Genomic DNA, 56,827 nt, shown 5'->3' with positions numbered 1-56,827 from the left:
TCGCATAAAGCAAAATAAGCCACGAAATCTGGCGCAACACCCCGTAATTGATTTGCTTGTGGTGTAGCTAAGAACTGCGCAGAAAAAAGGCATCCGCTACTTTTTATCTCATAGAGATAACTTTTGATCGTTCATAAACATCGACCACAATCAACGCCGTATATCTTTTTTTTAAAGATATTTCTTGTTAAATATGTTTGTGTATCAATAATTGTGTGTAGCCTTACGTTTTAGCCTGTATGATACAAAGTTGAAAGTATTTTTTAACGTGATTTCGATAAGGTATTGTTTATTGCTTGATTTTGTTGATTTAGGAGATGACAGGAACAGCAACCATAAACTTGCCAATCCAATTAAATTGTCAAGAATATATACCGTTAAAAATAACACTGACGTCGACATTGTCTGTATAAATATTAAAACAGTACATGTACGTTTCTAACAATTGTGCAAAGCAAACACAAAACTACTACGAAAGACTAGTCAGGTATCGCTATATCGACGCGATGTTGGGCCCAGCTTTTTGAATTTCGGGATGATTACAAGGAGCAGCTATACAGCTCTATATTGTCCCGATTTCGGGTCGATATGAAATGTTTCCTGGGATTATACCAATGCATATTTATTTGGGTGTTAGGGCTTTTGTTGGAGATACGGAATATGTTCCAGGCACCGTGTCATCCCATACGTCTTTCGACTTGCTCCATTGACTAAAAATCCGAGGATCGAGTGTTCGATTCTCGTATGGCAACATTATTTGTGTGGGTTTTGAAAATGTCACCATTTCTACAGCCATTTGAAACCTTCTTCTGATTCAAGTTTGCCGGATGTCAGTAACTGGCATAAGTCCTTGCACTGTAATCCAGGAAACCAAATAATAGTGCGAGCAGGTTCACTTATCGCTATTATATGATTGTAACACTTAAAACAGAAAAAACATCGATCACATTATTAATCAATATTAACGAAAACAATCTGACAATTATTTAAAAATGAATGTCAACGACTTCGTGTTTTATTGCCATTTTGATCGTTAACACTTACTTTCAATTACATGTGCATGTCATGCGTTTATTTGGTATTCGATATAAATAAAGTTAGCGAAAAGATACATCAAAATGACAAAGTGTGAATCGTGCGTAACATTATGTGTGTGAATCGTGCGTAACATTATGTCGTCAAGCGCCATTCAGGTTCCCCCGGATTTCCTGCCTCGTCGGCGAATCAAAATCCTCCTGAAAAAATATAAGATTGTATAAACGACCATAGCGCACAAGTACTTGTTATGGGCATATTCCAATGCTTTGATTACGATTAATGAATGCAAACTTATTATTTAAATATATGTTTATACGTTGTACATAAAAAATATTTATTTTTTGTAATTGATGTGACATAATTTCAACAAAATCCGGTATTTATGAAATAGTTTGAATATATTAAATTATATATTTTTTTAAACTTATAATAAATTTCAGAAAAGTCAACTGCTTTATTGCCAGAATAAATGAGTTTCAATAAAATTTGACACTACTAATGCCCTAACATAATTGGAAACGAAATTTGACCCTTTACACCGAGGTGATTTGAGAAGTGATACAATAAAATCATATTATCTCGTGATTCCATACATGCACTGTTATGTATGATCCTCTACATGTTCTAGTGGGATGAATGCCAGAACAGATGATTAAGAACGATTAACAGTGCATGTATAAACCAATTATTTAATAGGCCCTAATAAACTACATTATTATAACTTAATTCTCCTTTAAATAAGTTTGTTTTGCCGTTGTTTATTATTTTGTATGTAAAGTAATTTTGTTGCATGTGTTCATTTTTACTTTTTTACCAAAGCCCACCTTAAATATCATACAGGAGCAGTTCATGTTTACTGCTTATTTATAGAAATGGTTCATTTCACCATTTTATTGCCGAGTCGATTAATACCGTTTAATACAGACGGGCTATCATTACAAATGCATCAGTTCACAGAGAAAAATCATTACCAAACTGGGGTCCACCAAACTTCGGTTTCATGATGGGTTTTGGTTTGAAGCCGTTCTTCTTGTTCATGAAAGGTCCATGATTGAATTTAGGAAGAACAATTGGCTTCTTTGGCGGAAACATTCCAGGAAAACCACCTGGCTGAAGGTTGACGAAATTCTTCTTAGGCGGCATTGGCGGTGGGAAGAACGGTTTCTTTGGGAAAATTGGTCGTTTTATTGGGATCATTGGTAGTGTCTTCGGAAATACAGGTGGTTTATTCAAAATCATGGGTGGCTTCTTTGGAAATATCGGCAGTTTCTTAGGCAGCATTGGTGGTTTGATTGGGATAAATGGTGGTCTCTTGGGTATCATTAGTGGTTTCTTTGGAAACATCGGCGGTCTCTTAGGGAACATCGGCTGTTTCTTTGGGAACATCGGAGGTTTCTTAGGGATAATTGGTGGTCTTTTATGGATCATAGGTGGTTTCTTTTGGATCATCGGAGGCTTTTTGGGGAATATAGGCGGTTTATTTAGCATCATTGGAGGTTTCTTCGGCATTATCGGCGGTTTTATTTGGACCATCGGTGGTTTGAATGGAATCATCGGTGGTTTCTTAGGGAGCATAGGTGGTCTCTTGTGGAACATTGGCGGTTTCATTGGAATCATTGGTGGTTTCTTTGGGATAACCGGTGGTTTCATTGGGATCATCGGTGGTTTTTTAGGGAAAATTGGCGGTTTCTTCGGGATCATTGGTGGTTTTTTAGGGAATATTGGTGGTTTCTTTGGGATCATTGGTGGTTTTTTAGGGAATATTGGCGGTCTGAATGGGATCACAGGTGGTTTCTTAGGGATCATCGGTGGTTTTATTGGGAACATCGGGGGCTTCTTCGGGATCATTGGTGGTTTAAATGGAATCATTGGTGGTTTCTTTGGGATCACGGGCATCTTCTTGGGAGGAAACTTTGGCAGAAATGGCAGCTTCGGATGAAACTGATGTTTGTTAAGAACCATTGGTGGCTTTTTTGGAAATACTTGAGGCTTTATAGGAAACATTGGTGGTTTAATCGGCAACATGGGAAGTTTCTTCGGAAACATTGGACGTATTTTCGGAAGATGAGGAAGAGCCTTGGGAAACATCTGAGGTTTCTTTGAGAGCATTGGTGGCTTTTTCGGAAACACCGGCTTCTTTAAGCCATGTTGTCCATGTCCATTTTCGAAAGGTAGAAACTGTCCTATTAAAGGTAAATGTAAAATGATTTAAGAAAGGTATAATTATACATGGATCAAATACACTCACCAAAACAGCATCAAGATAACGGAAAAAAGACATTAATATTTGTTATAAACACCTTAAAAGATATTGGGACTGGAATGACTAAAAGCAGTCTATATAAGTTAAGTCACGCAGCATAAAACATTAGAACACACGAGTCGTACGCATTACGTGTTCCTTTTGCGCGCATGCTTATAAGTTACATTACATTTTGCATGTTATTTATATAACAATATTGCATTTTTTATTACATCTTAAAGGTCCTGTGGCTACCAAAAGTGAAGATTGTCGCTTGTAAAAGTATATATATACTTAAGTTTATAAGGGTATACAGCCCATTCTGACCTAGCGACCACCCGAGAATAACGGTCACCTGTTTATAATGGCTAACGGCCAGTACATTTCACTACCAAAGCCCTGTGTATATCGGTAACGAGTAAGTTGTTTCAAGGTGCGAAAAGTAAATCGTCAAATCAATCTGCGTTTTTGTCTCTTATCTCTGACGCCGCAAAAGTCATAATGTCATAGCAATGGCGCTTAACAAAATCGATAGAACTTTATCTTTGATAAGGTTTCAATAATAGCAATTATATAGCGGCCGTTGTTATGAGCTGGCAATGCAAGGATAAGTGATCGTCAATTGTGCAAAAACAGACATCGATTTTTTTTCATGTTAAACTCCTGTTCGATTTCCAGGGCAGAAGCTTATACCACATTTTATCGCTAAGTCCCTAAATCGAAAAAAAAAGAAATGTTTTTGTGGTTGTTTAAATGGAAATGCAGTTTGTGTGATGTTAGCGTACATATACTTTTGTACAGGCGTTTGTTGTGTGTTTCAATAAGCAAGATACTGTTATGCCGTACATTAAGTTTATAATAGCGATTCGGACGTAACGTTCATGATAACCATTATTTAAAAATATCTTCCAATAAACATGAACTGTCGGATTTACTGAATAAACAAGATGCATGAGAAAACAACAATATCGTTGATAAACTCATAAGTTTATTAATAGGTATAAATTTTAATCAATTTATAAGATAAGAATGTGTATTATTAAAAAGAAATAATTTATGAAATTAAACTAAATTATCGGAAATCAGCCTTTGTTTAAATTATACTGTGTGCACACGACTGGATGGGGTAACGACCTAGCTAGAAATGCTACCAACTGACCAACCATCTAAATATTGGTCACCTGAGAACAACGGCCAGTGGTCTACGTCGGCACTTTGGTCATGTCTATTGACTGACCGCTGATTTCAGGTTCGACTATATAAGGATACACGTTAACTAATGTTAGTGGTACGAAACAATCGTTTAATCACAATGTTTATCTGGATTTCTGAATTAAAAGCACGTATGTTTTAGTACACAATTCGGAAAATATATTACTTTACTTTGGTTTGCATGGATGCTATTACATTGCCAATATCGCCGACAGCGAGTTTTTTGTTAATTGTTGTTTAATAATAAATCATGAAATTCCCTTGAGAATGTTCAAAAGAAACCACATCAAGCATGGTCTCTGCCTGAAAATAACATTATGATCCGTGTCACTTAAACTGTACTTAAAAAGTTATTCGAGATTGTATTTCTGGGCAACCTTAACATCCGTCTTATTAGTCAATACTTCAGAATAAACGAATCACTGTTTGCGTTACAATGAAAATAGAACGCAAATATTTTGAAGCCATGTTTGCGCATCAAATATGAATGATAAATGTTTCTGAACTGAAAACAATCAACCTGTACGTAAGTCAACACCCACTTGCTCTTAAATTACGTCTTTCGCTGTTCACGTACAACCAGCCACAGGTTTAAACGATGTCATTGCCATATATCACTTGTCGCTAGTCAACAATTAACAAATATATGGTTTTTGAAATTTGGAAATATTTCTTTCCAATTACTTGACAACAGTTTTCGTGTCTTACACATTTTTATAGTGGTGCGTACATACTATTACCCTTATTGATACATAGTTTGCGTATTTCACAATCCATTTTAAACCAGAGCTATTTTAAGTTACAACGAAAGAAAACATTGCATTTTTGAATTGCGGATGCTCGATGTACAACAGTTATTTGACTATTTGGCACTGCAGAAAGAAACTCAAACAGCCAGCAAGAGAAACGAGCATGTGACCCAAGGCAAGAACAGCATAATGCAGCAGCGGCAACACACACGCCCATACTAGTTGCAAACCATACTCGCAAACAGGAATGGCTGACTGGCTAGATGCCAGTCGAAATGACTGTCGACAATGCTCGTTATTGTGTAGCAAGCTGCACATGACTGACCATTGGCTTTGATATGTTCCAAGGGATTACCAACCGGTGAATATTTGTGGTAAATGTTTTTTTAAATGTCATGATGAATTATTAAGCTGTCTCTAGACAAACTGTTATTTGCCAAAATTGTCTTTTCAACTGTAAGTTTCAGTTTAGACGAGACCTTTAACCTTTATGTATAAACTTGACCTTGAGGTAGAGAGAGATGGATGATACGCTTTACACCCAGTCTTCACATTAATTCAACATTTCAGGACGAATGATGAAGTCACACTCTGGACAAGCTGTTTTAAGGCCGACTTAGACCTTTATAGTTAGAAGACGAGTGGCACATGCAACACGCTGTCTCTATATGGTGGGTATAGTATTTGTGGTTATTTAAACGTTGACTTTCAAGTGATACATTGATCGTGGAGGTAAGGAGACTGCTGGTGAACATTTGTGGTAAGTTTAATATTTTAAAATTGCAAGATAACAGACGAAGTTACAGTCCAGACCCGCTCGGACCCGCGCACAATCACGCAAGTTCACAACCACATATACTCGAACATTGTTACTGATCGACAAAAATGAAATAATTGTCTTAGCTAAATATTGAGTGGTTTACATAACTGTACCCGAACCTCACTTCTAGTATTGTTCATAATTACCTGAGGCCCATTGTGTACCGGCCAGCAGTAGTAGGCACGCCCACACCGTTATACAACCCATGGCTGCGGTCTGAAAATGGCAACATATATTGATAGTATAATAATGTATGAACATGACCTGTTTATCATTATACAAAACACATACAGTCCATGAGTATATGTGAAGCAGATCAAATCATATTCATGAATCATGCAGAAAGTGTTACTAATTGTATTTAATGGACTAATGTCATTTATTCCTCAAATCGGTGGATGTGCTGTTTTCAAGTTATTCATTTTAAGATGACACGAAAAGCAATTATCTTCATAAACATTTACAAATTAAGTTTTTTATTGGAAAGCTGTTGTTAAGATAAAATTGTTTGCCTCAAATTAAGTAATATTAATTTTTGATAATATGATTGATGCTGATTTTATGTTAGCGTTTTGTTTTTACCATTTCCCCTAAATGAAGTGTTTAGTTTTTTAATCAAAATTAGTGTATATGTTTCTGTAAGGGCTATTCTTCACTTTATTTAAGAGAACACGTTTCGTCGCAGACACCTTAGTTTAGATATGAATAATTTTATTGCTTCACATATTTAGATAAATACACTTAACATTTTTATTTTCATTATATAAAAACGTTAGACAGGAACATTTAAAACAACGCTTTTTGTTATCTAGATCAATACATATAATACATTTACACAGTTATAGAAGGTTATTAATCATATAAATTAATTGCAAACATAAAAATGACCTCTCTATGTTATCAAAAACTCTCTAAAACCCTACACCTTTTTTCGTTATGAACATTTAATTTGAAATTAAATTGTGTTCATTTCTAATTAGTTATTACTAATATATTTATACTTTTGAAATTTGCTGTCTTTTTCAAACTTGCTGGAAATTTTATATGATAATATTCGATCATCAATATAAACAACGATGTCTTTATTTGTCAAGTTTCAAGCTGTTTTTATTGGAACATTGACAACATGCCTTTGACCATTTACATACAAGTTAACAAAGTATAGTCAAAGTGCATCAGTGCAATATAAAAAACCATATACATGTTAATAAACATAAGTAACTATGAAAAGAGTTCAAACATAATTTGCAAAGGAAAATAAGCAGTAATTATGAACGCAACGTGGATTAAAACAAAGAAAAAGTTTTTCTTGAGTAGTTAAACAATTTACTATCTACATACATATAATGTATATAACTATGCTCTTTCATTTTGCCGTTTCAAGACGTCAATATTGACATAAATATGTAAGATGGACAAATTATATTTATTTAAAAACAAAGAAGATTATAATCACCAAAAATGTTCCCCTCGCAATATTATTGTCCTTGCATTTAATTATTTTGAGTTCAACATTACAGACAAGTACACACTTGCATTAAACATATTTATAATATTAATTCAGAATTATACGATATTTTAATTAGTTATATACACGTAAAACCCATTTACACATTTTTGTTTACGATGAAATCGTATTTTAACACAGTTAAAATAGTATTATGTTGAGAAGAACAATAAAAAACTTTACCTGTGCGCAACACAAAACACTCGCAGCTAATGACAATAATTACGATCGACCTAATTTATATTATCTGATGTGATGTTGTGGAAAACCCGAAGCAGACATCAATCAAATAATTTAACTTGTTTATCTTCGTTACCATATATCACTAGAAAAAAAACGCATTCTTTAATGAATTAGCATATTTACACACGAACGCTATTGTCATTCGTTATAATATATCGAACGTGGGTTCACACTTCGAAATCGCGCATTATTAATTATTTGACAGACGTCAGTAATATAATATTTTATTGCGCAAAAGCGGTTAGAAGAGGTTGACGTTCGGGAAAGTCTCAATGTAACCCTGTTTAACCATGAATAAATAAGAAGTCATATTTTTTGGCATATACGTTATATAAATCGATCATAACCATACTGTAGTGTTTCGTTTCAAATTAAAGCCATGACTGGACCATGTGGACATGTACCCCAATGATGTTGAAAGAAGTGCTTTTTTACAAATACCGATAGTCTTTTGCGATACTTAGCGAGAAGCACGCTAAGACAAAAATTATATAGCATCATCATAACAACTGTAACAAGCATATGGAGCGTGGCGTTTTTTTTTTTTTTGCTTTTTTATATGTAATTTTTTCATTCGAAAAATAAATTAAAAGTTGTTAATATAGGGACATGCTATTTATGTTATTTTGAATCATAACAACTGTAGCAAGCATATGGAGCGTTTTTTTTGCTTTTTTATGTCATTTATTCATCTGAGAAATAAATTAAAAGTTGTTGATAAAGGGACATGCTAAATATTTTATTTCGAATCTTATTAACAACCTTCTTGTTTTTTTTATTGTGAAAAAGTTTAAATATAATATTTTATCAATGAATTAGATTGTACTTGATGTGCTTGGAAGTCGGTAAGACGCTGTGGTTAACCAGACTGTAACCATCTTGTCCATAAAAATGAATAAATTAATGCAAAACATGCAATGTAATGACATGTCAGAGTCAAATGTAAATTACAAAATTTACAACAATAAAACATGATAAAGGGCAAATTTATGATATAAAAACATGACACATACATTTAAGAGTATATTTCTAATGAAGCGAACTCTGTAACGTGAACATAGTAGTTGAGTTTTAAAATTTTATATTTATGAGTATCAACGGTCCGATAACCTACATATCCTGCGATCTCATACATATAAGGCTTAATTTAGTCTGCAAGATAAAAACGATATCGTGGTCACCCAATACTTGCCCTTATGCCAGTATGAAATATGGAGGTTAAACAGAATTAAAGAGATGTTGGAGTATGCTTATGCATCTAAACATAGAATGCCAAATATATTGTGAAGTATTTCAGGGGGGGGGGGGGGGGGGGAAATGAGACTGACAGTTTTCGACAGTTGACCGTTGTTCTCATATCACCGTTAAGTAAGGTTTGACTGTATATCGACTACCATACTTGCAAACGTTTCATATATGGATGCTTTTTATAACTGCATATTTATCGTTATGTAGTTTTATTATCAAACACTTCAGGAAACAAGCACCGGGTGACAAGACAATCGCAACAATAGATGATGGTGCGTTCCTATGTAGTACATATAAACCTTTTAACTATAGGTCATTGATTTTATTAATTATTATCTTATCGTTTAACGATGCCTTTATGTTTTTATTATAAATAGACATTTATGGTAATAATACTATAATATATATGGTCACTGTAAAGAGAAACAACGACTAGGCGCGTTACAGAAAGATTGCTAAACGACACAATTGGTGTGTTAATTTTAATTCAAAATATACGTTGTACACTAAAATTATAAAGGTTCATATTTTGTCCAATCAAATTCAACATTCCTATCTTGACGACCATCGACATGTTTAAGTTCTTTATCGGTGAATGTTTGATCGAATAAGTATGGATTCTTCGCGTTTGTCTGTTTAACCAATATGTTTTTAATTCATTTTCACTCTTCTTTTGTATTTCTGTGATTTATGTTTACATATATGGTCGCGCACATCTTATAATGAGAAACAAGCAACGAAATATCGCGCAACATCGCGTAATTGATGTGGGCGTGATGCAGACAGTGCGCGAAAAGGGCTTCGCGATCTTTGATCTTATTGAATTAAATAACTATATTTCACCAACACAAAGCAATATAACGCCGTCTGTCTTAAAAAAATATATTTGTTTGTGTCGTGAATTCATCCACAGTAGATCAATTAAGATTTAAATTTAGAAGGTAATTATTTTCTAAACACATTAAAAGTTTAAATTACATGTCAAAGGTTATTGATAGTATGGTACCAACATGAACACATACAATAAATTAGAATGATAAACAAGTTCGAAGCGACAAAGCATGCCTGTGTGTCTGAACATTATGAACTGTTGGTTAATCTTACATTTGTGTTCACAATTTCCTCAATATATCATGTCCGAGAATAAATAAGATTGCGGTCTTGTGTAGTCATGTCAACATTTATATTTACGGTTTACACAATTTCGTATTGGATCCCATATTTTCGAAAATAAAAACTTACATATTTGTGTATTTTTAAATAATATTGATATTCTTCTACAACAACGACTATTTCCATTTACAATTATTTGATTAAATGTGTTAGCGAGTGTTTTGTGGAATACGTGTAGTTGATTATGCGAAAAAAAGAATATTTCGATGAGGCGATTTTTTTTAATTCTGGAACTAAGCATCAAATATTCGGTGTGTGCATAGCTTTCGTAAATACAATACTTACGTTTGAGAACGTTAATATTTTTTTGCAGCGTTTAATCAACGTAAATGGTGGACGAAGCCAATTATGAAAGCTTGCTGTGCAATTATATGTTATTCAGTACATTAATATTGAAATGTAGTTGTTATTATTACATGCAACTGAATCACTCATCGATTGAACCGATTCGGACCTTATGAACAGCTCTTACGATCCGGTCACACAGTCTCTCCGTATGAGGTTTTCCACGTCTACTCTACGTTCTGAGTTTGTAATAAATTTGAAAATTTGAAAATTACCACCATTCCAAGCATGCCATTCGTCCCGTGACTTTGGACTATCCTCTGTCGCATAGTTAAAAACTTAACTGGATGGTCAACATATAAAAACACAGAAACACCTTATAGCACCATTTGACCGCAATAATTAAAGTATTTAATCTCGAACTGTAGGCTTGTTATAAAAAAACAGTAAAACTAATTTACTCAAAGTATGCAACAACAGTACAAAGGCACTCAATACATTTCCATTGCAATTGTGACCAGGTATTCGAAAAAAAAGTTATATAAAACATATACAAATTTATATCTCTGTTTAGCAACCGCTGGCGGATGGTTTTCGGGTTCTTGACAGAAACAATTTAACTTTTTGACAATGAGGACAATCAAAATCTAGAGTGCAGAAATAATACCTGAAACAAGCTAGACGCCAATCACGCCCAAAAACGTAATCGAAATTGTTTTTCTACTCAGGCTATTTACAGTGATCAAAAGTTAATCACACATCAATGAAAAATGTGTAAAAAATTGACTATTGTTTGATTGTGCATGCTTGGTTTGTATGAAATTTAAGTTGACGCTAATCATAAATTCTAGACTGTTTGGCATTATTTGAAAACGATATGAATTTATTTTTCGTGTTCACTTGTATTGTTCCCCGAATTCATGCCATCAATAATGACTGACTAATTACTGCATGCATAACGGGTCTAAAGTTGTTTTATAAACATGTGTACCAATAATTTAAATCACCAGATTTATGATCCTTATAAAGTAAAACAATACCCATATTCTTAAAGGTCATATATAAAAGAAACGGTCGTTAGATATAAATGAAGACACATGGTGTGCAATGGCTTATTTAAGGTAAATTAAATAATAAAGTAACGAATACGTGATGTTTGCTTACAACTGATCTTTGATATGGAAGGTATTTAAAACGAGTGGTTATTGTTGTATTACAGGCGAAATGTACTTTAAGCATCAAGTATAAATTGAATGAATTGTACATAATATAGAAAGTACTTTTATTACGTATTCTATTTTGGAAAGTTTCAGTCGAATTTCTTATAAGAATTGATGACTATTCCTACTCGCCCAGAGGTTGCTAATATATTTATTATTTCGCCCAACGATCAATTAAGTCTTTTGTGTGAGTTTAGACAAGGTATTATGTCTTCCAACAACCAATCTTTCTTTAAACTCAAAGGGACACTTTTATACAAAATTGATGTAAATCTTCAGAACGTAGGAGTTTATATAAGTGCACTGTTCTGACATTAATAGCTCACCTGAGCACGAAGTGCTCATGTGACCTTTAGAAGTCACTCGTGCGCTCTTCGGCGTGGGGTTTGCGCAGTCAACGTTTAGCTTGTTTGCACACTGAAAGCTACATTTTTGCCCAATCTTGAGGACACTTGGTAAGAATGTTAATATTGGCAATATTCGAGTCTAGGTCATTTGATGTCGCAAACTAGGTCGCTAATGTCAATTTAGACAAACATTGTTACCATAAAAGAAGCTATCTAATTTACTCATTCATGTTTAGACTTGGCCTATATGTTTATCTTCACAATATCTAGTTCGAAGCTGAGTGAAGTGTGTTCAAAATTAAGGTCATTAGATCAAAGCTGAAAACAACCGTGTTACCTCTCCTGAAGCCACATATATGTCTTCATCTTCAAAAATCGTTAAGAATATTTATCTTTACATATCTAGAACTTGGTCACATGCGTCCAACACAAAGGTAATCGGGAAAAATCTAGAAAAAATACACACAGCATATTAACATTCTAGCAGCCACATTTATGATACTAGCATAATGAAACATGGTAAGAATGGTTATGCTCATAATAATTAGGCCAGATTCGAGTCTATCCCATGTGTACACACACTAAGTCAGTCACATCATAGAATTACTTTGTTTACCACCCTAGACGCACATTTATGACTGAATTTCGATAAACGTGGTCAGAATGTTTATCTTCACAATACATGAGCCAAGTTCAAATCGGGGAACGTACCTAAAAAGTTACCATGTGGATTATTTGAAAAACATTGTTACCTTTCAAGAGGCCACGATGAAACCCTGCCAATAAATAGACTTAGTCTGATTTTGGGTAACATGCGTCCACAACCGGGTCAAAAATCTAAGTGAAATGTCGTTAACAAGTCTAGAATAATCTCATCTCCGCCTGTAGTCCGGTCTGGGACCAACTTCCTCCAGGCGTCGCGATTATGGGCGAGTGTCTCGAGCTTTCCTCACGTCCTGACCGTCTTCTTGACATCTGCATTCAGGTCTCGGTGGCAGCTATTTTTAGGCCGCTCTCTCGTCTTCTTCCGTCGGGGTTCCTAGGGAGAGATTGCCTTGCCGTAGTAGGTGCAGGCTTGCGAAGGGTGTGATCTGCCCATTCATTTTCAACGTTTCTGAAAGATGTCTTCTTCAACGGGCTGCAACTTTGTTTTTCTCCATTAGTCTTCCTTGGTGGTCTTGTCTAGCCAGCGGATTTGGAGGAACTTCATAAGACCGGTGTTGATAAAGACCAGGATATTCTGTATGTAAGTTAATGTGGTTCTCCAATCTATAGAGTGGTATTTGCTCCACGACTGTATTGAAGAGTCTTGTTTTCTATCATGTAAGAGTTTGTGTTGATACCTATCGCGCTTGTTCCGCCGACGTTCGTCAACTGATGGAAGACTGCCCGCGCTTTACTGTTACGGGTTCTGACGTCTGCATCCATTTCTTCATAGTTGTCGTGGATGCTGCCGCGATAGGTAAAGGTTCGTTACACTCCCAGCGCCTTTACTTGGACTGTGATGGGTTTGTCGTTCGGTACATTTTTCTTTTAACACATTGCTCTTCCCTCTATTGATGGTAAAGCCCAGTTGAGACGAATTGTCCGCAACGATATTGATCTTTTGCTACATCTTTTGTTGGCTTTGAAAGAGATATGACAGATTGTTTTAGTAGTTGAGATCGTCCAACTGCTTCCTAGTGCCGACTGGATCTCGCTTCGCTTTTGGTCCGTCGAGATCGGGTCTATGGACAGCAGAAACAGAAAATGTGAGAGTGAGTAGCTTTGCCTCACTCCGGTTCTTACTTCTGTATGCTGTCTGCCGCGAACGATTCTGATTGCCATGACTTCATAACGCTTCCTGATGATGTTGGTGATTTATTTATTGCACTTTGTAGTGTCTCAATAGTCTCAAGAAGGAGTGCCAGTAAACGATGTCAAACTACTTCTAATAGTCGATCCATAATGATGCGCAGGGTTGTGATCTGATTCGTGCACGATATCTCCTTTCGGACGCCGGCATTTTGGTCACGGAGATGCAGGTCTACGTCTTTCGTTCGGATAAGCAGGAAGCGATAACCATCCATTTCTGGAATCGATAGCGTCATATCGGTAGCTTGATGAGGTAGTCCATTTTCCGATATCTTGTTAAAGATTAGGTAGAGTAACTCTATATTGTCTCGACGTCAGCCTTCAGCGCTTCTGTCGATGTGTTGTCAACTTCTGCAGACTGGCCGTTTTTTATTGCTTGATGGCGCTGCCGATCTATTCCTTCGTGGCTTCGCAGAGCCTAAATGGCAGGTTACCTGTAGCTGGCGGTATCTCTGGTAGGTTCGCAGGAGATGGCCTGTTTAGTAGCTTCTGGAAGTGCTTGATCCACCTCTTCATAAACACTTCGTCATTTATAATTGCTATCACTCACCCGTTCTTGTCACGTACTCGCCTCTCTGATTTTGCTTACTTTTTCAACTCTCCTTAGCGTCACTGCTGATATTTAATCATTGTGGATGTACAACTAAGGCACAGTACTTCTTGGCATTTTAAGTTAACTGCCTTTAACACTTTCTGTTACTTCTGCTCAATTATCTCTTCTTCAAGAAACTACTCTAGGATCTTAAACTTGCTACAGAGAATGACCCTGAACTCTTCTAGCTTTCAGGTTTCCTTCCTGCGTAGCGGTGTTCTTACGCTGGCATTGGCTGAACCCCCTGATGGTCTAAATCAACTTCTTTTCCTCACTTCACTCGAACATCGAAGAGAACGACGAACCTTTCTGACGATGCACATCTGAACGATCTTGTTCTTCTTTGACAGGTCTTACGTCCCCAGGTTTCCTTGTGAATCCTTCTGTGGTGGAAAACACATCCTCCGATGACCAGGTTACTTGTGGCGCACAGGTCGGCGAATCAATCTTTTTGTTCATCTCACCTAGCCCGAGCTTTCATATGATCTTCTCATATCCTCGGTGTTCACTGACGATCTTGGCGTTGAAGGCTCATAGTATAATTATGATGGTTGTCAAAGTTCGCGCTCTTCACTGCCGTTCGTCTGGGCTTAGCACTAAATAATGTCCGTGTCGATTCTATTCTTGTTGTATGGACTGAGGATGCCATGATCCGTGGTCCGAGCGCCTCCCTCACGATGAGCGCTCTCTTTGCCGACTTGGAAAACATCAGGACTACCGGTACTCCCCCGAGTGTGTACTGCAACCTCCTGCTCATGCCCCGAGAACAGCAGTAACTTGCCGGAAGTCAATCGCTTTTGCCAAGACATCGTGATTTTCTTATTCCTATGATGATGTTGAACTTCCTCATCTCTGCTGCCACTCGCTGTCTGCCAGGTCTCATACATGGTTCGGACATTCCATGAACCGATCCTGATGGAATTCTTGGTGGAGACGATATTCTTCGGCCGGACGGCTTCCATTTGACTCCGCGTCAAACGCCATCCAGTTGGAGGTCCTTCATCTGTTGATATGCTGTTTAGCGTTTCTGTAGCTAGCACGTTTTTCACAGGGTACGGTAGCTAGCCATATGCCCAACCCTACTCCATTTTAGTTGGGCCTGCGACCTTCTTTGTTGGAGTATCTCTAGAATAAAGGCCACGTTCATGACTCAATATTGAAGAAAGTTGGAATATTTATCTTGAAATATGCCAAGTTCAACCATGATCAAGTTTGCCCAAACATTAGGTAGAGTCAAATCTTAGTAAAACCATGTTATTACTCATGATGTTATGTTTGTCTTGAGAATATCTAAGCCATGTATGAATTTGAGTCAAACACTAGGTCACCATGTAAAGTCGTCGACAATTGGTGTATTTTGAACTCAGGTAAGGCGCTTAAGACCAATCATGGTCCATATTGTATTTAAAGGGTTAACATGTTGTTATGTTAAACTTGTCAATCAAAAGTCTGCAACATATGAAAGCAATGTTACATAGGTCACGGATTCCGCTGAATATCTCAATGACACGAAAAATACATTGATGATATTTGATCAATATCAATATTTCAGACATGCAAGAATGTATCATGTGCGCCTTCTATGTCTTGTAATACATTGTGTCAGAAAGCATTCAAATATTTATGACATTATGAATTGTGAGCATTTGCTGACAGATGACGCAGTGTCTGCTCTCATAAAAAAAATTCATTTATGTCAGCATGTAACATGATTACAAAAATATTATTATTGTTAAGTACAAATGGCTTAATTATTGGGATACAAGTTCCCTTCAGCGTTTATACTATTTATAGTTACCAATACGCATATAAAATTATAAGGATTGTGAGAAATTCTATAACAGAAGTATTAATTTCACCATTCATTCTTTCTTTACAACATAACATGTGATAGCATTGATGTTAAATATATAATGTCCGATATAACTAACGTAGTGATGGCCTCTGAAATACATTATGATAACTTGGCACAAACATACGGCAGATGATGCAAGTCTAAATTGATCGTTGACAGTTTTTGAAACGGATAACCTCTAGATTGCCCGGTTCAGCATGATACAAAGCTATCGAGGGCTCTGCCTAAGGTTGGAAGGTCAGAGCCATGTTCAATTACTCCTCCCTTTTTTCTTACCAGGTCGCCATTTCGTTATTGCGTTTTTATACTACCTGTCCATTAGGTTTGAACATCATACATTTTTTGAACCCCCGAAACCCGTAGTTGTAGATATGTAGATTTACAGAAATCTTTTTAATAATAGTTTGTTGGGATCGAGCAGAAAATCCGTTGAGCTCTGGTTCCTGTGTTACCAATAGAGCACGGATCCGCTCAAAGTCTGAAGTTGTGTACATGCTGATAACATTTTGACACCATAGCCACCATACCATGTCTTAACCATTTACCTGTCGGTTCGTTCAACGTCATAGCAAGTACTGTCGAGACAAGAAAGAAATAGTAAGTATGAGCTCAGACACTATTAAAGTAGACACACAAACAAGATGGTTCGGAAAATGCACAATGGAAAATTCTGTTCGATCAGAAAGTGGCATAAAAACAAGCTAAATCTTGTTTTCTATCATGTACGTATTAACCTGAAATAATAATGACACGGGCATAATCACACATGTATCTTTATAACAACACTTCCAATAACAGTTGGTTTGTGCAACCTTCATCTAAAAGGTCAGAGCCATGTTCAATTGCACTTCATCCAAAAACGTTAAACAAAGATCTTAGTTAACTGACGGATATGTAAACAATACATCAATATATTAAACATTGGTAGTTATTTGATTTATAAATCATCATATATCATTTAGCAAGTTACAACTGTGGTTATCTTGTAGGACATTTGTACTTGTTCAAGTGCCAGCTAGATGTAACTTTTTGATGAAAAAATCTGTTTGGTGTGCTAAAATACTTATAATTCAGGGACAGACTTAACATATTTTATAGAGTTGTTTATGACCTTTTTGGTAATGCTTCTACGGTTTTCCAAGCATAGAATAATACTGTGCAATATTGCATTGAAACATGAATTAACACTTTCTCTTTGCAGAGATTTCGGTATAATACAATGCAATCAAAATAAAAGTCCGATACTATACTAATTTTGTTGGGGGAGTCAGGTCAATGTTGCCTGACAATCTTCTTTTTTGGGTAAACATTCAACTATTTTTTAAATTTCAAGCTACTTAAGTGAAATGAAAAACAAGAGTTGTTCAAAGACTTCGTGTGTGCTTGTTAGAGTTACTGGAGTTTCAAACAATTTGTAGAGTGAGATCTAATAACATAATATATGGTTGTTACCAAATAGTATCAGGGAAAATATTTTATGATGTTACATGCCAAATACCAAATCTATGGGCTTTGTGGTTTCAGAGAGAAGATTTTAGATTTTTTTCTATCTATACATTTAAGGGAAACACAAAAGCCTAGGACATTTTGCTATAAGTCATACCACTCGTAGGGCTTTGCCATGTTTGACCCCAATGGTATGCCTAACTTAGTACAGGACCAATAGACTATATTAAACACTAACTACAGGTATTAAAACCCAAACCCTTAAGCTTTCAGCGAAGATTTTATAATATTTCATTTTTATATATATTTTAAGATCTGGTAAGCTACATATGCAATTGAATATTTTAACAAATGTGAAAGAGGGTAAGAAGCGATCTTTGCATTGAAATATCATTTAAATCAAGCTAGCAGTTAAGGAGAAATAGTAGTTTAAAGAAAGTTAACACAAGCACTTATGCACGCACTGACCGACATCACAGTATCGTAAGTGCTCAGTTGAGCTTTAAACCAACACCAAGACCAGATGCATAAGCCAGGGCATGTATATAAGCGTATCCATAGAGCAAATTATGATCCATACAAATTGTGTATCCATAGATTCCATAATGGAAATTGCAAATAGTGTACCCAAATAGTGTATCTGTAGAGAAAAAAATAATTATTGAAAAAGTACATCAATAGGGAAATTATGATCAATGAAAAAATTACATAAATAAAGAAATAATAACCATTGAAAATAGTGTTTCCCAAGTAAAATAATAATGATCATCGAAAATAGTGCATCTATTGAGAAAACAGTAATACCGGTAATTGAAAATAGTGCATCTATACAGCAAATTATCAACATTCCAAGTAGTTCGTTTATAGAGAAATAATCATGATTGCAAATACGGTTTGACTAGATATAATTAACAAAACAACTAAATACAACCTTTGTAATAGAAATTTTTCATGAAGTCCCTTCGGACATGACAACACACAGGAACAGAGTTGTTCCATAATTCTATAAAAAATACAGGTTTGAAAGTTTGTGTTTTTGATAGTTATTATTATATCAGCAGGCTCTGCAAAAAGGTGTGCATAATTCATGTTCATAACGTATAGTCCCTGATAAGCATGTGCAGTCCACTTTTATGGAAATTTTTGTTAAAGAAAGTCTCTTAAAAAATATAGTCTAGGCGGAAAATGTCGTTCCTGAAAAACCTTTGTAAACTTCAAAGGGACAATACTTTACACACACACATTAACCCCAGTTTTGCCAGAGCACAACTCATAAAAATACATAATTAAATACATATAATTTACTAACATACATAGGGTAGCTTATCACTTGATATATTTCTTTTTTTTAATTAATTTGTAAGTTTATTGTAACTTTAATTTAGTTTTCAACATAATGGTTGATTTACCACAACCAATGAAACAGACTTCACAAACTGTTCATAGCAGTCAAGAATAGCATGATTGTAATGAATTAATAAAATGTAAGCACTATTTATATATGAAAGTTGACATTCAAAACAATGTCAACATACAGTATCAATCAATCCCCACACCCATATAAACCAAAAAGGTATTTTACATTATTCTTACATGATATGTAACCTTTAGAAAAATGTAATAACAAAGACAATTATGAAGTAATTTTTCATAACAATCTGAACACTGATAGCTCTTAAATGCTATTTCTAACTTTGAACAAAATATTACACATCTCCCTTCAATAAACACTGAAAAAAGAAGCCACACAGAAGACAACTATACCAAACATGAACAACATACATTCTGGCAGTTTTGGATTTTTTTCTATCATTGTTCACAAATGTCAACAGCATTTTTTCGAACACCATTGTTGGTGAAATTGTTAAACATGTAAGCCCCCTCCCCCCACACACACATGCAGTCAAGTGCCAATATAAGCAATTAATAAGAGATGTTATAATATACATGCTCCTGTGACCTTGAAATTTAACCTTTTAATCTGCAAATCGATAGAAGTCTTCCTTTAACCAAAAACTTACCAACATGCATGATCCAAGGTTAAAGTTGTTTTATAGTGTGGAAATAGTTTTCATGTTACAATCCCTTTTTGTCTTTACTTTTGACCTGAACATTGATCGGCATCTTTCATCCATATTAATGCTCAATAAGTCATTGTTGGCTCGGGTACTACTTAAAAGTTCACCGGGTACTCTTAAGAATACTAAAACATTCCCCGGATATGCAAAATACGCTTAGAGGCATCCGGAAAATGTAAGACTGTACCAAAGTTTAATGGAAAACGAAAGAGTCTACATTACGTGTAACAAGCATCTTCATCTATACACTTAAAATTGTTTGGCATCGTCCTTTCATCCCATGTAATGCACTCATCTTACCAATTTGAATGATCATGGGTCAACATGTTTTCTAGACCTCTAGCAAACAACAAATTGTCTACTGATCCACAGACTTAACATCAGACCATTAGGCATTATTATCAGTATTCCTATTACCCAACGCTAAGAAAAGTTAAGCTTTTATACACACTGGAATGAATCAAATTGTAAGACCACATTTCTTTGAGTATCCATTGAATAACTCTAGTAAACAAGAGGGCCATGATGGCCTGAATCGCTCACCTGACTTACCAAAAACAATCCCAACCCAGATTTCATCAAGATAAACATTCTGACCAAATTTCATAAAAATAAGATAAAAACTGTGACCTCTATTGTCTACACAAGGTTTTTCAATCATTTGACCTAGTGACCTAGTTTTTGACCCCAGGTGACCCAATTACAATCCCAACCCAGATTTCATCAAGATAAACATTCTGATCAAATTTTATAAAGATTAGATGAAAACTGTGACCTCTATTGTCTACACAAGGTTTTCTATTGTTTGACCTAGTGACCTAGTTTTTGACCCCAGATGACCCAAATACAATACCAATCCAGATTTCATCAAGATAAACATTCTGACCAAATTTCATAAAGATTGAATGAAAACTGTGACCTCTATTGTCTATACAAGGTTTTTCTATTATTTGACCTAGTGACCTAGTTTTTGACCTTGTGACCTAGTTTTTGACCTAGAGACCTAGTTTTTGACCCCAGATGACCCAAATACAATCCCCAACCCAGATTTCATCAAGATAAACATTCTGACCAAATTTCATAAAGATTGGATGAAAACTGTGACCTCTACTGTCTACACAAACAAATTGTTGATGGTTTTTCTATTGTTTGACCTAGTGACCTAGTTTTTGACCTCAGATGACCCAAATACAATTCCAACCCAGATTTCATCAAGATAAACATTCTGACACAATTTCATTAAGATTGGATGACAACTGCGACCTCTATTGTTTACACAAGGTTTTTCTATTATTTGACCTAGTTTGTGACCTAGTGACCTAGTTTTTGACCCCAGATGACCCAAATACAATCCAAACCCAGATTTTATCAAGATAAACATTGGAACCAAATTTCATAAAGATTGGATGAAAACTGTGACCTCTACTGTCTACACAAGGTTTTTCTATTATTTGACCTAGTTTTTGACCTAGTGACCTAGGTTTTGACCCCAGATGACCTAAATACAATCCCAACCCAGATTTCATCAAGATTAACATTCTGACCAAATTTCATAAAGATTGGATGAAAACTGTGATCTCTACTGTCTACACAAGGTTTTTCTATTATTTGACCTAGCTTTTGACCCCAGATGACCCAAATACAATCCCAACCCAGATTTCATAAATATAAACATTCTGACCAAATTTCATAAAGATTGGATGAAAACTGCGACCTCTATTGTCTACACAAGGTTTTTCAATTATTTGACCTGTTATGTGACCTAGTTTTTTACCAAGTGACCTAGTTTTTGACCCCAGATGACCCAAATACAATCCCAACCCAGATTTCATCAAGATAAACATTCTGACCAAATTTCATAAAGATTGAATGAAAACTGTGACCTCTACTGTCTACAAAAACAAATTGTTGACAGACACACGCACATACGGACGCCGGACATCACACAGTCACATAAGCTCACCATGTCACTTCGCGACAGGTGAGCTAAAAACAGTGATTTGGAGATGATACACCTTTGCCTTACCACAGCCTAACACAGACGCTGACATATGGGTGAGTGGCATTGCTTGGACATTCCGTAAATAGTCTAACAAGAGCACCACCTTGCAGGTGCATACCGCTCATCTATTTTTCTTTTTAAAGGTGAAGGGACCTATCTCCATTTCAATCACAAAGGAGGGAGGGGTGGAGTGGAGGGGGGTGTATAGTGTGGGGGTGTGGTCATTTATTACATTATCTTCCAAAAATGCAAACAAAATGCAAGAATAATATATTTTGGGGGGGGGGGGGTTGTTGGGTGGGATGGTTGGACGGTATTTCAAAAATAAAATAATACAAAAAAAATATTTGTGTTTTTAAACCATGTTTCAAAAAAAAAAATTGTGTTTTTAACCATGTTTAAAAAATATATTTTTTTTTTGGGGGGGGGGGGGTATAGTGTTAGGGTGTGGTGGTCATTTATTAGATGATCTTTAAGAAATTGGGGGGGATTGGGGGGGGGGGTTTTGGGTGGAGTCTATTGTGGTTTTGTCGGGTAAGAGTTGTTTTGTCAAAGTATCAATCAAATCTAATCATAAATAAAAAAGTTATGGAAATTTTAGCAAAATTTAATAATTTGACCTTGAGAGTCAAGGTCATTCAAAGGTCAAGGTAAAATTCAACTTGCCAGGTACAGTACCATCATGATAGCATGAAAGTATTTGAAGTTTGAAAGCAATAGCCTTGATACTTAAGAAGCAAAGTGGATCGAAACACAAAATTTAACCATATATTCAAAGTTACTAAGTAACAAAAGGGCCATATTTCCGTAAAGATGACAACCAGAGTTATGCAACTTGTCTTTTACTGTCCCCTTATGATAGTTTGCGAGTGTTCCAAGTATGAAAGCAATATCTTTGATACTTTAGGGGTAAAGTGGACCAAAACACAAAACTTAACCAAATTTTTAATTTTCTATGTATAAAGGGCCCATAATTCCGTCAAAATGCCAGTCAGAGATTCATAACTTTGCCTGCACCGTCCCCTTATGATAGTAAGTGTTGCAAGTATGAAAGCAATAGCTTTGATACTTTAGGAATAAAGTGGACCTAACCACAAAACTTAACCAAATTTTCAATTTTCCAAGTATAAAAAGGGCACATAATTCTGTCAAAATACCAGTTAGAGTTACATAACTTTGCCCGCACAGTCCCCTTATGATAGTTAGTAAGTACTGCAAGTATGAAAGCAATAGCTTTGATACTTATGGAATAAAATGGACCTAAACACAAAACTTAACCAAAATTTTCAATTTTTTAAGTATAAAAAGGGCACATAATTCTGTCAAAATGCACGCCAAAGTTATCTAACTTTGCCTGCCCAGTCCCCTCATGATAGTAAGTAAGTGTACCAAGTTCAAATGCAATAGCATTGATACTTTATGAGAAAAAAGGACATAAACGCAAAACTTAACCAGACGCTGACGCTGACGCCATTAAGATGACAATAGCTCATAATTTTTTTTCAAAAAATAGATGAGCTAAAAATGAAAGTAGTATTTTAGTAAAATGTTCAACCAGCAGACTGCCCTCAATTAAATATCATATATGTCACCTCTAAATATTCAATTATTATAAGTGTTCAGATACATCGTTTCAGTAATATTTTTCAGATTTTTGCAGTTATGGCTGTTCTTAAGGTCACGGCAGTAAAGCGTGTATCACAAGAGTGGTTTTGCTGATGTTAGTGTGTTCAGCAATGCTATCTCAGCCCTTTCTTTGCTGCCTTGTGTATATGGCTTTCCAGCTTATCTGTAAATGAAAGCAGTTCAAACAAGTCTTTGAAAAGATAAGCACATTGTGACCAAAATATTGGGGGTAAACATGGCAAATTTCAGGAAAGAATCTTGTAAATAAAATCTTTATCAACATCAAACTGGAAAAAGCATTTAAAGCAAACGTTTGTAAGTTCATTATTGTATTCACTTTATAAAGAGAAGCTTACAAAAATATTGAATATAAGTTAGAAATCTTTTTTTCTGTTTTTTTAAGATTTCCAGCCAGTAATAAGTTTAACATAATGAAACTATTTGTGTCAAAAAATACTAACATTTATTTTCAGCAATTTGGTTGATACTAAAAATTTGTTAAACGCTTCAGTATTTAAGTCACTATTTGCAATTATACTTCTTTTTCGGTAACATAATGAGAGTTTATATTTCAATTTGTTATGTGCTTAATAAAACATGTGATTTTATACTTTTTTTAAAACAAATATTTTGATTAAACTTTAATTTTGACCCGCAACCCAACCCTATCAAATAGTTTGATCCATTTGTGCCGGAATTGTACTGTACATTATCTAACAGCAGCTTAGTGTTTACTAGTCAATATTTTAAAACAATTTTTAATAAATTACAGTTTTAAGAAATTTATCTGTTCACAGGTACTTACAAATTTTATGTTTTCCTTTGATTGGAAATTTCACTAAAAGTTCTTTAGGATTATCACAGATGAACACATAAGGGTCCCCAGAGTCTCCATCAGGAAACTGGAAACAAACAATCATGCATCATCAATATTATTTTTTTTATAAAATATAATTTTTATAACTGGTTAATTTTGCTTCGATCTTTAGGCATGGGCAAATTTTTAAACAGAAATCATCAGATGTCACACATACATTTTCATGTTTTATTTTCCCTAAAAGAATAACATAAGTTAATAGTTATCTTATTCAGTAAATAATATATTTGGTAACTGAGTTTAAATTTTTTTATTGACATTTACAAGCTGGGTGAATGGCTATTAAAAGAATTCAATTTTTTTTGTCCTTTGTTAGTGTTATAATTTAATAATCTCATTTCATTCAAACCATTAATTGTAAAAGCTAACTATGCTTTAATAGGTTTTATTGATAAGTTAAGAGTTACAATTAACCACTTTCGTATCATTATATCAATCAACAGTAAATATTAACTATGATATAACTGGTTTATTGATAAAACTGATAGAAAAAATAAAGCAAAGGGGTGAATGTAAGGGGCCATCACATTATAGTATACTTAGGATGCCAAGTATGTTTTTAGCACCTGTTGTTGGTAGTCCTCCTGGGGAAGACAGTCCACGACCTCCACACACCCAAGGAGACAACCCACTGGGTAGTGGCTTGGAAAATCTAGGGGACGATCTTGGAAAAACAATGACACATGGAAAATAAAAAAAAATACTATGAAAAAAAATGAATGAAGCTATGAATTCACCTCTTCTTGTTTGTTGGAATTGTTTTCACTGACTTGGAACAGTTTTGCAGTCACATCAGGAAGGGCAGTTAAACAACTCACATTTTTTTTTACCAAGCTTAGCCCTTCTAGGCTTTTTACCAGAACTAAAGGCTTATTTATATAAGATTATACATAAAGTAGACATTTTAAGGGCTGTATTTTGATCTTCAGTGTCAAAGAATCACCTTGACAGGGCTTTCTTTTCCCATTTTATGGTTATGACCTATACCACTGAAATTGGAAATTTTAGTTTCAATTTACCTTAAATGAGAAAAAAGTATAATTGCTTGCTTCATGAAAAGGACAAATAATGCTTAGCAACCAACCAACAGTGCCCCCTTCAAACTTTGCTAATAGGAACATAAAACATGTTTGCATACTATTGTTGTGGCGTCTATATATTTCCTCCATCTCTGCAATCACAGCTGGTTCTGGCATCTTGGCAGTGGCAGCGATCCACAGTCGACCTCGGTGGGGTGTGTACCATGAACGACCTTCATGACTAAGGCAAGAAAAGGTATTACACAGATAACAGACATCAATGTCTCGTATATCTATGTCTTCCTATAAATTTATACAGGAATAGAATTGAGGAAAACAATATGAACAATATGTGTCCAAAGGAATGTCATAATTAAGGGCTGGAGCAATTAAGTAATGTACTTAGATTATATTATGTTACACTCTTACTTAATTGTTTATACAAGAAACAGAATTTGAATTCGCTAGCATATTATGCAGTATTTAGAGAAGATTTAATGTTCAAAATGAAAACTGCCCATAAATTCATAATGTTTGCTGTCATTTTCTACACATTCTATCAACACAATTAAGCAGGCAAGGTTATTAATTCTAGATAATTGTGGTATCAATTTCTATAACAAATTATGTGATCTTAAACAAAGATAATCAATAAAGCTAAGCATTTATTGTCCACATGCAGCCAAATGGGCTTTGAGAAAAAACATACTTAGTTGACTGACAGCATAAAAAAAGCCTATCAACTGTCTTTGCATACATGCTGATTGGTCATTTTGACATGAAAATATTGTTCCACCACCAGCCACCTCTGCCGTGGTGGTACGGTAACGGCACAAGGTTCCAGGCATATGCACGCAGGTCCGTTGTTGCACAACAACAATATTTAATATTTGTATGGAAGGATGACGAAGTCCGAGTTCCAGTTAAGACATGTATTTATTTTTCTATTGGGCTCGCATGGTATTCATATAATGATATTGGTTATTACATCATACAAGTACATGGGTTATACACATGCACAATCTGGAACATTGATGAATTATAATACTGTCATATATAGGGATAACTGTCTCTGAGCTCCGTACCCATCTTAACAATGGACAAACATGGCCGCTGTATATTATTATTGTTGTCAGGAAAGTAACTGGTTATTTATCATAACTTATACGGAGCAGCTCCGGTTGGAACTGTTCTGAAAATACGGGAATGTTAACTTAGTTATATATCTCGCTTTCTGTCATCCAGAATGGTTGATAGTTAAATTACAAAGGAGGTTTCGTCGGAAAAGTGTAAGGAAAGATTGGAAAAAGTCTGGGTTTATATACCCTACGAATCACTCTGGATGACGTCATCAAAATTATGACGTGTACTGAGCTCTGTAGACTATGAATTTACGGTCATAACCGAGCAACGTTTAGGCGATGTTCGTTGTGCGCGGAACATGCCAAAGTGTATAGTTTGAAGTCAACATGTATAATTAAAGATAATCTATTCTTAACAATTATTTATATAACAATAATAAACGAACATAAACTCCGACATCTAGCTAGTCAAAGTGAAAACAGTATAATATAATTTAACATCCATTATATTCCAAAAGAATGAGGGAACGCCCATGACGACAATTCGATTCGTCTCGGAGTGAGTTACTATTTTTGAGAACGAGGTCTCCCGGACATGTAGGTTGTTTAGCAATTGAAATGACAATTAATTAGGCGTAGTAGCATTTCATGACGAAAGCTTTCTAACAATATTATCTGATAATTTATAGCAATTAGTGTAATTAGTGTTGCAGTGGTGTAGTTGATGAGGTGTCCGCCTAGCGATCGTGAGTTCGTGAGTTCGCTCCCTACTCCAGGAGCGTTTTCATTATCTCCCCCATAGACACCAAGTACTGGTTCTTCCCAGGAAATGGACTCGACACTGTCCATATCTGCCTATAATAGGCCTTCCTGTAATAGTCAGCAATTGACTGTAGGAAGTACGGAGTAGAAGTTAATCATTGATAGTCAATGCTTACATTTTAATGCCGGCTATGAGGAGGGAGGCCCAGGGTTGATGCATGCTCATGCACATTCCTTCATCTGACATCTCCAGGAGCTCCCTATCTTGTATCCGTGGTAACGATCTTACTGCACCCACACCTTGCTGTGTCGAGCTGGGGGCTTTAGTGTGCACTGCTTGTGGAACAAACTAAGAAAATAAAGGAAGCATAATGACAAAATGTGGAAACATTCTGAAACAAGAGATGTGTTTGTCAGAAACACAATGCCCCCTATTTCGCCGCTTTGAAATAAAATTTCAATTTATCATTTGGCAGGTTTAGAAAAATTATCTCCCTTTTAAAGCTTATTACTTCCCTTGGATTGTATTTTTTGACCTTGAAGGATGACCTTGACCTTTCACCACTCAAAATGTGCAGCTCCACCAGAAGTAAGTAAGAGATTGAATGGAGAAATGAATTTTTTTTTTTTTTTTGACCTTTGACCTTGACCTTTCACATCTCAAAATGTGCAGCTCCACGAGATACACATGCATGCCAAATATGAAGTTGCTGTGTTCAATATTAAAAAAATTCTGATAAAACTTTAACGAAGGTTAAAGTTTTAGGAAAGAAAAATACAATGATATTTAACCTTTGACCTTGAAGGATGACCTTCACTTTTCACCACTTAAAATGTGCAGCTTCATGAGATACACATGCATGGCAAATATCAAGTTGCTATCTTCAATATTGCAAAAGTTATCAAACTTAAACCAAGGTTAAAGTTTTGGGACAGACAGACAGACCGACAGGACAATAAAAATATTCCCCCGATCTTTCGATCCAGGGACATAATAATTTGTTTTAATTGTGACATACAGTGGACCTATCGGCTAAGTTGGTATACCTGGTACATTGCTAGAAGTTGGTTATTTTATATCATGGTAAAAACTACTGGACAGGGCTTGTCCTTTAAGTTAGTTTGACAGTCCAAAACAACCAAAATATAGGTCCTAGCAAGTCACAAAAATAATCTGCTAGCCTAATAAAATAAAATTTACCCCCGAACTGGAAAGAAAATCTGTTTAACAATTCAGTAATGTCTGGAATTAACTTACAAAGCTTGATGTGCAAATTTACATGATAAATCACAAAGTACTCCAATATTTTTGTCCATTGTTAACAAGAGAGATAAATTAACTAGGTAAATTCACAACACTGTTGCAGTAAGTTCCCTTAAATATTATTTGACAACATTTTTGCTTGCAGTTGATTGAATGTCAGGTTTTTTAATACATTAACATACATTTCTAGTTCTAGTCAAATTTTTAGCTTATAAATCAAGACGTTTGTCGTGAACTATAACTGGCAGTTTAATTCTTACACAGCGCTCCTTAGCAATTATAACATTGCCGTGATTAAAATACAATAAATTGATAGTTTACAATGTCAGTCATTTTGCATCATTGATTTAAGTGTATTTTTCAGATAGATATCAGGCCACCACAATAAGACACTCTTCTTGACATGCTATTCTACTATACATATGTTGTAAAATGACTGAAACTTATGTAGTATAATATTAAGCATTGATTTTTAAGAGCCGATTTAGGTCTGAGCTTTGGCCCCATTTCCATGCTCAAAAGTGTATATACTTTTCTCCAATAATTGCCTTACAATTCCCCTCTCAATGTAAGCTCCATTTTGAAAGATGATGACTTTATCAAGACAAAATCTGACTATGTTATAGGCATTTTTGTAAATAATTCCACTTTTTTTTATTAAAACCAAGTTTTATCATAGTATAATTTAGCATTTATAGGAAATAATTTGATTATTGATTGATAATTAACTTAAATAAACACTATTTATGATGCTTGTCTGCAAAAAAAATAATAATTTGCATTTCCCCATTTAATTCTGCATTACAGGAACCTGCAATTTTCCTCCGAAGTAGAAACAAGGGACAAAATTGTCACAAAACCAGGTTTTCATTGTGAAAAAAAAATCTGATAAAGGGAGAAAACTCAAACTGAAGTTTTGAAATGAACAAAAAAAATTAACCCCCTTTGTATTTTTTTTTTTTTAAATCTATTTTTAGTCGTGGCGACCTTGACATTAGAGATATTGACGTGATTCTTTCGTGCGACACACCGTCCCATGATGGTGAACAAATGTGCCAAATGATTTTAAAATCTCACAATGAATGACATAGTTATGGCCAGGACAAGCTAATTTATGGCCATTTTTGACCTTTGAACTCAAAGTGTGACCTTGACCTTGGAGATATCGACGTAATTGTTTCGCGCGACACACCGTCCAATGATGGTGAACAAATGTGCCAAATGATTTTAAAATCTGACAATGAACGACATAGTTATGGCCCGGACAAGCTTGTTACGCCCGCCCGCCAGCCCACCCGCCAGCCAGCCAGCCAGCCCGCCCGCATTCGCCAATCAATAACCAGTTTTTTCCTTCGGAAAACCTGGTTAAAAACCTACTGTTAAGTAATAGTATTAAGTCTTACATCGGACCAAGTAACTATTTGATCAAAGCAAGTGAAATTTTAGGGACCAGACATGTGGATTTTAAAGTTAATGTCAATAGCTGCTTAACCTGCAAAGGATGAACAAACAGGAGGATGGATTGCAGGACAGATTAAAACGATAGACAGGAAAAACATTACATCATTCCAGCAAAAAAGGTAGAAATTTAATAAAGTTTCCTTAACCAGCAAATTGAACCATACTAAATCAAAAAGATGAAAATCAATTGTTCAATTCACAAAAGAATCACACATACGCTCATATCATACATATACCTTAGGTGCCTGCACAGAAATGCCAGGATTCACAAGATAGTCGTTAGATTCTTCTGCATATTTGCCTGACTTCTGTTTAGGCCGCGCACCAAAATTCACTGTCTGCACCACATCATCGTTGACATCATACATGTTTACACCAGCGCTCGGGTCTTCTTCAATCACCTGTCTGCCTGCAAAGTCCAGTGTGATCTTGCGATCTTTTCTTGGTGCGTGTCTAAGGGACCGTAACTCCTCCTCTCGTTTGCGCAGCTTCTCTCTGTCCTGTGTACTCAGCCATTGGTTGGAGTCGGTGGAGAAATAATCAGCCTCATCATCTATCACTTGAGTTCGGCGTGCACTAGAGAAGATGGAATGAGCAAGTGAAAAAAATAGAAATGTGTACGTCACATATGTTGCTTGACTAAATATACATGTTTTAAGAAATCTAAGTCGAAAAAGAGGCACTAATTAAGCATTTATTTATGCAAGATAATTGCCTATTCAAACCTTTATATCATAAGGAACAATGCATACACGTTTGAATATTGTATACAAGGTACTTAAAAGAGTAGGATTACTTTCACACAGTTCACCCCCCTTTCTACTTTGTTGCTGGGTAAAAATCAGGCAAAAAAGGCACTTAACCAATCTTATACTTCCTTTAAGTTAAACGATAATGTCTCAAAAATATAGTCATTGCCAGCACAAATAGTTTATGCTGTCCTCCCTCCAAAAAATGCCACCAAAGGGACTCAATATTTATAAGTTTCATAATCAAAGTCTCAAGCATGGCTGTTTAATAATTCTATGCCACACTTAAGTTCTTTCTGATGGAGCTCCAAAAGATAAGTTTAACTTTGAATCTACAGACATCAAAATTAAGCATACAATTTTTCTTTGGTGAATGTCAAAGGTGTAGGTTTGCTTTGAGTACAACAAAGCATTTTGAAGCAGCATGAGAAAATCACACCACATTGCCACCAGGACTCAACCTAACAAAACGAAACATTTTACTTGTTTCAAAACAACCTAAACACGTAAAACCGGACAAAGAACACACAAAAACAAAAAATACCTTGTTTTGTCAAACTCCAAAAGTTTGTTTTTATGTTTTTCAGCCTCTTTGAGACTGTCTTGTATTTTTTGCTTGTTGCTATGTAAATATTCCCTGCCATTTAAAAACAGGTGTTTCCCTAGCAACTCAGTGGGCGCCTTGTTGATCAACTGTTGTCGCAACTTTTCACTATTCTTTGACCCTCTAGATAGTATTTCTTCTTCTTCCTTTGAACAGACCTATTATAAAAAAACATTGGTTCGTTATAATTGTTTGTTAATGCTTTAATCTGCTTGTAGTTAAATATCTTGATTACAAATTATGGTATAAAGGATAGCACATATTTTACTCCAATTATGATACTCAAATATCTTAAAAATACTCTGTAGACAAAATTTATTTTTATAATTTTTTGTCCAGTGCATCTTAAAAACATTACATTGTCTTTAAATATTAATGCCAAATATTAGAGCTCAGTAAGTCCCAATAGTGCCCCACATCACATGCTAAATTGTTTGCTTTTAGATCACTCATAAGCCAATTGCAGCAGACAAAGTGGCATGGTGGCTCCAAAGGGGCAAAAGAAAATAGCGCCAGCTTTTTTTCAAAGCCAGCAAAACCACCTAGATGGGGCAAGATCATTAATAATGTCTGCAAATAACAAAGCAATAAACTAATATATTGCTATTACGAAGATGTCATGTACAAAAGTGTATTTCAGTATTACTAAATGTCCACAGAAGTGGCAGGGTCCCGATCCCTCCTGTTCGCACACCACACGGCCACAGCGGCTGCAGTTGTTAATGAGACGATGCTTGCCTGCCTGACACTCACAGGCATGTCGACCTGAAACAAACCAGGGGAATTAACTCACATGGATGTTGATGTGTAAGACAGCAGGGGAAGTAACTCAAATGGATGTTGATGTGAAAGACAGCAGTAACACATATGGAATCTGTTGTTGACATAACCAATACATAGGAAAACGACACATTTTCCTTGAAACCCCCAAAATATTTTCACATATTCTGCTGTAAGTTATTGTTTTCTTTATTCCCAAAGAAAGACATATCAAAAACCAACATATGCAATTATTATGATTTCATGCACATATACTGCTGAATCTTTTTGGTTAACAATTAAGACTACACCTTGATACCTGGTATCAGTATGACAGACATGGCCTGGCCTTCCTTGCTGTACAAGGGTACAAACTTCTGTTTCTTCTTCACGTCTTTCTCTGCAGGGCGGGTCCTTTCAGGGGGAGGTAACTGGGGTGGGGGCTTCTCCTCTCCAGGCATTACCTGAAGGGACAAGATCATTCAATTCTTCTAAAATGAATGTTTCAAATAACCCTTCTGAAAATTCACTATAAGAATACGCTCACATGCTTAAATGATGGCCACTGTTAAACACTTGTGCTTAAATATTTGTAAATGAAGATGAAGACAGAAAGGTAAAGGTTCAGTTCAGAATGAAATACTGATATGCTCTGCATATTCAGCTTTTTAAAAGAGAACAAGAGATGTGTTTGTCAGAAACATAATGCCCCATACTGCGCCGCTTTGATTTATTTATTTATTTTTCATCATTGGCAGGTACAGATAATTATCTCTCTTTACAGCGTATTACTTCCCTTGGATTTGTTTTTTGACATTTGACCTCAAAGGATCACCTTGACCTTGACCTTTCACCACTTAAAATGTGCAGCTCCATAAGGTACACATGCATGCCAAATATCAAGTTGCCATCTGAAGAGACATAGAAGTGATGAGCATTTTTCGAAACCTAAACGCAAAGTGTGACGGACAGAGAGACCGACGGGCAGACAGACGGACAGTCCGATCACTATATGCCCTTCTTTGGGCGCATAAAAACAAAAGAGCACTGATAGCCCTTAAAGGCTCACCTGATTTCACTAACACCATATGCTGAATACTTGCTGCTGAGCAAGCTTCATCAAGCTTGAATCATAAATGTTGCCCTTAGGTTGTAACTTTTTTTTTAAAGATTTGACTGCGTGACCCAGTTTGCAGATGCAAATGAGCCAGATTCTAAATTGTGAACAATTGACAAAAATTTGTGAGATGCAGCTCAACACAGAAAGAATGCTACATAAAAAGATTATTTTCAAGTCAAATACGGCCATAACTATGTTATTGTTCAATTGTTTGGATCATTATTTGGCGTGCATAATCATCTGTGCATCTATGCACTTTCAATGAAATCCAATGAAATGCCAAAGCAGTTCTAAGATGTGGCTACAGACACATAAGTCGGCATATTTTCAAGTTTAAAAGAGCCATAATTCAGTTATCTTTTAATGGATTAGGTCAGCATTACAAGTGCATCATCCTCTTATCCACATATACACTCATACCAAATTTCAACAAAATCGGCCCCAGCATTTGTGAGATATGTCTCTTGACACAAAAGTGTTCCGAACAGATGGAAGGACAAACGGACAACACCACAACAATATCCCTCCGCCCATGGCAATGAATATAACCAAAGTAGTCAGTAAGCTTAGACGCATACCCCAACATTTTTTCGTTGTAGTAAATACTTTATTGTAACTATTTTTCATTTGGGTTGAACATAAAACTGCTGTAGATGCTTCACATTTCTCTTCCAGATGAATTAGTTACACATTCAACCATCATAGAACTCTTCTTGTCTGAGATAACTATCACTCACCCCTCTATTTTCCACATCATGGCCATTCAAAACAAAGTTCTTCCGAGGTTTTCTATCCCGCTGATTTGCTGGACTCTTCTTTTCCTTCCCTGGCACGTACACCTCGTCCAAATCTGTCTTCCTGTAAACCTAGATGCAGGAAAATGAATACCATGCAATCCCATGGTAACAGCACTCAACATCAGCCCTTTTAATTATACTGTAGTTGGCTCACACAAATGTATACTGTTCCACACATTCTAATTAAAAAATTGGCATATTTTATTCAGGACTAGAAACAGTAAGAGATGGCAAACCTCTGCAAAGGCAGCCAATTTGCCTGACCTAAAATAATGATCTGATCCTCTTAAAATTCCATAAAGTATGTCAATCAGACTTTTTCAAAACTTTCCAGCATACATGTACCTCATATAAGCATAATGCTGCACAAAGATATGGCTGCAAAATCACTCTTTCTTTACAAGATGTTGAGAATCAAATGAGAGGCATGAATTAGAAAATGGGAAGTGCAGCTCCTTGCAAGACAGACTGCACTGATGCACAGGGTGGTCTGGAGCTACGCTGGCTACATTTCGTATTTTGCTTGATGTGGCTTAAATGGGCCAGAGGGCAGAGATTAGAGGGGCAGAGTAAACATTCAGACTTAAAAAGAAACTACAGAGGAGGAGACAACGATTCACAGACTCTCCTATGTAGACAATGCTGCATTACCTTAAAATATATGAAGGTCATTTCATTTTAGCACTGCAATTCTACAACTAATTTAATCAAAAAGAAAAAAGACAACTTCAAAAGATGTCTTGTAAACAAAACTAGAGCTTATGGAGAAAAAGACAATCTAATTTCTTGTTTTTGTTTCTGGCACTTTTTTTCTGAACCAAATTTTTTGTATAGACTAAAAAGGTTAGTTATTTTAGCTATCAAGTAACTTATAATCTGTAAATTATCCTATGATACATATAAACCTTGAATTTACAAGGAAACCATGTTTCTATATTTTCTAACAGCGACCTTGACTGTTAAACTTGACACAATGACCCATAGATGCAAACAAAAATAAAGTTGTACCATGTATGTGCTTGCAATATAATAGCTAAAGTTAATCTCAAGATACATGCATTAAGTCAAAACAAATCATTCTACGTTAAGTTAAAATGACCTTGACATTGATCCCAGTAATCCCATGTCCAATACCTGGAAGAAATACACATATTAATCAATACCTTCAATATGTACTAACAGTTACCTTTACCCCATACATACAATATTCAATCCCATGCTAGATATGGATATAAAGTATTTAGGTATGTAGCTTCAATACAATAACTGAATTTGAGTTATTGAGCTGAAACCATTTAATCTGTAATAGTGACATTGGCCGTATTTTTGTGTATGTAAATGTAGTTGCATAACTGCAACTGAAATTATTCTTGGTGAAGATTTTATTTTGTATATTTACTAAAAATGACCTTTACCCTAAACACCCTCATATCAATCCAAAGCTAGGTCTGAATTTGAGTAAATGGAATTAAATCTCTTAAACAATTTATGAAAAACTAGAATACCTAAAAAAGTATATATATGCACATTAAAAAAATGGCCCCTTAGTTTTAGAAATTCAAAACCAGAGTGACAAAATTTTCACCAGCAATAAATATGTTGAAGAAATTAATTAAGTATGAATGAAATCCAAAGAGCCATTCCTCAGAAACTAGCTTACTGAAAATGTAACCAAGCTTGGACGCCTGTGTTGGACAAAAATGCAAGGGGTCAGCTTGCTTTTTCTTAGAAAAGTCTAGCCTATAACTTATAAATAAAAACTTAAACCTGTTACCTGTATGCCATCATTAGCTTGTGAGGATTTATAGGGCCTCCATCGAGTCACCAGCTCACGTATGAATGGCTGTGTTCTCTTTTCATCGCTGTCAAGCAACCCTGACATATACTCCTCCAGGTCTTCACTTGTCTCAATGCTCAGAATATACCTGGAAAATAATGGGATATGTGTCATTCCAAAATGGGTCACTTGCCATAATATGCGGCATTAAAGTGTTTTTTTATCAATACCCCGTCTGCTTCATTTAGAGGGTTCTATGTTTTTCATACCTGGTAACCAGGCTGTGCAATTGCGTAGAGTGCTATACAATCTGAGCTAGAGTCAGATGTGGCTCGAGCTAGAGGGCCCAAATTTCACACATTTTCCATGCTATGTATGTGCCAAGTCAGTGCCACCTAGGTTGTCACACATTATTAGTATGGTGCGAATAATAAGCTCAAAAAACACATACCATACGTCTTCGCTTATAAGACGGTTTGACTATAAGACGAGACCCCAACTTTAGGTGCCAGATTGGCTGCATTTTGCGTGGCCTCGCTAATAAGACGGGGCAACTTTTTATTGACGAAAATCGGTAAAATTTCAATAATCAAAATTTGTTGGTCGGCCATTTTGTTAGTAAGTACAATACACCAAGTAAGCTCGTTATGGATTCGTTCCCTGATTTACGTCGTCCTATTTTAATGCCGAGTTTATATGTATATTAATATTTTTTATTTTTGTTTTTCATGTACCGGTACTCGACGTATATGGCTATTTGTAACACTTATTTATTTATACTTACATTATAATCATTGTATTATTCATTATCGAACGCTGACAATGCAACTTCAACAAGAACAACGGAAGACGGAATTCTTTTTATATTGATTGTATTTGTGGAGCATTTTTATTAGTTTGGCATGATCATAGACATAAACAGCACGGCCGCACAGTTGGTGTGCGATTTCGCATACTCAACAACCTTGAGCTTAAAATTTACGTTATATGACGCTCTCTTTCTCTTCATGGACATCTTTTAGCGTAATGATCAATCGAGTGCAATATAATACTTTGGAAATGAATGGCGATTATGAAAAACGGTGCGTTACATCTTTGATTGTATGATTGCATTCTGTAAGTTTGCAACCAATCAAATTACTAAACAATTAATGCATGCATCATATTTACCTATCAAATACAAGGTAAGTCACTTTATCTTAATAAATAAGTGTGGAGGTATAATGCCATCTGCATCAATTTTACACCCAATTAACGGCTTAATAAACACAAGTATCGTCTGTCAGTTAGTTGTTGGCTGTTTATAGCACCAAGCCATGTGTAAGCCAGTAAGGAGTCAGTACTATCTGTACTATGTGTCAATAAAACTGCGATTTAACGGGTACAAATGTTGATAGTCAGTCGGCAATAAACAAACTGTCTATCTTTGACAATAGCGTTTGCACAACATTGGGAGTTTTACGGGAATTTGACGAGTGCTTTTTGCTACAATTATTATGGTGGTATTATCATTGTGGTATGCTGGTAATGAGATGCCCTGTTATCTGTAAACACTGAAACAAATAGGTGCTTCATTTTCGAAAAATTACAGGTACAGATTTTGAAGAATAACGTTCGGTTACCCTGCATTCCCTGAAAATAGAACAAAATATGCAAAACATTATTCATCAAAATGAAGGTGATACATATAAATAAACGTATATTTAGGATTTTTACAACAAACGCTTCCAAACTAATCAAATTAAAGACATAAGCGACCTAACGCTGATTCTTCACCGCCACAGTAGAAACAATCGCAGTAAATTGCTGCAAATAGAAAAAATAATAAAACACTGATAACAGTTTTTACTCATTTATACACATATGTTTAAATAAATCTATATTTTTAATTTTTATTCAAAAATAAACTTGCAAGTATTCCAAACAGAAGGATAAAAACATAATGATATAAGCGGCGTATCTGCTATCAAAACGAAAGTAATTTCTAATCGTCATCAGAAATACGGTTATCACGTCACAAAAATCGGTAAAAACTCAGTTTTTTCTGAGGCCGCTCTTATAAGACGATCCCCCAAAATTATGCCTTAAAATTTCAGGAAAATAAAACGTCTTATAAGCGAAGACATACAGTATGTAGGCTATATTAAGATGGTTCGCTTCTAGCTGAAATAATTCGCGTTCAGAATAAATCTGAAAGCTGAAACTCCTGTCTGTAAAAACCATAACGAAAAATAAATACAATACTATTATGGGAATTACAGTATTTACAAGTGTATACATCTTAAATCTACCCGTTGTTTGACAAATATGATCTTAGATCACAAACATTACCTGCATTTCATTCTAAATCATAGACATGGAACGATCATTTTCTCAAATGCAACCATTTTGGCATTGTTGATGTTGTTCTTATTTCGTACCATAGCTATTTTCTATCTAATACTTTTCATAACTGTCGATTCTAATATTTTGAGTTACAATAGTTATAATTATTATTTTGCTTCTTCTTTGTCTTATGATTATTATTTCCAATTTCATTTCTTACTGTTTTGTGCATATTGCACACTTTTTTTGATCGAACTCAGTTACAAACATAGTTGAATTTAACCTCCAGTTTGATAGCGATATTATATGTCGAGCTCACATTCACCAAGGGAGATAACATGAACCTTTACTATACAAGGATTTATATTGGATGAAACAAACTTGAAATATAGTTTATTAACGGGTAAATTTTGATATATTTTGCTCTATATATACTATTAAGGCAACATTCTGTCATAATAGTCACAAATATGAGTGTATTTAAATTCAGGAGTGATGTGACCGAAATTCATGTCGGAACTAACTCTATTAAAAAGATAGACTATTGACGCCAAGAGTCTGCCAAAGCAAATATCATGAAAAGACTCTAAGGCGGCAAATTATATTGACTAGTTCGCTTCATCCTAGATTGGTTACCATTAGGTCATGTTATTATTTAAGCTTCAACACTAACCAAACACAGCTCATTAAATGAATTGGAGATTCACTGAGTGATTGCACAATCATCTGGAAAGCGATATGAGACGTATGTAAATGAAAATAAACAACGATTATCAAACATCGATGAATTGAATCATTCACTAAGGTAACAATAATCATAAAATAACCTTGCAATGTCAATGGAGGCGTCGATGCCAAGCCGATTCAGTCCATCGCACAACCAAGCTTCTACCTTTTCTGCCATTTTTGTCTGTCACTAAAACGTTTGCAAATTGTATTAAAGCGCTTGGCTGATCTTGGCTGGAATAACTTGCGAAAAGATGAATGTGTCGCAAATAAATAAGTTGATCAGCAATCAAATAACTATCAACTTATCGGATTACCAGCATATTTATAATAAAACTATGAATGTTACAGTGATATTATGGGCATTTTTCACTGTCAAATTGAGCTGAAATGAATTAAAAGGTCAAAAGAATTTGGTAAAATGTGGTTACTGACCAATTGTCTAAAACTCGTCTTGCTACCAGTTTTTTTATAAAAAATATTTATCATTTTCGATATTTTACATGACTCACCTAGTCCTCTAAGCCGAAATGATCCGTAAAATAAAATTGTGTCTATGTGTCGTTTGAACGAATATGCATGAAAACTACATTTAAACACACATCGTACATCGAATCATTTCTGTCATCAGTTGTCACAACGAAAGTACGGTTGATATACAAATGGATTGTTTTCTCTTTGCGGGATATTATTTTAGTATGTTGATGCTGCATTAACAAATATAAGTGTATATGAAGTGAAAACACCAAAAATAAACAACGGTTGCGAAAGACACCTATATACTGTTAGATGCCCAGAATATCACTTTAGTAAACAAATTAATTTTGTGTTACACTTTTTTTGCATTTTTTCATCTTAAATTCTAGTAATTGTTATACTTTTTAAAACGACTTATATAGTCCTGTGGATTAAAAGTTTTCGATTGTTAATAAATTACCGGGTATATAATGTCAAAGACCTATGTCACAGTTTGACATTTTCTATATGTCAGTTTTTAGCTATATTGAATTTGCATGCGCCGTTCCATAATTAAAGTACACGCGAACGTATAATTGTCATCGCGCATTCGCCGACTTTTCCGTTTGTCCTCGTATGTCTTTTTCACAGGTGGGTTGTCACTGTGTCGTCTGATGTTGTTGGGTGAATCGGAATACTTTGGAATTATACATTTAACAATGTATATCTACGAAGTCGGCCAAGGCTATTCAACTGCCGCACTTGCTTTCGTGTGAGCACTGTTCAAAGTTTCCGTCCAATTGTTCTTTATATTTTATGTTTGAATGAAAGAAAGATTGAGAGAAAGGTTCTTATCGGGTTGTTCGTACACCATTTTCTTCATTACCCGCCAAAGTTCTTCGTCCTACACAACCATTCAGAACTTTCATAAATTAATAGGCTTAGAGATATATAGTGCTCTTTATAATTACTGTAAAGGATAGTTATAATTATTAATTAATCGGACACTGTGGCCCGTTTTATACGGTACAAATATAATTAAGAACCTACGCCAGGATTTTGATGCTCATATAAAGCGTCTCTGTGACACCTATAAAATATGTATTTAATAGGTTTTTGATAATGTGTTTATTTTTGTATATAATTTGGGGTGACCAATTTAGCGTAAACTAATAATTGTGTGTGACAAATTTGCCGTAAAACTAAAGATTTACAGTAAAGTAACTTTAAAAATACTTTATTTCGAAAATCAAAAATAATATTGTTAAAATGTATAGCTTTTGGACAACGCATACGTATTGGAAAAAGGATTACCGGTAAACCTAATGTTCTGCAGTATTATCGAATGGTTTTCCCTGTGGATAGTAATACCGGTAGCATGTTAAAATGGTGACATATAATAATTAATTGCAGTTTTAATAACTGTCACTGTTATATACATTAACAAAAAGGAAAACATGCACAAAATATACAGTTGAAAATAAAAAACGCTACGGCTGCATATGATATTAATTTCCTTCGGGAAATAAAATAATAATTATATATGATACCGTAAATGATTGTTTAATGGTTTAAGTAAATAGTTATGTCAAGCTAGAAGTTAAGTCGTAGCTACTTTTTGGTTCACTTTGTCGTATTAATATGTGTTCGTTAACAATTAAAGTGTTGTCTTCAGAGTTTAATGACTATTGTTGACTAAGTCTGAGTTTAGATAACTGCAATACTTTCTTCAACGGGCATTTACAATTGATGTATTTCTGTATCCAGTGTAAGAAGGATTGGGTGATTGGGTATTAAAACATAAAATAGACTATCGGTAATGTTCCAAATGTGTTAATTACGGAGAGTGTCATTTGCCGCAATAAAGATGGTGCATTTTGCTTTATAAATAACGGAGGGGGTACTGAACCGCTTTCACACCGTGTATAATTATTTATTTGAAGTGATCCAAGTGTGTGTTTGTGTGTGTGATCGTGCGTGTGCCCGCGCGTATGTCTGTTTGCGTACATACCAGACAAAACAATTATTGTACTTGCATACGAAAAGTCAGTAAAGGGTGCGCACTTGCACCCCAAAGTCCATTAAATTTAAAATTTGACTCATATTCCCCATCTTTCCTACATATGCAGTTGCTTTAATTACTTCTCCGAAAGTGATTGCAAATTCATGAAACTTAATGACATATTTTGAATCAATGTAATGAAAACCTTAACATTTAATTTTTCGATGATTTTAATCTTTTCTCTGTTTAGGTGATGTCAAGTTATCCCCCTTTTCAACAACAACAACAACAAGAAACATAAACAAGAAACGTGCAATAGACAAATTATTACATTTCTTAACATAAGTTGGTTTATTATTCGCGAAATAATCTAGCATAATGGTGAGACATTTGTGTTACTCATTTATTTACCCCGATTTTACTTGTTTAAGTTGTCCGTATGTTTTAAACGCCAGTAGATAATCGTGCAATATAACCGGATATCAAATTAATCGGACACTCGCAAAATTGTGTTATATTTCGATATACACAACTGTACATTAATAGTAACAATTCGTTTGCGTAAAGTGGATAAAAGTTTTAACATTAATTTGATAATAAAAGGTGCAGAATGCGTCCAACTGTCATGACTGGCAAAAAGGGTTAACATTTTGACTGGCTTGTTTTCTGAAAATCCTGGTCTGGTTAACAGGCCAAATATTAACTGGTTTTTAAAAATGTTGTGGGAAATATACTTAATAATCAGATCATTTTTGAAATTATTGCCTCTTGATACCATCACTGGCATCAGCATTTTTCCTGGTTATTAAGTTGGTGCCAAAAAAGTACCATTCTCAATCTGATTGTTATTTGGATGCAGGTTTTTTTCATAAATCATAAAAGATCATTTTAAAGTTTGTAAAAAATAGAAGTTTCATACTCTTTATCTAAGGTAAAAACAACAACAAAATGAACATGTTCATCAGTTAGCTAAATATCACTTTAAGTTAATAACAGAGACTCGTACTGAAAATACATTTTCATTAATGATTAACAGATAATCATTGTTAGAAATTAATACAATTGTGAAGTATTAAAACATGCATCAATTAAATAATTTGGAGAGATTTATTGTTCTCATTATATTTTTGACAATATGCTTTTATAAATTATAAAATAATTAAGAATAATAAAATACACTGCAGCTCTGTGATATCCCTGTCCGTTCTAGTGTAATGTCCAATATATCGCAAGTTGGCGGTTGACCCCAATTTTTTTCACACACTTCATATTTCTGTTTAATGTGATTGTCATAACTAAATCCAGTTTGGTCTAGAATTTTTGCTCCTTCATTACACATCACATTTGTGTTATGCGACAAACAATTACCCCTTTTGCCCTATATCAAAGATTAACAGTTGTACGTCATTTTGCATTTAGCCTTTGACATTTTTTTTCTTTATTGAATTTTCGTTTTACTGACATGATTCCTTGTATTTGTATCAGCCAATCAGAGCTCAGGCAGCCGTAGATGTGGAAACAAAAACTGTAAATGTAACAGATCAATACTGACCTATTTCTATGACTGTTGCCCTGTAGATAAAGGGTAAACAACTTGTTTTTCATTAAGAGAAACCTTTTCCACAATTTTAAATGCACTACAATTTTTTTAACCAAAAGTAAAGATCTTAAGAGTTAGTTGTCTCCCCTGTGCTACAAAGTTTTTATTCAGCAGTCAAATACTTAAGCCCATGCTTTGACCGAGGAAGAATGACATGATGTTGTTCATGAAGTGTAATTTGGGTATGCTTTTGATGAGGACAAAGGATTAACACGAAACATAGTAACATCAGAAATTTTTATTTGTGGTTAGAGTTCGTTAATTTTACGTAAATAATAAAACCTGACTATTCTTTTTGGATTGCAAATTTAACAATATGCAGGAAACAATCCTATCACATGTAAAAGTGTTGTCAAGTTGTCAATATTATATTTACTTTGGTTCAAGACATAGAGTCTGAGCTGCATAGGGAAATTAACTAATTGGTGCATTTTATTAGCTCAGCTGTTTTCAGAGAAAACCCAAGGTATTGTCATAGCCAGCTCGTAGTGTCCGCCGTCCGCGTCGTGCTAAAACCTTAACATTTTGTCAGGGTTTTGAACATTGGCTCTAAAATCAAAGTGCTTCAACCTACAACTTTGACACTGTCAAGCTTTCATTTATTCAAAACTGCACCTGCAGCAGAGCGTGGAACCCGTTATGCGGTGCTCTTGTTTTAAAAAATATCATTTTTTTGGTTTTTGTTTGTTTGTTGAAACCTTCAATTGGGCATTTTTTGGACAGCAATTGGGAAATATTTAGGTTTTTTCTCCGATTGGGAATATGCTTCAGGTACTTAATAAAGAAGGAAAAAAATGGCTGTGTTAACAAGTCCCTTTAAAGGATCCACAATCTCATTTTGATTCACATTTATTTTATCAAAGCGTCTACAACAAGTCAGTTACTGTTTACCGATAAGAGAAGTAAATACGTCTTGTAGAGTTGTTATTGATTGGTTTCGAGTACATCTCATTGTTCTTATATGCATTGTTTGTGAGAATGGGAAACCAGCTGAACTGTGCCGCATTTTCGCAAACGTTTAAACAGACCTGCTGTGTATACAAAAACATTCTTTAATAGATGGAAAACTTGTCCATAGCTCCTTTAAAAAAACTTTATTTATATTTATCTGTAAAAGGGCATTTGGTGTTTAGAATAATACAACTCTTGTTCAAAATGAATTGGGACCTGATGTCACTGTTTTTGTCAGTTGTAAAATGCTGCATAGTGGAATCTGCTGACTAGATACGATTGTATGAGGAACAGGAGCAACATTAGATTATTCAACTGCTGCTTATCACATAAGACCTGGAATCTGTCTATTCACTTTCTGAATATAAAAAAAAACACAATAAAATAAAATGAAAACGATGCAAATGCTTGAAATTCATTTTGCAAGGCCTAAAATTATGCTGGATCAATCTGTCTGCCTTAGATTCCAGGAACAACGGACAATTTAAACATTTCGTGGCAGGGTTTAGCGATGTATTTTGTATACACTGGACATGGCAAATCATAACGCTATATTTAATACTAAAAACCTTTGAGGATACAATATTCTATCAAGATTATAGGCTTTATTAACAACTGAATAAGATATTGTCCATGTTGATATTTTTGCAAATATTCAATGGCAAATGAAAAGAATTTCTTCAAACTCAATCAGAAGTCTTTGATTTTAAAACTTTAAAAATTTATTTAATTAAGAGATAAATCAACTAGAATGGTCTGACTTTAAAACCAGCCCCTTTTAAGGAGCACCCTTTATTTTTATATTTTATGCCCCTGGATCGAATAATCAGGGTATATTGTTTTTGGCCTGTCTTTCTGTCATTCTGTCTAAAAACTTTAACCTTGGTAAAAGTTCGATAACTTTTGCAATATTGAAGATAGCAACTTCATATTTGGCATGCATGTGTATCTCATGGAGCTGCACATTTTGAGTGGTGAAAAGTCAAGGTCAAGGTCATTCTTCAAGGTAAAGGTCAAATATCATTGTATTTTTCTTTCCTTAAATTTTACCCTTCGTTAAAGTTAGGTCATTACTTTTTGAATATTGAAGATACATGTAGCAACATGCATGTGTATCTCATGAAGCTACACATTTTGAGTGGTGAAAGGTCAAGGTCATCCTTCAAGGTCAAAAGAAAAAAATACAATCCAAGCTTTAAAAGGGAGATAATTTCTACCTGCCAAATGATATATTGAAATTTTTATTTCAAAGCGGGGCAATAGGGGGCATTGTGTTCTGACAAACACATCTCTTGTTTTTATCCTAGATATGTTCTTATCATTTATAGTTCTGTTTGCTTTGATCACATTCATAGTAAACAATTTTGTCTTAATTATAAACAAATTGACCAATTTAACATACTACATGACAAAGTAAATACCGTATATTCGCGGCCATAAGTCTACCTCGGCCATAAGTCGAGGGGTATAATGTGGCTAGAAAAACTTGGTTTTCTGCCTTGACTCTGCCATAAGTCGGGGGTAAATTTCCTCAATATCTCAGACATGTTTTAGTGACGTTTTAGTCATGGTTCTGAGGGCTTTTGCACTGGCAGTTGACATTTTTTGGGATATTAATAATAAGAATATATTTAAAACGAAACATTCAACGTTTCAATTATTTATTATCACGAAAAATATATTTTATTGTTCAAAATCATAATAACATTTCATTGATTATTTCGAACTTAATATATATTTCACAAATCAAAATTAGTTTCCCATTTAACGTAATAACTTTCAGCGTTTATATTATGAGCAGATATTTTTGTATTCAAATGTTAGTGCTATTGATGTGAAAATTCGTTAAAATCTTGAACGCAGAAATTCATTATATGGTCAAAATAATTGTAACTTGCTCTCAAAAACGCTTTCGCCATTATGTATGAAACACGTGAATTTACCAACACTCGCATCGCTCGCTATTCGACTGTTATATACATATTCGTAAATCACGAGGTACCCGAGGAATATTTTCTGCATTCTGGAAAAACGTCTTATCTAATAATACTAAGCAGCTAATTGAAAGTAATTGTGTATTTAATATGTCCAATTACACTTTTAAATAATCCAGGGTGAGTGCGTAATATTATTATAATCAAACAATGAATGAAATCTTCACTCAGATAAGATCTATTTATTTACGAAAACGATTATGCATAAATTGTGGTACAGTTGTGAATAAATCAACGAAACCACACCTTCATCCAATCAAAAAATATACCATGTGGAGTTGAACAATAGCGATTGGTTAAAGGCGTATCCAACGATAGAGTAATTATTTTTGATTGGTCCGAAGTAGTTTGTAGCAGAACCGTTTTGCATATCATTAACGGATAACTATTTTTAGGCGTGACGCAATAAAGACAAATGATCAAAAGGATGCCAACACTACACTTTACACTTTGATCTTAGTCAAAAGGCCGAGAAGCGATAATTGGTGGCATAAAGACACCTGCATCTGTTGACAGTTTGTATTTACACGGATTAACTTTAAATGGGTACAAGTGTCAGCAGTCGATTTTCTATTGTTCTTAGCAGACAACGGACGATGTATCAATAGACAAATTGTTATGTATAAATTTCGCCACTTTACCGTACGTCACAAATGTTTAATATTTTCGAAGTTATTTTTACATGTTTTTATTTGGACTTATTACGAAGATTAATGAATTAAAACCCAATGTAAACATGCAGTATTTTGTTATCAGCGGACATTTAAGTAAAAGACGAGTCGCCTTTACCGTAAATAGTCATCATTCCTCCGCTTCGGAGATTAATTACTTTTAAAAAAAACGGCACAGAAATATGTTTTTATTTTTATTTTTATTTAGTACCTCATCCATAAGTCGAGTTGACTTTTAAAGTCAATTTTGGGAGCGTTTTTAGGTCGACTTATGGCCGCAAATTTACGGTACTTTATATGTATACATATGTGACCCACAATAAATTGTATTGTGTATTTAAACTATTGATTGTTGTAACATTAGTTACATTACACATGAAACAGTACAGAATGGAGTAGTATAAATTAATTAAAAAAGAAAATTAATTTGTTGATAACTTATTATTTACTGATCATAAATACTTCCATTTAATAAATACACTTATTTCAAAACTACTTATAGCCCCAGAACGAACACATAGAACTTCACAGAAAACGCCATGGCTACAGACTTGACTACCATGAGAGGAAGAGGAAGAAGGAGGCGCGTAAGCCTCATGAAATGTCCAAAAAGGCAAAGAAATTACGAGGCATTAAGGCCAAACTGTACAACAAACAGAGGCACTCAGAGAAAATTCAGATGAAAAAGACCATTAAAATGCACGAGGAGAGAAAGACAAAACAGAAGACAGATGACAATGTCCCAGAGGGGGCTGTGCCCGCATATCTGCTGGATCGTGAAGGTCAGAGTCGTGCAAAGGTCCTTTCAAACATGATTAAACAGAAACGAAAGGAAAAAGCGGTGAGTGTCATATTTTACTACCATGTAGTTATCGTAATTGTTTTTACTCAACTTGTTTTAGTCACATTTCAAATGTTAGTTTGTACACTACATGTCACATGTTTTTTGCCCCAAAATCACAACTGAAGTGACATTTTTTATTGGTGATTAAAATCAACACAATAATTGACATGTTTTAATAACTCCTTTCTCTGTGATTACAATACCATTATGTGGAGCTAATTATCAATTTTGATTTCATGATGGCCCATGTTCAGTTGCCATGAATTAGTATGGAATGTAGGTAACTTAAGTATTCTGTAAAATTCAAGCAATTCACAACATTTTTTTTCAATATAAATCAGAACAATTTACCGCAATGATGGCTTGAGGTTCATGCATGGTCACTCGTTTCCATGTTGACTAGTGTGGTGTTCTATGCTTCAGAACAACATTGTGACATGCAAATGTTGGCACAAATCATGTGACATGTTATGTAAATTCATGTTGTTATTATTGTTTCACTTATTGTGTAGCATAGTGTTCTATAGTAATTATTATTGTATATTAATTCTGCCACAGTTTTCCTTTGGTTCACACTTATTTACATTAAACTGCGTGTGAAATTCCTGAATTGTGACATGTTTTGTATTGCAGGGTAAATGGGAGGTTCCCATTCCTAAAGTGAAAGGAATGAGTGAAAATGAAGTGTTCAAAGTATTAAAGACTGGCAAAAGTAGAAGTAAGTGGTTTGGGTTTGACATATATTCCTAAAAATTTTGTAAGTTGTAGAAGTATGAACATAAACATTATTTAAACGATGTTGAAAACTTTTCTCTTTGTGTGTGATAATTCAAGTGTAAACATTGATAGTTTAAGTAAAAACATTGATAATTTAAGTGTTAACATTGATTACTGAATTCATTTTATTCCTCAGGAAAGGGCTGGAAGAGAATGGTTACTATGCCATGTTATGTGGGAGAAGGGTTCACCAGGAAACCGCCAAAGTTTGAACGATTCATCCGACCAATGGTTTGTCTTATGTTTCGTTATCAATATGAGTTTGTTATGGATATTTGTTTCATTGTGTTTGATCAGTAAGGTTTGGCCTTACTTGGGATAAATAAATTTTACTGATTGAGTGTTTTACAATTGTGTGTGATTCTAGCAGTATGACTTACAGATTAAATTCGAGCCAGTCCATTTATTGTTGGAGAACTTATAGGCCTTGGACTTAACAATTTTCTCTTAAATAATACCTGTCCTCAATTTTGTTTGTAATGGTTTCAGATAGTCATCTGATATTCGTAGCGTGAGCCTACCTTCAGGATATTTAGATCAAGGCTTAGTTTTGTTCCTTTCCATTGATATTTTACAAATCTATGAGGGTTTTATTTTCTCTAATGTATCATTTTCCGGGTCTTTTTTACTTATCACCTTCAAAGAACAGGAGGGGGCTTTGTGTTTCACAAACACAGCTCTTGTTTATTACCTTTAGTTAGGGATGGGTCCTGATATTATTTGTGGGGCTCTCTCCCCATACTTTTTATTCAAGTGTGGCAGTTGTAAATTACTGGCAAAATAATTAGCACTTAGTACTTTTAAACCAGCTTACCTAGAACAAGTGTTAGTAGGCTATCTGATCAGTGTGATAGGACTGAAACACTGTTGAAAACAACAACAAAAACCTTACTTCTGCATTCATTTTAACAGAATTTCACAATGCAGTTGCTTTCAGTGTGATTATGTATACATATTTTTAAAGTTAACAAGTACATGTATTGTTATTTAACTATCCAAGTAACAAAATAGTCCCGATTGTGCACATCATAGTGAAACCTTGACGGATAAACAATGGTAAATTACAAATGTTACTAGAAATTTATGCTAAACCCTTGATATTTCTAATTTAAGGGTCTTCGATACAACAAGGCTCATGTAACACACCCTGAATTGAAGGCTACATTCCACCTTCCAATCATCGGTGTGAAGAAGAACCCCACCTCTCCACTATACACATCTTTAGGAGTTCTCTCCAAGGGCACAATTATTGAGGTACTAAATACCTTTTTATTGGATATGTGTATGATAAATTTATACAGTATTTCATACATGTTACTGAATAAAAAATAACTGCGAATTACTAATCAAGTAACAAAACATTATTGTTTACATTACAATTCATGTATCTCATGTTCAAATTAAAACTTGTATGCTAACATTTTCATCACTCAACATTTTCAATCAATATTGTTATTCAAACATAATTTTGCGACTCATCAAGATTTACCCCACCACAGTATTTCTTTATTTATCAATTTTATTATCATCAAGCTTGCATTAAGGATGTAAAACCTCGTTGGATAAACTGAGCTGAATATGATTGAAATGATAGATAGAATACATAGATTAGTGTTGAATAGAGAGAGTTTTATCTTGCTTGCCTCAAAGATCAGAAGCATCCAAGAAAGCTTGCACTGCTCTAACCCTTGCACCTGTCAAGGTCTAAGCCTCACAAATAAACCTTTCTAAATTTAATGTGATTATGCCAACCAACCTAGAAGTCCACATGTGTTCTCACACCGTGTTATCACATGATTACTGCGTTCTTTCTTCTCACCTAGTGAAACCACATGACCACTATGTCCTATTTCAGGTGAATATCAGTGAAACCACAATAGTGAAATGACCACTATGTTCTATTTCAGGTGAATATCAGTGAAACCACATGACCACTTACCACTATGTTCTATTTTAGGTGAATAACAGTGAAACCACACGACCACTTTGTTCTATTTTAGGTGAATATCAGTGAAACCGCATCACCACTATTTTCTATTTCAGGTAAATTCACTGAAACCACATGACCACAATGTTCTTTTTCAGGTGAATATCAGTGAAACCATATGACCACTATGATCTATTGCAGGTGAATATCAGTGAAACCACATGACCACTATGTTCTTTTTAGGTGAATATCAGTGAAACCACCTGACCACTATGTTCTATTTCAGGTGAATAACAGTGAAACCACATGACTACTAAATTCTATTTCAGGTGAATATCAGTGAGCTAGGTCTGGTCACGCAGGGAGGCAAGGTGGTCTGGGGTGAGTATTCTATGCAAAATGCAGTCACACACATCTAGTAGCTGACACTCGGTGTGGCAGTCAGAGATTGACTCTTGCCTGCAGCCTGCTGGCTGTAGAAAAGTGTGGTCTAGAGCCCCGTTTTCCGAGGCTGCTGATGTAATTCTTGGATCTTAGCACATATTTTAAAATCATCACTTATTCTTCACTTGATTAAAATCTGTTGAAAGAAATTCTTAATGTTAGGACATTCAATATTATATTCGTATGAAACAGTTTTTATTTATTAATACAATTTACTTATAATTGTATGAATTGAAAGTATGTGTGTAAGATTAAGAATTGCATATGTGGCTTAGTAAAACTGACAGGTCCCTGTCTTATCACAGATCTTGTAGCAATTCAAGTTACAATACAGATTTGTAGAGTCATAAATGCATGGTTATGATCAAGAGGTTCCTTAATGTACAGCTTAGCAAGTATTTGTCGGATAGTAGTATTTACGGGTCATTAGATTTATTTTGTGTATTTTCACACTGAACGCTTTGTTAGATACTTATAGACGCTTGTTTTCTTGAAGTTGACAGCAGCCATTTGTAAAAAGGGTAGTGTAATAGTTAAACAATTGCGATGTTTACAAATTTTGTTGCATTGAAATGTGAACTCTTCACTTGTGATATTAATAGCACGTGCATGCTCAAAAGAAATCCCTTAATGAAATCTGAACTGTGTGATTGAGATTCTCGTTCTTCTACTACATATATTTTTTACATTAAAAATCTACACAATTTGTTGTATACATATAGAATTTCTTGCAAAATGTACTTAGGAAACAATTAATTGAAATAAAAAACAAATCTCATTTAACATTATGAATTCACTATTTTGATTTTCTCCCTTGAATTTATTCTTCTTTGCACAGCCACAAAGAACTATCAAAAAACAGATTTATTGATCTTTATTTGCACTTAATATCAAATATAATTCTATTTAGACATGCAGAATATTTCACCAAATTAATGTATAAACATGTATGTGATTTTACAGTTTCTGTTTAGAAAAGTCTTTATTTTAACTGTAATTTGTTGACAATTACTCAAATTATATAAATGTCGGAAAAAATACTCCTGTGCAGTGGAAAATTACCTCCCTTTAATCACCCCATATAGGGCCCTCTTACATACGCATGCGCACATCAAACAAATGTTTTGTTTACATTTGCTTGTACATGACAGACCCAGGATGTATCAGTAGATTTTTCATGCAATATTTCTTATTATGAAGGAAGTATTTTAAGAAAACCCCTAATGTTTCGTTCGAAAAATACTCGCTGACCAGTTTAGGATACAAAAAGACTGTAATTACTGAACTTGAGTTGCAATAGATGTTTGTAAAAAGAATAGATGCGTAGTCTTATTGCACTGTGTCATGCAAAAAATTGGGTTTACGCCATATGTTGCCAACATAGCTCCAGATTGGCCTGCAGTCTAGTCAAGAGTTACCTTGACAGCTATAATCTTATGCAAGGTTTTCTGGTCTCATTAGCTGACATAGTATCTTCAAATCAGCCTGGGCTAATTGGCAGGTTTTGATTGTTGCTGGCCCTATTATGGCATAAAACCTATTTTTGCATTTGTAAAATTTTTATAAAGTTTTTTTGTATGCTTGGGCAGATTCCATGTTCTAAACTGCAATGATGGTTACTTGAAATTACGTTATTTTAATGTTATTACTGGTATATGAAATATTTTTATTTGTTTGGCTAAACTACAATTTTTGTTGTTTTGTTTATGTGACAGAAGCAAAAACTCAGTTTGTAAATTGGTCCAATCATGTTTCAGAGATTCTATTATAGTTTTTGTTGTGGCTATCATGTGCTTTTTTAAGAAAATTTGTATCAGATATAATTACCACATAATTATGTATCGGTTTCTTTTTGCAGGAAAATATGCACAGGTTACAAACAATCCTGAGAATGATGGCTGCATCAATGCTGTACTTCTTGTTTAATGGCTGTCTCAAAGAAATAGACAAAAATGGAAAAACTTGTAATAAGACCTATCAAATGTCTAAATGATGGAAAATGACTATAACTACAGTGTTGTTATAAAATATCAATATTTCTTGAAAACCGAGATTATTTTAACTTCTCTAAGAAGAAAAAAAGAGTAAAAAAATATTTGTCTTTTTCTCTTTTTTTTGCCACAAAATTACTAAACAAATTATAGAATGTAAGGTTATTAGTTGAAACCTGAATGACATCTTGTCATTTCTTGCTGGCTTCTTTGATGATTTATGTAAGCACTGAGGATATTGATATTTTTGTTGGAAACTGACATATTTTCTGGGTAGAGATGGAGCAATGTTGAATGGCTAAATATACCAACAAGACTAACATGTACTTATATGTGCCTTCATATTTAATCTTGAATTAAGCATAAACAATTAAACATGTATGTCAGCAGTAACATGGGCTATTCTTGTTCCGTGTTTTGTCAATCTGGTTGAAATGATTGGTATCATGCTCTTACAAAAGATGGACATTTCTGTTGTTGTTGTTGTTTAAAGCTGACATGAAGCATGTCAGACTGTCTTAAATCATATTTCGATGTGATTTCTAAGATGTGTTTTCCATGAATAAAACTACAAGATCTCTTTCGTGTTTTTTTTTTTTGCAACAAAATAGAGGGAGTATACCATCTGCACCATGTGTGTCTTTGTCTTCATACCAATATGTATAACAAAGTACTAATGCACTTTTCAATCAACTACATTCAATGTTACATTTATTGTTCTTTAAGATATGAAGCTGTCAATGTTTAATTGGTGATATCTTACATAAAAAATAGCTTGAGTTATTTCCCTTAGAGGATTTACAATTTTTGATAACCTGTTTATTTCCACGTGCTACATACTACAATAGATATCAAAGCGCTGAAGACACTGAACTGATGTTGTTTATTATTGCATAATCTTAGACACAACTCATTTTTCAATATTATTTTATAGCTTTTTTAATAGCAAGTTTGAAATGAACACAGCCCATTCATAAAGAGTGTGTCTTAACGCACAGGCTGAGATGTGTGTGCACTGTTTATCCTCATATTTATGTTATAGAGATAACCTAGACAAAATAGCAACATGTCTCTTTTTGACGTTCTGAAAGCATTAGAAATATTATGAAAATGGTATAATGAGAACCAGTTAATTTAAAATAAAATTTGCAATCACCATCATATTAAAAGAATATTGTTGAAATTTTGAATACCTATCACACTAAGAATATAATTTCATGTTGGAAATTCCCTTTACAAAACTTTTTTGACACCATATTCAATTCAAAATATACAATAAGATAATTGATGAAAACAAATAAAACAAGACTATTGCCAAGCAATGTATGTACCCTACCGGCTCCACCATTGTCAGAAATTGCACCATTGTCAGATTTTTTTATTTTTTATTTATATTTGTTGCCATAGCATAAATGACGTGCATAATGTCCATATTGCCATCTATCCATGTTTCAAGTGTCATGAAAAAATATGAAGAACTTTAAAAGTTATTGCAAGATCCAGAAAAAAAAACATTTTCAGCAGTATTTCTAGTCTATTTGTTGCCATAGCAACCAGAATTGTTCGCGTAGGAACAAAATGAAATGACGTGCATAATGTCCATATTGCCATCTATCCTTGTTTCAAGTTTCATGAACAAATATGAAGAACTTTTAAAGTTATCGCAGGATCCAGAAAAAACACCATTTTCAGCAGTATTTCTAGTCTATTTGTTGCCATAGCAACCAGCATTTTTGATGTAGGAACAAAATAAAATGATGTGCATCATCTCCATATTGCCATCTATCCATGTTTCAAGTTTCATGAAATTATATTAACAACTTAAAAAGTTATTGCAGGATCCAGAAAAGTGTGACAGACTGACGGACACACAGAGCGCAAACCATAAGTCCCCTCCGGTGAAACCGGTTGGGACAAAAATAAATCTGGGAAAAGTAGTTTTTACTCACGAATTAGGTAGTCATAAAGACAGCACTGTTTACCCTTACTTTTTATGTCCCCCACCACTATAGTGGGTGACATATTGTTTTTGCCCTGTGTATTGGTTGGTTTGTGTGTTTGTTTGCAATAACTTTTGCAATATTGAAGATAGCAACTTCATGTTTGACATGCATGTGTATCTCATAGAGCTGCACATTTTTAGTGGTGAAAGGTCAAGGTCATCCTTCAAGGTCAAAGGTCAAATATATGGGTCAAAATGGCTAATTTAATGTACACTTGCAATATTGAAGATAGCAACTTGATATTTGGCATGCATGTGTTTCTCATTGAGCTGCACATTGTGAGTGGTGGAAGGTCAAGGTCATCCTTCAAGGTCAAATATATGGGGACATAGTGTTTCACAAACACATCGCTTGTTTGTTGATGCATTACTTGTTACCCTAATATTTCACAAGGTGTCAATCAGTCTTTTACCTTAAAATTGGTACGTATAGAACATTCATGTGCTTTTTCGGCGTAGCTGTTTTACCCAGCTTCTCACCTTAAATTACCTCTACATTACACCAGCAGGCACGAATGAATACATTCGAATATTTTATAGGCTGATTCCTGAGAAATCCCCTGAAATCACTGTGTCTTTGCGCAAGGATGTAACACTGTTCATTGAACGGAATTCCGGGCTACTCTCTGCATTTTCAAACGACACATAGACAAAAATTGTGGCCCAGATACAATTACACGTTAAAATTTAACAACAAATGTTTGCCGTACTCGGTAAGCACGTCTGGATATCGTTCAGGAATGCCTGAATAGGCTGCCCTTATTTGCCAGTTTGCAGCATTTGCTATTTTTAATTCAATTTTAAATCGAAATGCATTGTGCTAAAATATGCCACTTACATTTCGAAATGAGATTTAAAAAGACCCTCGTCATGCAAAATGGGTCTTACATGTATGCTATATTCGCCCGTCATAGATATAGCCCACCCAGCCTGGGCATCTCTCAGTCTGGTGAGGAGATACATAACGAGACTATAAATTTTGAGTGATTTTATAGCGGACAGCATCTTCTCTGACCAGACTACACAAATGCTAAGCCTGGACTTGAGCTACGCTGGTCGAAACGGCATAAGACCCATTTTCGCATGACGCGGCTATGAATGTGTGATTTGAATGTTTCGAAAGAAAACTGCATGTAAAATATTAACATACGATATATTTCCATGGTGGAGAAATAAACTCATAATAAGCCATGTGAGGACACATATGATTAATTTAATTATTTAGAAATGTAATTTTCAAACTTTATTTCAAAGTCTGCATTTTCGCAACTCATGTTGTACGCTTTATAAATTGAGAACTGTGAATATAAATAAGCTTAACCTTATACTATTGCATTGCTATCACCTGTGCAATTGAGAATACATGTGATATTGACGCTACCTGTTGAGAATAAAAGAAAGTTTCCCAGACATATCAAATTTAACATCGCTATAGTAGCAATCACTATCAACGAGGTTACACAACAGACGTGTGATAGTGTATTATCTTTGATCAGCAGAAGTTTTATTTTCCCGCATCTATTAATAGGCTCAGATTATGAATAACCTGTGCTGAGAAAAAATACCACGTGATTAAGATGCAGCCGATAGTAGACTATTTTAATCATTCATAAACATTCTCTTATGCGACACGTACTTCTAACATTGTTTATTAATTCTTATCTATATACGCTCCGTTTTAAAATATTCCATTTAACACGATATTCATATTATGTTTCCATTTGTGAACGAATAAAGTTGCAAAACTCATACCTCTGGCATAAATTATACAACTCTTTCTGGACATGGATGCGGCAGATGCTGCAGTTATCAGGTTTATCGTAGTTAAGAAAAACTGGCTTGAAACTCGTGGTACCAACCTAAGTTGTTTGCAAGTGACAACTAAAAACCATTATTATACTACAAAGTGTATTTACATCACAAGACTTTGTTCAAATATGGTTGCACGAACACCATGTTTGTCCCAGAAGTAAATGCATAGAAACCCTGTCAATATTGATGAAAGACTTTTCGCAAGTTGTTACAAAAACAGGCTTTCATATTTTGCATGTTTTAAGAATAATGAGAAAAGACTGTTTTGCAAGCTGTTCCGAAAACAGGCTTTCATATTTTTCATGTTTTCAGAATAATGAAAGTGTCACAAAACACGATTTAACGCTGCTCAAATGAAGGTTTCTCTGCATCAAGTTAACAACAAAACAAGAGGGCCTGAAAGGCCCAAAGTCGCTCACCTGAGATAACAAGATATTATTGGGACAAATCTTATGACCAAGTTTCACGAAGATCGGAAAATAAATGTGGCCTCTAGA

General features: G+C 34.7%; 3 protein-coding genes across 5 annotated transcripts; 1 reads left to right on the top strand and 2 right to left on the bottom strand.

The window, feature by feature from the left end:
• Positions 1-938: 938 nt before the first annotated feature.
• LOC127878217 (uncharacterized) lies at positions 939-7,807 on the bottom strand. Its single transcript, XM_052424733.1, has 4 exons — positions 7,752-7,807; positions 6,208-6,277; positions 2,010-3,221; positions 939-1,235 (listed from the first exon to the last, which is right to left on the bottom strand). Exons 2-4 carry the CDS (start codon positions 6,266-6,268, stop codon positions 1,225-1,227), a joined length of 1,284 nt encoding a protein of 427 aa, XP_052280693.1. The 5' UTR covers positions 6,269-6,277; positions 7,752-7,807; the 3' UTR covers positions 939-1,224.
• Positions 7,808-17,142: 9,335 nt separating this feature from the next.
• On the bottom strand, positions 17,143-39,056 carry LOC127878211 (activating signal cointegrator 1-like). 3 transcript variants are annotated; one of them, XR_008048768.1, is made up of 13 exons: positions 38,961-39,048; positions 35,806-35,956; positions 33,972-34,100; positions 32,434-32,578; positions 32,002-32,120; positions 31,296-31,513; positions 30,239-30,578; positions 27,454-27,626; positions 25,553-25,674; positions 24,981-25,078; positions 24,343-24,439; positions 21,386-23,700; positions 17,143-20,912 (listed from the first exon to the last, which is right to left on the bottom strand). XR_008048768.1 is itself a non-coding variant. In XM_052424708.1 (12 exons), exons 1-12 carry the CDS (start codon positions 39,035-39,037, stop codon positions 23,651-23,653), a joined length of 1,719 nt encoding a protein of 572 aa, XP_052280668.1. In that variant the 5' UTR covers positions 39,038-39,056; the 3' UTR covers positions 17,143-23,650. The 3 variants fall into 3 exon arrangements, 1 of the variants encoding a protein (XP_052280668.1); XR_008048769.1 differs by having other exon boundaries at positions 21,692-23,700; XM_052424708.1 differs by having other exon boundaries at positions 17,143-23,700; positions 38,961-39,056.
• A 2,511-nt stretch (positions 39,057-41,567) lies between these two features.
• On the top strand, positions 41,568-53,095 carry LOC127878222 (ribosome biogenesis protein NSA2 homolog). The gene is made up of 7 exons (XM_052424743.1): positions 41,568-41,698; positions 47,036-47,374; positions 48,011-48,095; positions 48,291-48,385; positions 49,268-49,408; positions 50,411-50,462; positions 52,384-53,095. Exons 1-7 carry the CDS (start codon positions 41,696-41,698, stop codon positions 52,449-52,451), a joined length of 783 nt encoding a protein of 260 aa, XP_052280703.1. The 5' UTR covers positions 41,568-41,695; the 3' UTR covers positions 52,452-53,095.
• Positions 53,096-56,827: the final 3,732 nt, after the last annotated feature.

The sequence above is a fragment of the Dreissena polymorpha genome, chromosome 4 (assembly GCF_020536995.1).
Source record: "Dreissena polymorpha isolate Duluth1 chromosome 4, UMN_Dpol_1.0, whole genome shotgun sequence".
Taxonomy (NCBI): domain Eukaryota; kingdom Metazoa; phylum Mollusca; class Bivalvia; order Myida; family Dreissenidae; genus Dreissena; species Dreissena polymorpha.
The sequence above is the reverse complement of the archived record's forward strand: the minus strand, read 5'-3'. Positions and strand labels throughout refer to the sequence as shown.

What these genes read in the sequence shown, in the direction of transcription:
- LOC127878217 (XM_052424733.1), bottom strand. Translation starts at nt 6,268, where the DNA reads ATGGGTTGTATAACGGTGTGGGCGTGCCTACTACTGCTGGCCGGTACA. An exon ending in CGGTACACAATGGGCCTCAG is followed by an intron (nt 3,222 to 6,207) that starts GTAATTATGAAC and finishes TACCTTTAATAG; the next exon opens with GACAGTTTCTACCTTTCGAA.
- LOC127878211 (XM_052424708.1), bottom strand. Translation starts at nt 39,037, where the DNA reads ATGGCAGAAAAGGTAGAAGCTTGGTTGTGCGATGGACTGAATCGGCTT. An exon ending in AAGCTAATGATGGCATACAG is followed by an intron (nt 34,101 to 35,805) that starts GTAACAGGTTTA and finishes TCCTGCATCTAG; the next exon opens with GTTTACAGGAAGACAGATTT. An exon ending in ATGATGTGGAAAATAGAGGG is followed by an intron (nt 32,579 to 33,971) that starts GTGAGTGATAGT and finishes TTGTCCCTTCAG; the next exon opens with GTAATGCCTGGAGAGGAGAA.
- LOC127878222 (XM_052424743.1), top strand. An exon ending in AAAGACTGGCAAAAGTAGAA is followed by an intron (nt 48,096 to 48,290) that starts GTAAGTGGTTTG and finishes TTTATTCCTCAG; the next exon opens with GAAAGGGCTGGAAGAGAATG. An exon ending in CCAAGGGCACAATTATTGAG is followed by an intron (nt 49,409 to 50,410) that starts GTACTAAATACC and finishes ATTCTATTTCAG; the next exon opens with GTGAATATCAGTGAGCTAGG.